Source organism: Triturus cristatus, chromosome 8 (assembly GCF_964204655.1).
Source record: "Triturus cristatus chromosome 8, aTriCri1.1, whole genome shotgun sequence".
Taxonomy (NCBI): domain Eukaryota; kingdom Metazoa; phylum Chordata; class Amphibia; order Caudata; family Salamandridae; genus Triturus; species Triturus cristatus.
In genome coordinates, this window is record NC_140591.1 from 96,850,373 (window position 1) to 96,922,461 (window position 72,089).

Consider the following 72,089-nt stretch of genomic DNA (forward strand, 5'->3'; position numbering starts at 1 on the left):
TACTCGGTGTACATGGAAGACTGGGCCTACTTCGAGGAGGACGAATATGGGTACTATGAGGAGGAGCACACTCCCCTCCTAATCTGCATCTTCCAAGAAATCCAATTGGCCACATGCACAGACCATCACCAAGTTGCCTCGCCCGACAAATAGGGACGATGCATACTCAGGGTCTTCGAGCCCTATGCCCGCAGCTCCCAAGGTGGTTACTGATACAGATACTGACACAGACACGGACTCCTCCAGCCACACCATGTCCCCTAAGAAGAAGAAAACCAAGAAGTCGGTTGTATGCCCTCAATCCCCCCCTGTTTATCAGCCCTCTACCCCCTTTGATTTCAACCCCCAAGATATAGTGCATCCCAGGTCTTTTGATTGGGCCCCTCCTTCTGAGGTGGCAGATTATATCCTTCAAAACCTGCGGTGCAGGTTCTACAGAGATGTTAGGAATCGTCTGAGGTCGGAATGTCCCCAGCTCGATGTACCGGATAAGGTCACTGAGACCCCAGATATTGATCCTAATATGTTGGCCTTCCTTAAAAACTTCCAGAAGAATCCCAAGAAAGGCATTGATAGGGCCTGGCGCGGGTGTCAGGATAAGTTGTTAGACACCATTGGCCCCTTGTCAAAAATCCTTGAAATGTCCCTGGTGGCCAAAGAGACTGGTGCTCTGATCGACCCAGACATTCTGGCGGGCTCGACCCAACGCGCTATTTGCTTTTTGGGCAATGCAAACTGCGCCATCTCCGCAGAGCGCAGGAAGACTCTCTTGATGCGCATGGATACTAATTTGACTGAATTGGCTACAGCTGAGCCGGGGTCCCTTGGCAGATGGATTGCTGTTCGGTGACCGCTTTGTGAAGGACGTTTCCAAATACGTGGGGAGCTTCACCAGTCTAGACAAAGCTCAGTCTAATATCAAAAGAGTGTTCCACGCGGGCCTTTTTGGACGGGCCGGGCGAGGCAGTGGCTGCTCGCCAGTACCACCAGGGTCCCGCAAGAGGTGGTTACGGCCGAGGCTGCTGAGACTTTCAGGACTCCACCAGAGGCGGGACCTTCTACCTAACCAGGTGCTCCAACCGTCGTGGTTTCCACCGTGGTGGCCAAAGAGGAAATTCCGGTCCTCAGATTACATCAGGTAAGCCCACTGTCCCTGTCTGTTTTTCCACTGGGGGGTCGGATTCGCCATTTCCTTCACAATTGGCAGGCCATTACTCAGGACGCTTGGGTTCTTCAAACGGTGCAGGGCTTCCACATAGATTTTTATCAAACTCCTTTTCAGAGGTCTCCTCCTCCCCATCACAGATTTCTACAATTTCTGTGGCACGGCAGGCACCTGGAATATTTGGTCCTACCTTTTGGTCTTTCCTTGGCTTCGTGGTGCTTCACCAAGCTCCTGAAGCCGGTGGTAGCGCATCTCTGGGAGCAGGGTATACGTCTCATAATCTATCTCGACGATATCCTGATTATGGCTCCCTCGGCGCATCTAGCATCCCTTCATCTTCAGATAACGACGTCTGGTGGACCTACTGGCCTCGTCCATACAAGCGATATTCCCAGGTCCTTTAAACTATCGAGCCCTACAGCCTCTGAAAATCAGACACCTCCAGAAGGGCCTCCCTTTTTCAGACCTAGGCCCGCTCACGGAGGAAAACCGAGTGGAAATTCAATGGTGGTTGACCCACGTGGATGCATGGAACAGTCGGGCGATCTTCGGGTCTCACCCCGAGTTGATCATAGAGTCGGATGCCAGCAGGTCGGGATGGGGAGCCCGCTGCAGAGAGGTGACTACGGGGGGCAGGTGGTCTCTCCAGGAGTTGGAACTTCATATCAATTGTCTCAAGCTCCTGGCGGGCTCATTTGCGATTCGCACTCTCTTCCCCAGGAAGTTTTCATGTTGTATTCTGTTGCGAATGGACAACATATCAGCTGTAGGCTATATCAACAAACTGGGGGGTACCAGATCCCCGATGTTGGCGGAGATCGCCAAAGACTTTTGGCATTATTGCCTAGCGCATCAGATATCGGTGATTGAGGAATACCTTCCGGGGCGAGACAATGCTGTGGCACATTGGCACTCACGCCATTTGAAGGATTACAGCGATTGGGAGCTTCATCCACCCCTGTTTCACCAGATCCAATCTCTGTGGGGTCCGTTCCACATAGATCTTTTTGCCTCCAGACTGAACTTTCAGTTGGAGGCGTTCTTCAGCTGGAGACCAGACCCCTTAGCGAAGGCAACGGATGCATTCACTCAGGATTGGTCCCTGAGTCTTCATTACGCATTTCCCCCATTTGTTCTGATACCCAGGGTGGCGAATCAGGTTTCTCGGCAAGAAGCGGAGATTGTGCTGATTACTCCGATTTGGAAATCGCAGCCATGGTTCCCAGTTCTCCTAGAAATGGCAGGCGATTGCCCGCTTCGCCTGCCATGCTTCCCTCGGATGCTCCAGGACTCTCAGGGAGAGCTCCACCCGCTAGTTCTGGCGGGTCAGCTATCCCTGATGGGCTGGAGGCTTTCCGGCAACAGTGGTCGTTGCCAGGAATTTCAGAGCAAGCTTCCAGTTTTATACAACAAACCTGGGCTCCTTTAACCAGAAAGCGATATGGGTCTGCCTGGAACGCTTGGTTGGGTTGGTGCTTGGAGAAACACCTTGATCCCGTGGAAGCAGATCTCTCTCACATATTGAATTTTCTCTCTCAGAAGGCTGCTGAGGGTTTATTACATCGATCAGTGAACAACTTTCGGTCAGCCATTTCAGCTGGTCACTCTCAACTGGATGGCAAGCCTGTGGGCATGCATCCGGTGGTGTGCAAGCTTTTAAAAGGAATTCGGGTAGCCAATCCACCTAAGGCTAAGTATTCTTCCTTATGGGATGTTTCAAAGTTTTGAATCTGTTTGATGCATGGCCTAATAATGAGTTACTGTCTTGTAAGCAATTGTCGGCTAAATTAGCTATGTTATTATGTTTATCCTCCTGCCGCAGGGTCTCGGATGTTAAAGTACTTGATTTAGAGGGTAGGATTTTTTCACCTGAAGGTGTGTCTTTTGTTATTACTGCTCGTCCCAAGACCTTTTCCAGATCTATTGATTATAATACGTTTCCTTTAAATGATAAACTTTGTGTGGTCAGATGTCTCAGGACATATGAGGATTGTACTCATATGTCTTGTATTGCCTGTTGTTCCAATTACTTCTTGTATTTGCAGCCTGTTGTGGTGTGTGCAGTGTTTACTTTGCTGCCTTGTTACCGATCCGGTGGTGCATTCGGCACGTGCAGCGCTGCACGGTCTTTCACGCTCTCGGAAGGTGAGCGATCTGCTCTACGAGCGTGCCTCACCTTCTGACTGCGATTTCCTCAGTGTTTGCTCTCCCGGCAATTTTGCTGCATCTGCAGCGGCTGGCAGTGCATTCCCTCGTACGGGCCCGTGCTTCCCGGAGCCTCAGGTCACGTAGCCCAATTGGGCTTGTTTTGGGCTTCTTTTGGGCTATGCGACGCCCAATCTGTGTTTCCTCCTCGCTCCGCATGCTTTTCTTTGCGTGCCGGAGCTGCTGGTTGTTCTTCTTGTGCCCTTGAGTGACACCTCACTTTGGCTGCATAAAAGTTTCTGGCCCAAGATGTGTGCAGGCTTATATATATATTTTTGCAGAGGCTCTTGATGCCTTCGGGCTGCTTATGACTACAGCTTTGCTGAGGAGCACTTTTTTGTTCTTATTGTAATTAATATTTGCACCAGGGTTTGCTCCCCCTTGATTCATCCCTTTGGGATTATGGATATTAAGTCTTTGGTTTCACCTACTACTCGGTGTACATGGAAGACTGGGCCTACTTCGAGGAGGACGAATATGGGTACTATGAGGAGGAGCACACTCCCCTCCTAGAAGACAACCTTGTGCAGGCTTTAGATGCCTCTGTGCAAGACTCCGTTAATAAGGCAGTGGAGGTGGCGGTCCCTAAGACCGTGAATAAGGCTTTCGCAGCGGCTTTGAAGACTATTACGCCGTAATTAGAGAGTTTTGCGAAACGCCATGGCTTATTACAACAAGATAATGCACCTGCTTCTACGTCTGGGGGTAAATCTGCATCTTCCAAGAAATCCAATTGGCCACATGCACAGACCATCACCAAGTTGCCTCGCCCGACAAATACGGACCATGCATACTCAGGGTCTTCGAGCCCTATGCCCGCAGCTCCCAAGGTGGTTACTGATACAGATACTTACACAGACACGACTCCTCCAGCCACACCATGTCCCCTAAGAAGAAGAAAACCAAGAAGTCGGTTGTATGCCCTCAATCCCCCCCTGTTTATCAGCCCTCTACCCCCTTTGATTTCAACCCCCAAGATATAGTGCATCCCAGGTCTTTTGATTGGGCCCCTCCTTCTGAGGTGGCAGATTATATCCTTCAAAACCTGCGGTGCAGGTTCTACAGAGATGTTAGGAATCGTCTGAGGTCAGAATGTCCCCAGCCCGATGTACCGGATAAGGTCACTGAGACCCAAGATATTGATCCTAATATGTTGGCCTTCCTTAAAAACTTCCAGAAGAATCCCAAGAAAGGCATTGATAGGGCCTGGCGCGGGTGTCAGGATAAGTTGTTAGACACCATTGGCCCCTTGTCAAAAATCCTTGAAATGTCCCTGGTGGCCAAAGAGACTGGTGCTCTGATCGACCCAGACATTCTGGCGGGCTCGACCCAACGCGCTATTTGCTTTTTGGGCAATGCAAACTGCGCCATCTCCGCAGAGCGCAGGAAGACTCTCTTGATGCGCATGTATACTAATTTGACTGAATTGGCTACAGCTGAGCCGGGGTCCCTTGGCAGATGGATTGCTGTTCGGTGACCGCTTTGTGAAGGACGTTTCCAAATACGTGGGGAGCTTCACCAGTCTAGACAAAGCTCAGTCTAATATCAAAAGAGTGTTCCACGCGGGCCTTTTTGGACGGGACGGGTGAGGCGGGGGCTGCTCCCCAGTACCACCAGGGTCCCGCAAGAGGTGGTTACGGCCGAGGCCGCTGAGACTTTCAGGACTCCACCAGAGGCGGGACCTTCTACCCAACCAGGTGCTCCAACCGTCGTGGTTTCCACCGTGGTGGCCAAAGAGGAAATTCCGGTCCTCAGATTACATCAGGTAAGCCCACTGTCCCTGTCTGTTTTTCCACTGGGGGGTCGGATTCGCCATTTCCTTCACAATTGGCAGGCCATTACTCAGGACGCTTGGGTTCTTCAAACGGTGCAGGGCTTCCACATAGATTTTTATCAAACTCCTTTTCAGAGGTCTCCTCCTCCCCCTCTATATTTTTCCCAACAAGACGAGTGTTTTATAGATCAAGAATTAGACGAGGGAGGAGCCTAGCGTGCAACCAAGATGGCCGCGTAGGTGCGAGGCTCCCGAGGACCTCCGTGACCTCCTACATAAATCCTGACAATATCCTGTCCTAGATGAGGGGACTGTGTTGGTGAGCCCGAGCTGAGGTGTCACCCGTTTTCCGCTTCCAAATTGGACCTCGGACACCGGCGGGAGCACCGATTGAGGTTTGCGGCCTTCTCCACGCCGGCCCCCCGGATTGGAGTTGCGGGGCGATCCGGAGACAAAGTGATCAGCAGCGGCGGGCAGGGCTGGGCGACTCGCGTACCCCGCACTTTCACTTTCGCTTTTGCACCCTCCTTGCTGCGTAGGCGAGGTTGGGTTGCGGGGCGGTGTGCGGTGGTGGGGCCTCGTTGGGGTGCCCTGCTGGCCCGCTGGCTGTGATCCGTCCTGCGGACCTGTGGTTGCCCCCCCCGGAGCCCGTGAACTGGTTTGTCGGCCTTTTCCGAGGTGATTGGCACGATTTGGGGACTGAAACCATGTCCACAAAGCAAGATGGCGACCGGGCAAAGGTGAAATCGACCCGCCGTGGCGCAGCCCATCAGTCCAACAGCATGGACCGCTACACCCTCCAGAAGGGATCTCCCGAGGTGCCGCGTAGGTCCCCTGAGGGCCCGACTGATGCTCCTGCTCTGCCCGCGGATCTGACCCTGCGGGATGTCATGGGCGCTATCGCCGAGATGAAGGCCTCGGTGGACCAGCGCTTTGACACACTGGCGCAGAAGATTGACTCGGTCCACGTGGATGTTGGCCTGGTGAGGGCCGACTTATCCAAGACCAATGACCGGGTCGATTCTTTGGCCCACACCACCTCGGGCCTCACAACGGACGTGGCGGCCCTCCAAAAGGAGGTGCGCCGGCTTGGCCAGGCGAGCGCCCTGATGGATCTTCGACTGGAGGATTCCGAGGGTCGGGCCCGGAGGAACAATGTCCGCATTGTCGGGGTGCCGGAGGGACGTGAGGAGGCGGCGGCGGACCTGTTTGTGGAGGACCTGATTCTCACCCATCTCCAGCCCCGGGGGCTGAGTAAATTCTTTGCGGTGGAACGTGCCCACAGGGTTCCCGGAGGAAGACCTAAGGCCGGAGCCCCTCCGAGGCCTCTCATTGCCCGGATTTTCAACTTTCGGGACAGAGACGCTATCCTGCAGACTTCTAGGCTACAAGGACCGGTCAGACTTGACAATATGGACGTAAACTTCTATCCTGACTTCACCCCAGCGGTCCAGAAGCAGAGACTGAGCTTTCTCGGAGTCAAACGTCGTCTACGGGACCTGAACCTCAAGTATGCGATGCTTTTTCCAGCTAAGTTGCGAGTGGAGGTGGATGGCCGCACGCACTTTTTTGATCGTCCCGAAGCGGCCGGGGACTGGTTGGACTCTTTGCCCGGGGATCGGGGCCGGGGGGGAGGGGGGGGCGCGGTTGGAGGGGAGGGCTCGCCGGATCAGGACTGAGGGACTAATAGTAGGCCTCGCTCTGGACAACATTATCGTCACTTTTGACTGTTCGTGTAAGTTCCCCTCCTGTGGAGGTAGTACGGGGTCTCTTGGGGGCTCTCCCTCCTCCTCTGGGGGACTAGTTAGTTTCATCATTCATGGGGCGACAGGCACACTGCACTTTGGGGGGGCTGTTTGGGCTCATGCAGGGGTGCAGGGAGGGGGGAGTTCTGTTGGGATGGGTGGGTTGGGGTGGGGTGTTGTTCGTTTTTACCGCAAGGCAATCCCTTTATTGTATTGGTGTTTTTAAGGTGCTCTCGGGGGGACGAATGATGGCTTCTGTATGTGATGGGGGGTAGGGACCTGACTTTATTGTCCTGGAACGTTAATGGACTGGGGGATAGGATCAAGCGAGGTGTGGTCCTGCAGTATTTGAAACGACTTTCGCCAGATGTGGTCTTTCTGCAGGAGACACACCTTATTGGTAATTCCTTTTGTGCCATGAATCGGTGTGGCTATCGCTTGGTGGCCCACTCGGGCTTCACGTCGGGCTCACGGGGGGTGGGCATCATGGTGAAGAACTCGCTCCCGTTGGAAATAGACGAGGTGCGCCATGATGAGAGGGGACGCTACACTGTCTTAGTGGGGAGAATGGAGGGCAAAGTAGTTGTCTTTGTATCAGTGTACGTCCCACCGGGGTTACAGTCTACCACTTTTGCAGACCTGGGGCGCCTCCTCCTTGACCTCCCGGGGGGGCTTCTGGTGGTTGGGGGGGACTTCAATGCGGTGGTTTCTGGGACCGTGGATCGTCACCCCCCTAGGGACCTCCCCCGGGCGCAGGCGTGGCTGTCCGGCTTCTTAGATACACTGGGATTGGTGGACTGCTGGCGCTTAAAACATCCCACGCAGCTGCAGTACACTTTCCACTCGGGTGCCCATGGTAGCCTCTCACGGCTTGATTACGTCCTTGTCCCTGCGGCCTATGTTGGGAGGGTAGGAGAGGTGCGCCATTTGGCGCGGGGTATTTCAGATCACTCCCCGCTCCTGGTGCACGTTGATGTCTTCCCGAGGGGGGAGGGCAGGGTAGCTCCAATCAATGCCTGGTACCTGCGCGATCCCACCATTCGCGCTGATTTGATTAAATCCTTGCAGCGGTATTTCAATGAGAATGTGGGGTCCGTCCCTTCGGCTATCTCCCTGTGGGAAGCCTTCAAGACAGTTCTTAGAGGGGAGGCCCTCTCCTTTATCTCCCATGCCCGGAGGCGCGAGCAGGAGGAGGTGACCCGGGTGGAGGCCGAAATTGCTGAATTGGAGGGTGATCTAGAGGGTGGGGTGACGGATGCTGCACTCCATGTCCTACAACTTAAGCAGGCGGCCTACAGGGCCCTCGTCACGGAGGCGGCCAGGGGCCTCTGTAGAGAGCAACAGGGGCGACTGTATGATGTGGGAGACAAGGCTGGTAAACTGCTTGCGTGGTTGGATAAAAAGGAGAGAGCGAGTCGTGTGGTCCCGCTGATTGAGAGAATGGATGGTGTGCGTGTCACCGAGCCAGAAGACATTGTCTCTTGTTTCGCGGATTATTTCCGCGAGGTGTATTCCCCGGTTTCTCCCTGCTCGGAGGAGGATTCCCATACCCTGCTTAGGGATATCGCGCTGCCTTCCCTTTCGGTGGAGGACAGGGTGTCGTTAGATGCCGCTCCTACCTCCGACGAAATTGCCCTCGCCATACGCTCGGTCGCATCCGGCAAGGCCATGGGCCCGAACGGCATCCCTATCGAGTTGTATAAGCTGCGACCGGATGTACTGGCACCCCACCTCCGCGCGATGTTTCTGGCGGCCCACTCGCTGGGCTCCCTCCCGCAGGACCAGCGTCTGGCTACAATCGTGGTGATCCACAAGGAAGGGAGACCCCGAGACCGGGTTACATCCTATCGGCCTATCTCGCTCTTGAATGCGGAGCCCAAAATCCTCGCCAAGGTGCTAGCCAACCGGCTGGTCGGCGTGGTGGGCGATCTGGTCCACCAAGACCAGTCCGGCTTTATTCCCCATCGCAACACGGCCCTTAATCTGCGGCGCTTGCACGGGGTGCTCGCGCGTGTCCCGTTTGTGCGGGAGCCGGCCATATTGGCGTCCTTAGACGCCACCATGGCGTTTGACACGCTCGAGTGGCCATATATCTGGGCGATGCTGGCGAAGTTTGGATTTGGCCCGGGGTTCATCAGCTGGGTCAAATTGTTGTATTCGGGCCCATTGGCGCAGGTGGTGGTGAATGGAAGAGTATCGGTCCCATTCGAGCTGGGACGGGGCACGCGACAGGGCTGCCCCTTGTCGCCGCTCCTGTTCGCGCTGGCCTTGGAACCCCTGGCGGAGTGGCTGCAGTGGCACCCTTCCATCCATGGTCTCCGTTGGACCCCCGAGTATGAGGACCGCGTGTCCCTATACGCTGACGATATCCTTTTGTACCTAGCCTCCCCGCGTAAATCACTGATTGTCCTGGTTGATGTTTTGCGCTCATTCGGCCGCAACTCAGGCCTTGTCATCAACTGGGCTAAATCATGTGTGTATGTGCTTTCCGGGGAGGCTCCCGTCCTCCCGCGGGACTGCCCGATCCAGATTGCCTCTCAGGGGTTTCGGTACCTGGGTGTTTATATTACTCTGGACCCGGAGGCCCGCTACGAGCGGAATTTGCTTCCCCCCCTCCAGCGCTTGAAGGAGGACGTCGCGCGCTGGCGGCGCCTGCCGCTTTCGCCGCTCGGCCGGGCGGCATTGTTTAAGATGATGTCGTTGCCACGCTTCCTGTACGCTCTCCAGAACACTATGGATTTAGTCCCGGCGCGCTACTTCCGTGAGGTGGAGAGTCTACAGCGCCGCCTGTTCTGGGACGGGAGGCCGCGTATTGCCCTGGCGAAGTTGACGCTCCCATGGTACGACGGGGGGATTGCCCTCCCGGATATTAAACGGTATTACTGGGCCTCCCAGCTAGCTGCAATTAATCATGGCCTTTACGGGCCCGCCTTAAACCCGGCATTTGAAATGGACAAGATGCTCCTGCCTGGTGGCGACTATAATCGAGCGCTCTACTCTGGCGCGCCCGACCCCCGCCTGACGGGACCTACGCGTGTCATGGTGCGAGTATGGCACGCGGCTAAGGCAGCTATGGGGTGGAAGGACCGTTTGACCCGGGCATCACCGTTGTACGCGTCTGAGAGATTGGGCTCCCTGTGGACCTCGAAGGGCTTCGAGAAGTGGGACACGATAGGCATCAGTAAAGTGGGGGATCTCTGGACGAGGGGGGGCTTTAAAACATTCGAGACGCTGCAGACGGAGTTTCAGCTGCAGGGCAGTGAATACTTTCGGTACTTGCAGGTCCGTCACGCACTGGGCTCCGTCTTCCCAGACGTCACCTCCATCCCGGAGTCTTCCCCCCTGGAGGATAGAGTGCTGGATGGCCACGTTCCGGACAGCACGATCTCCCTTATTTACAAAAAATTGATTAATGACCGCTCGGGCTTGCTGACTGGCCTCCGCGAGGCTTGGGTTGCCGATGGGCTGGAGTTGGACGATGAGGACTGGATTTCCGCGGTGGCCTCTCCGAAGGAGGTGGCCATACCGGCTCGCCTTCGCTTCGTCCAGCTTAAGATACTCCACCGGGTTTACCTGACGGGGCCAAGGCTTCTGCGTATGGGCTATGCTGAGGATGGGTTGTGTAAGCGTGGATGTGGTGCTTTGGCGACTTTTTTGCATATTTTGTGGGAATGCCCGAAGGTGGAGCGATTCTGGCGTGGTGTGCATGAGGTCCTGCGAGTGGTCACGCATGTCGCGCTGCTGCCTGAAGCGAGGAGATGCCTGCTGAATGTGTGGGAACCAACTGACTACTCGGTTCCGCAGACGCGATGGGTGACTCTGGGATATATGATAGCTAAGCGTGACATTGCTCAACTGTGGGGATCCCAGAGGCCCCCGGTGGTGTCGGCCTGGAAAGAACACATGGATTGGTGCATGTTCCGAGAAAAGGTGGTGTATGTGGCGAGGGGTAAGCCTGGGGCATGGGTGAAAGTATGGGGCCCCTGGAACGCCTACCGCGGGGGTATCTGCGCGCCACCACTGCTGCCTGCTGCCTCACCAGCCCCGTCCCCTTAGTTGTCTCCTTTCCTTAGCCCCGGGCACAGAGGTCCCCCAGTCCTCGATCTGTTCGCCTTCCCTCTTTAGACTCCTGTGGATGGCTGGGGTCCCCCATTCGGGGAGCACGTGCTGTTACTTTCGATTGCGGGTTGCCTTGCGGGTGTGGTTTTTCGTGTTGTTTGTATAAAATGAAACCGTATTGTGGGGTCAGAGTGATGTGGCCCACGACGTTGATACCTCCTGATTCTGCTTCTCTGCAACGCCAAGTGTTTTTGAACGTATGTCATATGCTCCTGTCATTCTAGCGGCCGGCCGGAAGGTTGTAGGCCCATACTTGTATATTCTTGAGATTGCAATAAACGGTTTCAAAAAAAAAAAAAAAGAATTAGACGAGTTGGTGCAGAAGCACGAGGTTGCCTATTGCGAGGACGACGGACCGGCGGGCTTCTGCAGCACCGCCTTCCTCGTGCAAAAGAGGGGTGGAGGTTTTCGGCTGGTTCTCAACCTGAAGGGGTTCAATTGCTTTGTTCTTTACCGTCACTTCAAGATGGAGGGTATCCATCTTCTGGCGGATCTCTTGAGGAAGGCGGACTAGCCAGTCCGCCTCGACCTCAAGGACGCACACCTTACAGTGCCCATTTTTCCTCCCCATCACAGATTTCTACAATTTCTGTGGCATGGCAGGCGCCTGGAATATTTGGTCCTACCTTTTGGTCTTTCCTCGGCTTCGTGGTGCTTCACCAAGCTCCTGAAGCCGGTGGTAGCGCATCTCTGGGAGCAGGGTATACGTCTCATAATCTATCTCGACGATATCCTGATTATGGCTCCCTCGGCGCATCTAGCATCCCTTCATCTTCAGATAACGATGTCCCTACTGGAGAATCTAGGCTTTGTAGGGAATAAGGAGAAATCGGTACTCACTCCGACGCAATCCCTGGAGTTCTTGGGGTTTGTGATCAATACGCAGTCAGCCCAGTTGCTTCTGCCCAAGCAGAAACTCAGGGACCTGAAGAAGGAACTGAGACTCTGGACACGCAAGTGATGTCACTAAGGGCAATCGCTCGTCTGGTGGGCCTACTGGCCTCGTCCATACAAGCGATATTCCCGGGTCCTTTAAACTATCGAGCCCTACAGCCTCTGAAGATCAGACACCTCCAGAAGGGCCTCTCTTATTCAGACCTAGGCCCGCTCACGGAGGAAAACCGAGTGGAAATTCAATGGTGGTTGACCCACGTGGATGCATGGAACGGTCGGGCGATCTTCGGGTCTCACCCCGAGTTGATAATTTTTTTTTTTTTTAATTTTTTGCAGAGTTTTATATAGCGCGAACTTGACCCGCAACCGAATCGGGTATCAGAGCGCTTTACAGAGCACCAGTTACGTTACATGAGGACACACATTCATTTTTGTTAGGCACGGGGAGATTAAGTGATTTGCCCAGAATCACAGGATGTTCAGCGTTATGACCGAGACTCGAACCCAGTTCCCCAGGTCCGAGGTCGAACGCCCTAGCCGTTAGGCCAACTCCTCTCCCCAAGATAGAGTCGGATGCCAGCAGGTCGGGCTGGGGAGCCCGCTGCGGAGAGGTGACTACGGGGGGCAGGTGGTCTCTCCAGGAGTTGGAACTTCATATCAATTGTCTCAAGCTCCTGGCGGGCTCATTTGCGATTCGCACTCTCTTCCCCAGGAAGGTTTCATGTTGTATTCTGTTGCGAATGGACAACATATCAGCTGTACGCTATATCAACAAACTGGGGGGTGCCAGATCCCCGATGTTGGCGGAGATCGCCAAAGACTTTTGGCAATATTGCCTAGCGCATCAGATATCGGTGATTGAGGAATACCTTCCGGGGCGAGACAATGCTGTGGCACATTGGCACTCACGCCATTTGAAGGATTACAGCGATTGGGAGCTTCATCCACCCCTGTTTCACCAGATCCAATCTCTGTGGGGTCCGTTCCACACAGATCTTTTTGCCTCCAGACTGAACTTTCAGTTGGAGGCGTTCTTCAGCTGGAGACCAGACCCCTTAGCGAAGGCAACGGATGCATTAACTCAGGATTGGTCCCTGAGTCTTCATTACGCATTTCCCCCATTTGTTCTGATACCCAGGGTGGTGAATCAGGTTTCTCGGCAAGAAGCGGAGATTGTGCTGATTACTCCGATTTGGAAATCGCAGCCGTGGTTCCCAGTTCTCCTGGAAATGGCAGGCGATTGCTCGCTTCGCCTGCCATGCTTCCCTCGGATGCTCCAGGACTCTCAGGGAGAGCTCCACCCGCTAGTTCTGGCGGGTCAGCTATCCCTGATGGCCTGGAGGCTTTCCGGCAACAGTGGTCGTTGCCAGGAATTTCGGAGCAAGCTTCCAGTTTTATACAACAAACCTGGGCTCCTTTAACCAGAAAGCGATACGGGTCTGCCTGGAACGCTTGGTTGGGTTGGTGCTTGGAGAAACACCTGGATCCCGTGGAAGCAGATCTCTCTCACATATTGAATTTTCTCTCTCAGAAGGCTGCTGAGGGTTTATCATATCGATCAGTGAACAACTTTCGGTCAGCCATTTCAGCTGGTCACTCTCAACTGGATGGCAAGCCTGTGGGCATGCATCCGGTGGTGTGCAAGCTTTTAAAAGGAATTCGGGTAGCCAATCCACCTAAGGCTAAGTATTCTTCCTTATGGGATGTTTCAAAAGTTTTGAATCTGTTTGATGCATGGCCTAATAATGAGTTACTGTCTCGTAAGCAATTGTCGGCTAAATTAGCTATGTTATTATGTTTATCCTCCTGCCGCAGGGTCTCGGATGTTTAAGTACTTGATTTAGAGGGTAGGATTTTTTCACCTGAAGGTGTGTCTTTTGTTATTACTGCTCGTCCCAAGACCTTTTCCAGATATATTGATTATAATACGTTTCCTTTAAATGATAAACTTTGTGTGGTCAGATGTCTCAAGACATATGAGGATTGTACTCGACCACTTCGCCCTGCTGGTTGTTCCAGGTTACTTATTGCTTTACAGAAACCGTTTAAACATGTTACTTCCGCTACTATTGCCAGGTGGCTGAGATTTGTCATGTCAAAGGCTGGTGTTGACATTAACTTGTTTGAGGCACATTCAGTTAGAGGTGCTATGGCCTCCAAATCATTCATGCTTGGTACCAGTTTACACGATATCATGAAAGCTTCAGACTGGTCGTCCAGTTCTACTTTCAAACAATTTTATTATAAACCTGTGGGCGATGTAGCTTCAGTTGTGTTGGATAAGCGTTAAACTATCATAACCTGAAGCCTCCGGTCCTGTAATAGAATAAAAAATTAGCCAGCATTCGCACCAAGAATTTTCAATTCTATTAAGGACACGGAGGCGAAGATTATCCCGCCCAGGTAAAAACAAAACTGCTATTATGTATCATAATGTCTTGTTTACCCACCCTGCTTTACCAGTTGATGACAATTATTACGGGTATGTAATTTTATTTCAGGCGCTGACCAGAAAGGGGAATAGACCATGGTCTTAGGAGATGTGGGCTCTGCGATCTGCAATTTCAAGTTCTGCAGTTCCTGTTGGTTCAGCATTCTACGTGGTGATGGATACATTATCGTTTTTTCTTGGACTGTTAATTATAGACTTGGACTCTGCTTGTTGGGCAAAGAAAGAGGAGGTGTTCCGGTTTAAAGACTGTTATATAGGGCTAGTCTCTATGGTTATTTCACACTAAGCATTCTGGGAATGTTGTGTTTACTAGTGTTATAAATGATCTTATTGGCTGCTGTTTGTTTGCAGTAAATGAAAGAGAAAGCATAATCTTCGCCTCCGTGTCCTTAATAGAATTGAAAATTCTTGGCGCAAATCCTAGCTAATTTTTTATTCATTGATAGGTGCTAAAACTTAACCCGTTACGGGAGGTCTTTTGACCAAATAGCCCAATCTGTATGTCTACATACTAGACCTGTCTTTTCAGGGCCCAGTCTTTTCATATCAGAAAGAACAGAACATATAACATAGCTTTATTGAAACATAGTCGTACACGTTCTTTTGTGATGAGATGTATGTGTGAAAAAAACAGCAGTTTACTGGAGATCCACGGAGCTTCTTTACTTTGATTACTCCAGAATACTTCTAGAATTACAGAAAAATTTCTCAATCAGTTCAAACCGCTTTGCAATTATATTTCTATTGAATTTTTACGAGAAAATTAGGCGAAATTATTTATTGATATCCAGTGCGTGATAAAACAATCGCTTGGAAAAGGACAGATACAAAATGTATGTTCACTGCTTATGGAAAACTATCATTCGCTGTGGTGGCTGTTAGGGTCACGCATGCAATGCATGATGGGTATGCCGGATTCACCATCTTCTTTTTTTTTAGATGGACTCGTTCGAGATTTCCTTCAGACTAAAGACTGAAAGTCTCCTGACCACCGACAGAGGGCCGCCCTTGACATGAGGTCGTCATCCCTGCTGTTAGGACGGCTTCGAACAGCCCCTTGATGGACAGTGTGACGTCTTCCCTAGAACCCCGCCCATTCAAGGGGAGGTGACCCTTCACATGGTTCGTCATGAGCAGACAGAAGCAGCAGAGCTCCGAGCTGAGCTGCTAGTAACAGACATACTCCCTTTACCATGCTCCCCTAACACCCAGAATATGGAGCGCAGCAGAGTATAATACCGTCCTATTAAGCCAATTACTTATTTAGAGACAATTCATTCAATTCAATTTAAAGCTTTTATTCGATTTGTACATACAAATCATACAAGCAGAAAAATACATGATTAAAAATGTGAAAAATCACCATATGGCCACTTATAAAAAACAGTAAAGAGACATTATACAAAAAGACTAAAGTGCAACAGTTAGGTAATCATGCCAGTTTGAATCAACATGCTGTTATAGACGGAAATACAAACAGGTAATCAGTGACAATTCATTCAAGTCCCACATCATGCAGGAACCATACAACAATTTAGACAATTTCTTTCTTCAGTACCACACGAAGTGCAAGTGAAAACAGAATATTACTGAACTTTAAAGCAAAACATGCACCTCTTTCCAAATTTCTTGTTATATAATTTTTAATGAGACAATGAGTGCAACATAATTTAATGATGTCGAGCATGATAAAGAATTCACCATATCTTCGTTTTTTAGATGCTCTCATTTGAGATTTCCTGCAGGATAAAGACTGAAATTCTACTGACGACCGACAGAGGGCCGCCCTCGGCATTAGGTTGTCATCCCTGCAGTTATGACGGCTTTGAACAGCTAGGGGGACCAGCTTGCACGGTTGCAAATTCTATTACAGAACCGGAGGCTTCGTATTATGCTTCTCTTTCTATTTATTGCTACCCACAGCAGCCAATGAAAACTTTTGTTATATGAAAAAACAACAACATTTCTCATGATGCATATACCACATCACTTCCTGTAGGGCCCCATAAGAGCCATCCACACCGGAACCAGTCCTCTTTCTTTGCTGCTCACGCAGACAGTTAAGTTGAAAGCTCCGATTTTGATGGGAATTGGATTCGATTTGATTGATTTTGATGTATATGTGGTTTCTGCTAGCGATAGCTATTGTTTATGCCAACCGCTTATGCTACGATAATGTCTATGTTCCCGGCGCGCGCGCCCTGATTTGTGTGCAACCTTTGGATTGCTGGGAGTTTAAATCGCGCTGCGGCGCTTTGTGGGCACCGCGGAGGAGCGCGGTGTGATCGGAGGCATATTTTAACGGCGAGCGGGCCGAGGCGCGAAAGCGCATGTTTCAGATTTAAATAACTTACACGCGGCGCTCGGCCGCTTCGCATGCCCCTGCTAGCGCGTTGCGCTTTACCACTTTCAGCACCAGGTACCGCCCCGCCCCGCCTTCGGCGGGTTCAACATCGATGAGTTATGGGCGCTGGGCTTCCCTTGTACGCCGCTGACGCCAGGAGCCGGGTAGTTTTAGTTTCGTTCGTGTTTCCACGTGCGTAGCCCAATCTGGTAGGTTTAGTAGGATTTGGGCTACGCACATCGAAACGACCCGATTAGTTTCGTTTTTTAGGCATTTGGGCTGTAGTTTTTACTCGAAGAGCACTGCTGACGCCTGGCTGGCTGCAATAACGACCTGGGCCTGGAGGGAGCACACCTCCTTGCATTTGATATTTGCTCTTGGCTCCACTACGCCCTGTGGGCTGGAATAATTGTTCTACAGCGACTGCTGAGGAGCTAGGTACCGGTGCTGCTGTGCTGTGGGTTGGCTCCCCCCTTGGATTTCCTCCTTGATATTACCTTATGAGTAATTACCGCTACAAGTGTGGTTCCACTATGGATACGTGGGTGCACTATGAGGAGGACGATACCTTGTATGAAGAGGAGGTAGGAGGACCTGCCATTGAGGACAATATTGTTGAGGCCCTGGATGCTTCTGTCCAGGAGTCGGTCAGCAAGGCCCTAGAAAAAGCAGTTCCTGGTACTGTACAACAAGCTCTGGCGACGGCCTTAAAGCCCATCACTAAGCAGCTGGAGAGGTTTGCAAAGAAGCATGGCTTCCCTAAACAAACAGAGGGGACGTCAGGTGACTCTCGGGGTCAGCCTTGGCCGCATTCAGAGTCCTACGAGGTGCTTCCGCGCCCAAATCGAGAGCGTGAGAAGGTTCAGGACACTGACACAGAGTCTACGTCCACCTCCTCTGACACCCCGGATGACTCCCCTCCAAAAAAGAAGTCCAGGAAGACTAAGCATGCGGAGCCTTCCCCGCCAGCTCCTACACCCTTTACTTTCAACCCCGCAGATATTGTGCACGCCAGATCATCGGACTGGTTACCGGCTCCGGAGGTGGCTGCGTACTTGCACGAGAACTTACGCAAGGGGTTTGATAAAGAGGTACGCAACAGGCTACGATCAGAATGCCCGAGGCCGGACCTCTCAGACAAAGTGGCGGAGACGCCGGACATTGACCCCAGCATGCTAACGTTTCTGAAAAAGTTCGCCAAGGATCCCAAGAAAGGGATTGATCGCGCTTGGCGGGGTTGCCAAGACAAGCTCCTAGACGTGGTCGGGCCCCTGGCAAAAGTTTTGGAGATGGCCCTGGAGGCGCAGGAATCAGGGAGTACGATTGACCCCCACGTGCTAGCAGGCTGGACCCAACGGGCTATCTGCTTGTTAGGGAATGCCAACTGCGCGATATCTACAGAGCGCAGAAAATCGATATTGATGCGGATGGATGCCAACCTTACTGAGCTGGCCGCGTCGGAACCGGGACCGCTGGCGGACGGGAACCTCTTTGGTGACCGATTTGTTAAGGACGTTGCGAAGTATGTGGGCACGTTCACTACCCTGGACAAGGCTCAAGCAGGGATCAAGCGCGTATTTCACGCCGGTGTTTTCAATAGGGCCGGACGAGGGCGGGGACGCTCGTTTGGCCGTCAGCACTCCCAAGGTCCCCAGTGAGGAGATTTCGGACGCGGCAGGGGTGACTGGGACTCCACCCGTGGTGGCACTTTCTACCCCACCAGACAGCGCTTCAACAAGCGGCGCTTTAACAAAGGCTCCTACCGTGGAGGATTCCAAGCCGCCGATTCCTCAGGTGAGCGCTCCAGATTTACTTCCTCTTCCCTTGGGGGGGCGTATTCGGTTTTGCTTTCACAATTGGGCTCAGATATCACAAGACGCTTGGGTACTACAGACTGTTCAAGGGTTCCACCTAGAGTTTTTTCAGACGCCCCGTCAGGTGCAGCGTCCCAGGCAGCTTTCTTTTTCCCAACTCGAGTGCGATTTTATAGATTCAGAAATAGACGCATTGCTGCAGAAACACGCGATAGCTCCTTGCAAAGAGGGCCCTCGCGGTTTCTGCAGCAATATTTTTCTGGTACAGAAGAAAGGAGGCGGTTACAGGTTGGTACTCAATTTGAAGGATTTCAACCACTTTCTGACTTACAAACATTTCAAGATGGAGGGCATCCATCTGCTGGCGGATTTACTGAAACAAGGGGACTGGTTGGTCCGTCTGGACCTGAAGGACGCTTATCTGTCCGTTCCCATATATCGTCCCCACCGCAGATTTCTTCAGTTTCAATGGCGGAACCGGTGGTACGAGTATTTGGTCCTTCCTTTTGGACTTTCCTCAGCACCGTGGTGCTTCACCAAGGTGCTGAAGCCGGTCGTGGCCTACCTCAGAGAACAAGGGGTTCGCATGATTGTCTACTTGGACGACATGCTCATTATGGCACAATCTCCGGAGCTAGTGGCTCGACATCTGCGCATGACCATTCATATTTTGCAGAACCTGGGGTTCGTGATCAACGAACCGAAATCAGTCCTCTCTCCCACGCAGACGATAGACTTTCTGGGGTTCATCATAAATTCTCAGACGGCCCAGCTCTGCCTTCCGAGCTCCAAGCTACGAGATATCAAGAAGGAGCTACGCTCGTTCCTGGCCAAACAAATGGTCTCGCTCAGGGGGATTGCCCGCATAGTGGGCCTCCTTGCGTCATCCATTCAGGCGATATTTCCGGGCCCCCTGCACTACAGGGCCCTTCAACGCCTGAAGATCCAACATTTACAGAAGGGCCTTTCTTACACAGACGTAGTCCCTCTTACCCAGGAGGTGAGGGAGGAGATGCAATGGTGGTTGGCCCACGTCGAGGCATGGAACGGCAGAGCAATCTTCGGCTCGTTGCCAGAGGTGGTCATAGAGTCCGACGCCAGCCGTTGGGGTTGGGGAGCGCGCTGCGGAAATATTTCCACAGGAGGACGGTGGTCCCTGGAAGAGTTAAATCTTCACATAAATTGTCTAGAGCTCCTCGCGGGATCCTTTGCGATCCGGACGTTGGCCCCCCGGCAGATTTCATGTTGCATCCTTCTTCGGATGGACAACGTGTCGGCAGTCCGATACATCAACAAATTGGGGGGCACGAGGTCCTCGATGCTGGTGGAGATAGCGAAAGCCTTTTGGCATTACTGCCTGACCAACCAGATATCGGTGGTAGCGGAGTACATTCCGGTTCAGTCCAACGTGGTGGCGGATTGGAACTCTCGCCACCTCAGGGACTACAGCGACTGGCAACTTTGCCCACGAGTGGTTCACTGGTTACAGGAGGTTTGGGGACGCTGCGAGATCGACCTCTTTGCTTCCAGGCTGAACCGTCAAATGACGCGTTTTTTCAGCTGGAGGCCGGACCCTCTGGCGCTGGCGACAGATGCCTTGGCACAGGAGTGGACTCAGCAGTTGAATTACGCGTTTCCACCGTTCATCCTCATTCCCCGAGTGTTCACTCAGGTGATGCGTCAGAGAGCGGAAGTGATACTGGTGACTCCCCTGTGGAAGTTCCAGCCTTGGTTCCCATTGCTGATGGAGGCGAGTTGCGACTTCCCCAGGCGGATCCCTTGGTCCTCGACCATGCTCCAGGGCCCTCAGGGGGAGACACACCCGATGGTGCTATCGGGGCACCTGACCCTGATGGCCTGGAGACTTTCAGGCAGCGTTGGCAAATGCCAGGATTTTCGGACCAGGCTGCGAGCTTTATCAATCAAGCGTGGGCCCCCTCTACCAAGAAACGATATTCTTCAGCCTGGGGATGCTGGGTTCGTTGGTGCATGGGACAACATGTGGATCCCGTGGGGGCAGGATTACCCTATATTGTAAATTTTCTTTCGGAGAAGGCGTCGCAGGGTTTAGCCTACCGATCGGTTAATAACTTCCGCTCCGCCATCTCGGCAGGCCACTCTCAGATCGAGGGCAAGCCTGTCGGGATGCATCCTTTAATCTGCAAACTCCTAAAGGGCATTAGAGTAGCCAATCCGCCCAAACCAAAGTATTCCTCTTTGTGGGACGTCTCGCTGGTTCTGTCCCTCTTCAATACTTGGCCGGACAACAATATGTTGTCCAGGAAACAGTTGTCGGCCAAACTGGCCATGTTACTTTGCCTAGCGGCTTGCAGACGTTCCTCGGATGTTAAAGCGCTCGATATTACAGGTAGAGTATTTACTCCGGAGGGAGTTTCGTTTAATATCACGTCTAGGACTAAGAACTTGTCACGTAGTGTGGGTTATCATGCTTTTCCAGATAATGCTAAACTTTGTGTGGTTCAATGTCTCAAGACTTACGAAGAATGTACCAGGTCTCTCAGGCCTGATGGTGTAGTACAATTGTTAATAGCTCTGCAAAAACCGTATAAACCTGTTACTGCGGCTACCATAGCCCGATGGCTAAAAAATGTTATGCAAGAGGCAGGGGTGAATACCCAAGTGTTTGGTGCACATTCTGTTCGAGGCGCCATGGCCTCTAAGACTTTCATGCTGGGTTCTACGGTGCAAGATATCATGCGTTCTGCAGACTGGTCGTCTGAATCCACGTTTAAACAATATTATTATAAACCGGTGGGTGATATATCCTCTGTTGTCTTTAATCAGCGTTAAACTAGCATAATACGAAGCCTCCGGTCCTGTAATAGAATCAAAAATTAGCTAGCATTCGCGCCAAGAATTTTCAATTCTATTAAGGACACGGAGGCGAGGATTATCCCACCCGGTTAAATTACTGTAATGTAATTTTTGCCCACCCGTATTGTATATACTCTGCTTTGACAGAAGTTACGGGTTGTTTATTTCTATTCTTTCAGGATCTGACAAGAAGATGGATTGATCCGGTGTACAGAGTGGCGTGTTTCCCAGCTGGTCTGGTGTTCTTCCACGTTGGAAGCTGCTGTTGTTGAACTTTAATACTTGATTGAACTTTAATACTTATTGGACTTCTGTTCGGAGCAAAGAAAGAGGACTGGTTCCGGTGTGGCTGGCTCTTATGGGGCCCTACAGGAAGTGATGTGGTATATGCATCATGAGAAATGTTGTTGTTTTTTCATATAACAAAAGTTTTCATTGGCTGCTGTGGGTAGCAATAAATAGAAAGAGAAGCATAATCCTCGCCTCCGTGTCCTTAATAGAATTGAAAATTCTTGGCGCGAATGCTAGCTAATTTTTGATTCAGGACTGTGAAAGTAAAAATTCAGGACAAGCATTTGCAATGCAATAGGTCTCGCAATTGCGAGATATTGAGTTATTGGCATTGTAAATGACAATGCATTTTATGTTTAAAAAACCTGCAGTAATAAAAGGCATTGTCGTTTACAATACCAATAGGTTAAAGTTTCGAAAATGTGAGACCTATTGCATTGCAAACGCGTGTTTACCAAAATCCTCGAGGTCGGCATTAACCCTTCAGATACAGTTGCGTTTTGTACCAAAAAGTGGGGGGGAAGGACGTTAAGAAGCCATAAACCGGTAAATTTCCAAAGAGTTTATTTCTCTTAATCCAGCGCCACCAACTCCTGCTGCCAGCCTGTCAGCTCTCCAGGTACAACTGTCTCCCACAAGACGCTACCATGGAGATAGAACAGGCAAGCACATGCACATTCTTTGAATCATTACAACACATCCCCTTTACAGGAAAAACAGAAAGAAAGAAAGAAAGAAAGGAAGAGAAGAGACTAAGAAAGAAAGAAGGAAAATTGTGGAGTCAAAACATAGCACTAAACAGTTCTAAGTCAAACATGGTACTAAAACAGTTAAAAATAATTAAAGAGAGATCAATACATTTCATAGTCTTCATACCTCTTGGGAAGACAGCCAGACCTTGGAGAAAAGGGCAAAGAACTTGACTTGGTGGGCAAACTCGAATCAGGTGAGACATCTGGGCATGGTCTTCACGCTCAACTGTGCCCTCACTTTGCCACCCGAAAACACCCTCGGCATTTAAATGCGCCCTCAACCTCCGCTTTGGCACTGGACTCCACCCCCAACCTCAGCTTTGACACTCAAATGCACCATCAGAATTTAAATGCACCCTCAGCCTTAGCTTTGACACTGGAATTCACCCTCCCCTTTGGCACTCAAATGCATTCTCGGGCATGACTCTCAAATGCATCCTCACCGATGTCACGTGAATGCACCCTCAGCTTCAGCTTTGCCACTCGAAAACACCCTCAGCATTTAAATGCACCGTCAACCTCCATTTTGACACTCAAATGCACCCCACAACCTCAGCTTTGGCACTCAAATGCACCCCCAACCTCAGCTTTGGCACTCGAATGCACCCCCAACCTCTGTTTTGGCACTCATATGTACCTTCAGGTTCCATTATACCCAGTACTTCAAATGTGCAGGCACTGTCCGGGGCTGTGTACCTGCACTTTTTCAATTTGAAAGGGAGAGTACCAGAACTTCAGCACTGCTGCAATACATTTAATGGAAAGTACCGGCACTTCCCAGGAGCAAGCTGGCACTCTAAAGAATGAATACCTGCAGTCCTCCTGTTCCATCTAAAGCACTTACTGACCACAGTGTTACAATCTGAATCTCACCTAAAACATACAATGGGACCACGCTGACGCATCACGAACCACGCTCAGGCACAGAGGCCCAACGTAAAATGGCGGGGCCCACCTGCCTCTCCCTAATATCCACCCTTTAGAGCATATGGGGTCCAAGGATGGTGGGAGTGACCTTCCTGCGTGACGACCATCGCCCCCGCCCCCGGCGTGCGCTATCCCTGCAGTCACTGTTAAAACACACAAGTGACCACATGGCTCCCCAAAACACAGCATTACTCCACAAAGCTCAGTTCCCCACAGTAACCTACCTTTATGCTTGGCTTACGCGCAGTCGTGTAATCGTGTCCCACTAGCTGCTAGTGACTAGCACATGCAGGCTGAGCTGAAGTACAATAAAAAGTACACATTTACACGCCCCTATGGCAGACAGCGAACACAGAACAATTTAACAAAAGGTGTGACGGACATAAATATGTTACAACATGTTGCTTTTGTAGCTAAGATTCAGAGCTTACCTCCCACACAATAAAGGAAGTAGTAAACGAAGTGCTGCACGGCATGTGTGACATATTTTTTAAAAAACAACGCCACTGGCGAGATGCGGCGAGATACAGCGAAATACAAAAGTGATACAGGGAGGGAATAAACATTACTGACTCCCTTGCAATCAAAGGCGAGCATTTTTGACATTTTTGATACAGCGCGGAATGCTAAAATCCCAACAGCAAGACCATAGATCTTCCAACATTCATACACTCATTCATTGGTGGGGCCCATAACACCAACATTCACTCCGCATTGATCTATAGTCACACACAAGTGGGGATAATCACTCCGTACGCTGGAATGGGAGGTAAAATACACATAATCCCTAATGAGCAATAGACTTCTCTACCTCACCGGAATCTAGACATTTATTCAATAAATCCTCCCATGGATAGGCCATGGATTAGCTGAGTTGCAGGGTAAAGCGACACTTAACTTCTCTAAGCAATATTGAAATAATTAATCACTCAAATAATAATACCCGACACAGTTCTAGTAATAATAATGAAATATTTTATCTAAGAGAAAGCATGGAAAATACGTCCTAATACGTTCAATATCCCTGTCAGTATATTTACCTATTCTGGCTAATTGTCGTCATCTAAGTCAGGTTCAAATCTTTCGTCGCTGTGCCCATAAGCGATTTAGGAAAGTTCTCAAAGGTTGGGCATTCAGATCAGTCCATCAGAGTCTCGGGCAGACCACTGTCCAGCAGAGTCACCGTCCACTCCGTCAGCGTAGTGTCAGGAAATCAAGAAGGTTTCAAAAGAAGAGCGCCTCCTCCCTCTCTAGTCTAAGGGTTTTTATAGGGAAATAAACGGAACTCAAAGATACATTATATTTTTAAGACATCGTTGATTGGTCCACTGAGATCATTCTGCTTGCTTCCCAGCGCTGAAAGTTTCCCCTTAATAATTACAATTTGTTGTACATCAGTAACAATCTTAGATGACTTTTTCCGGGTCAAATACAGTTTCACCAACATAGATATCAGTGAAGTAATTGGCTTTGCTTTTGGACTGTCCATTGTTTATAAATTTTACTCTCGTACAAGATTCATGTTCATGGAAGTTGCAACTGTTGCAACACTCTAATTCTTACAAAGTTATGTGACTTGCAGTGTCATTGCACCATGACGATCCATACTGTTCAGTTAGTCCTTTGTTTAGATTTCTTCCCACCAGTCTGTCTGGATTCGTATGTAGGTTGGCTTTAATTGTAACATCTTTATTTCAGCAGCACAACTTGCAACTTTCTCTTTGCTGGCAGGCAGCCCGGACTGGCTGTCCTTGATGTCATCAGCTAGTTGGGTTCATTCAGAAGCCACGGCTTCAGGCAGCGACGCATGCGCAATCACCCCACTGTGGTTTTCTCAGTCAAATGTTAGCAGAATAGTACGGCGGCCATTTTGTGGCCATGGCGTCGTGTCAACTTAAGTGAAAAAGAACACAAACGTAATTAATACATAGGAAAGGCTATTACAGTGTTATTCCCTCACTAAACCCTTTATGTGTATGCATCTACCTAGCAATAAGCAACACGTATTACAACACATACTTATTTTAAAGCACAGAATCACAATTTACATCACATAAGCAACATATAACATGCAAATTCTAATAATCTATCATTAGTATGCGTACGAAAATCAGTTTACATATTAATTTAGGCCATGCCAATGCAGTTCCCACGTGTAATTTTATATTAGTAATGTTGAATTAATTCCCAAAATGCACACCATTAATATAATTAATATTAGTTCTTAGTCAGTTTAGTTCTAGACCCCAAAAATAAGGGGGTACTCAAAAATTTAAGAAAACCCCGCTCCATCAACGCGCGCCAATGAAAAGCATGGGTGGACCTTCCACTCTGCTTCCGAAGCAAATCCAATGACAATAGTCTCGCAAGTGTGCAGCACATGCACTAGTCGCTAGGTGAGACCTAAAAAAGGATCAAAATTCAGGACAAAAATTCAGCACAGGTCGTCAAAATTCAGGACAAAACTTTGGGACAATAGGTACGTTTTACAGACACATCCGAGGAGGTCGCGCAATAATATATAAGTAAATAGACATCCAACACAAGTACAAGTCAAAATAAGTTTATATTAGGTTGAGACAATTGTGCACTTCACACTGGTACCTAACACTATACACTACTAGCAGCAAAACACAAGTTATTCATACTGGGTTCTGTAACTGCGTAGGAATATGTTCGGTGAAAATAGTTGGTTATTTTAAAGAACCCTAATGATACATGTAGGAAACATTCAAATCTGGCACAGTACACATGAGCGGTGTGAAATAAAGTGCCCACACGTTGCCTAAAGGTGGTAAAATATATCACTTTATATTTTCTGGAGAATAAAAACAGGATGTTCTCTGGAAACTCACTTCTAAATTCCACACATGGAGTTCAGTTTTATAATTACTTACATAAACTGCATATGGGATGCCAGGCTAACCCTTGCGCATACATCCTACATGTAGTCACCTACTTTACACAGGTTTACACAGATCACGCATGGGAATTCCACCATTGCCACCTCCTACACCCAGTCTCCAGCTGCCATGTAAACAGCCAGTGAAACTGTCCACAGGAGAGGTGGGAACAGATCTTAACTCCAGTCCCTATCACAAGCAAGAAGTCTGCAGGCGTTAAACGCTCAGTGCTCACAACTACCGTGATCTGCAGGTCACAAGTAAGACAACTCACGCTTTCATCCTTTTAAGGGTGGCAAACTGAGTGCCATTAATTTAAGCTTTAGAAACACACCCTTTTTTATCAGGTGAGCCTGTTATTGGAGTACAGAGCGACATTGAGATGAAAGGTCAGGAAACACACTCAGGGTATGGCAAGAATTGATGCCTTGCTTGTCTACTCTGTTTGTTTCATTTAAAGTTTCAAAGTAAAGTATTCTAGCCAGAGGTTTTCTCCTGATGTGAACATTTGGTAACAGGGCCATATAGCCTACGACCACTTGTTCTGCTGCAAAATTCTTAAGCTTGTATAATGCATTGTGCACGTTTCAGCTCACTTATTGTTCTTGTCACACTCACGTCTCGTAATTAGCATGATTCATTTTTGTTGGCTTTTAGGCGTGCATGCTGGTCCCTGTAGTCTTTCCCCAGGCCCTGTAGTCATGACCTTAACTTTTTAGGAAAAAACACTCATTAATTCCTAAATATTAAGTATAAACATGTTCAGGTAACTATATTGCTCTACTTACATTTCACATGCTTTACTCAATCTTGCATTCCCTATAAGGGTTTGCTTTTTCCAGGATGTTCTTACTTTTTGTTCAGGCAGCATACTACTCTTGTCTCCCCCTCCCTCATAACCTATTTCCATTTTCTGGTTCTCCAGCGCTGAGAGGTCTATAAATGATAATATAATCACTCCACTGCACATAAAAAAAAATAAAAGACAAAAAAAATTGTTATTTTCAATGCATAAAGCTGTAACTTATACAAATGCAGGACCGATTGCATATGCTTGTTTTTTTTTTTTTAAAGTAACTGGATAATGTTGCTTTCATATAATGTGTTACATTGTTTAGGTCGAGCATCAGCGCGCATGCACTGTCAGCAAGACCTGTTGTAGTCAATAAAACCACTTCCTTCCCGCCTTCTACTTACCATTGGCTCCCTCCTCTGTTGCTCTTCTTTCCTGCCTCCTAAGTCACTCACACAGCGATACAAGACTTCCGGTCAAAGCTAAGGAGCACCGGCCAAGCACGGTCTCCTTACGCTTAGTTTCCTCATCACTTGCTTTACAGAACTTTTTATTTTTTAACGATGCTGCTTCCGTTCATCCGATGCACATACGCCTAGATGGAGGCCCCTTGCTCCTTCCGCCCTCCAACACACATACGCAAGCCGCCAGCAGCAGTAGGAGGATCGCCCCCATCCCCATTGGCTGCATCCTGCCTCGCGGCCTCTTGCTGCCCCGGAAACCAGATCAAACCAGGAGGGCGGGCAGGGTCAGACTCCTGAAAATAGCCAGAGAAGATGCTTAATCCTGTGTTTCGAACTCCGCTCCAGCTCTTCATGCCCCACGCTCCTTTCCCCAGCTCCAGGCTTGGGCTGTGCCGCCTGAACTAGGTGTGCTGCTACCATGCACCGTCTTTCACCGGCAGTCACCTGGCCTTCCCTGCCTCCTTCCTTGCACGTCGAAAAGAAACACCTTTCTTGCAACTTTGGGGAGGAGGTGCCAGCCTCACTGCCTTCTGCTCTAGCACAATTTTTCACCAGTGCTGTGGGAAAAATGGGGTGAAGGTGTGCACCTGCACCCCCCATTTTGTTTTACAGCTTCAACACATTGAAACAGGAGACATGTTTTACAGGATTGGTCACTTCTAGGGAAACCACAGTTGCGAGTTTCCAGCTCTTCCGCTACATAACAGAAAGTGGCTCATTTTCAGATCACTTGTTTTACAGAGGGTCAAGGATTTTGAGGAAGTGTAAATACAATATGCTTTGTATCCAAAAAACATAACTCCAGTGTCCTATAGAGCGAACGCCTCCTCTTTGGACTATACGCAATGGTACACAAGCGTATTTGCAATCATCTTGGTATTACTATGGAATACAGCAGAATTCCTTATTTTGTGTTTGATTAAAGTCTATTTCAATCGGAGGTTAGAGTGGGAGGATGCTAATATGTCATGGTCATGCACGGCCTATGCCTTCGTCTACAGCCCAGTGTCATGCTCTAGACAGCCTCAGCCCTGGTCTGCAGGTCCTGTGCCATGCTCTGCATGCTCTACCTTGCTCAGTACATCCTTAATCATGCTCTGCATCCCTGTGCCATCTGTGAATGCCTAAACCTTGGACTGCAGGACCTCTGTAATGCGTTGTGTCCCTGTGGCAGCTGTGCACCGCCTGAGCCTTGGTTTGCAAACCCTGTGTCATGTAGTGCATCCCTGTGTCATGCTGTGCATTGCCTAAGCCTTGTTCGGGAGGCCCTGTAATGCCTAGTTACAGCCTGTGGTACTGGGCCCTTTCCTTTCTTCGTGGATTTTGTTTCAACTGCAGGGATATTAATCACAAAAAAACATTATAATTTGCAACACCAACAGCTTTAAAATGTAATAATGCGAGACCTATTGCATTGCAAATGCTTGTCTTCCTTGCCTTCAGGCCCACCACATGCTTTAACTGCCCAGACTGGCCCATTGTCATTTTGTATACGGCAATCAGCCGGCATACAGAATGGCAATGGGACCATCACAGAGTGAGAGAGGCTGGGGAGGGGCTGCTCTTGAGCACAGAGGAGTGCGAGGTGGCCCCAGCAGGGAGTTCTCATAACACCAAGGTTTCTCCAAGGGGAACAGTACAGGTCGCTCTAACCACCCAAATTATGGACAAAAGGCGTCGGTAAGAGAAATCATTACGGACATGACTTCCAATTAACAGACGGTCCGAGAAATGTACGGACGGTTGGTCACCCTACGAACAGCGCCTTTTCTAAGCTGTGACGTCTCCCCTGGAGCCCCACCCACTCCACGGGAGGTGACCCTTCACAGCCCTGGTTTGTCATGGGCAGACAGAAGCAGCAGAGCTCTGAGCTGAGCTGCTAGAAATAGACATACACCCATCCCCAGGCGTCCCCACACCCTCAGGGATCTCAGCCGGGACTGCTGCAGCTTGAGCGGCTGTGGACTTGGCTGGAGTCTATTCTCCGCCACATCTGAGTTTTTCACAGGTCTTTAACCCCTTGAGTGCCCATGACAAGATGGTCTCGTCATGGGCCGCGGTTGCGCTGTGCCCATGACGATACTATCTCGTCATGAGCCCCGCCCGCTAATGAAACGCCCGGCACAGGGCGTGGAAAGGGCGGGGCACTCAAGGGGTTAAAAGACCATTTGTTGTTGTATAAGAGTCTGCAAAGGCCTTTCATTGGCACTAAAAAGGGCTGTAAATAAAATGGTATGTATTTTCATTTGTAACATGACTTTTCTGTCTTTGTTTAATTTAATTATTAGTCATGGATCATTAATGCAGCCGCAGAGCAGATTTAAAAGTGCTATTTATATATGCTTTTTGAAGTATGCACAAATACGTAATACAAATACTGGCTTTAGGTGATTTTGCTTATTTTTGTACTGGCTGGAACATTAAAATACCGTTGGTGCCAGTATAGATCCAATTAGCTGGCATTGAAAGTGTGTTGCGAGATCAGTACATTGTTTATTTCCACCCTCCATCCCTGATTGATGCCATAATAGCAATAGTTTAACTTATATCTGAAACCCTACACCAGCCGGCAATACAATGCTAGTTACTCCAGGTGCCTGGGAATATATCCTGCATTCAGACAACTCACCGCGCACCCTTCACTTTCATGTTCACCCTGCACTCACAGCAATCACACTGTTCACCATGCACTCACACCATTCACCCTCCTCCTACCCTGGACTCACATGGGCACACCGCTCACCCTACAAGCACATGACACTCCACTCACTTGTCATTTTCACTGCTCACCCTGCACTCACATCGATCACACTGCACTCACGCTGTTACCCTGCACTCACACCGTTCATCCTTCTGTTACCCTGCGCTAACACGAGCACACCACTCACCCTACACTCACCACGACCACACTGCACGTATGCCCCTTGCCATGAACTCATGCTGTTCACCCTCCACTTACCCTGCGGTCACATGAGCACACCACTCACCCTGCATTCACAGTGATCACACTGCACTCAAACCACTCAACATGCACTCACGCTTTTCACCCTGCACTTACAGGAGCACTCTACTTACCCTGCACTCATGTGACACTTCACTCAACTGTCACTCTCAATGCTCACTCTGTAATCTCGCTCGAACATGTACTTCACTCACCATGCATTTATTCCTCTCACTCTGCACTTTCACCTGCACCCAAACTTATATGTCACATCACTCACCCGGCAGTCACTCCTCTCACCCTACTCTCACACTGTAACATCTCTCACTGTGTACTCACATGGGCACTCCTTTCACTCACAGAGCTCACCCTTCACTCACATGGGCACAGCACTCAACCTGCACTCATTCAAATAATCACAACACTCACCCTGGAGTCACACCACTCTCCCTGCATTTCCACCTCTCACCCTGCACTCACATAGACAAACCTCTCAGCCTGCATTCATACAGGTACTCTGTTCTTCCTGCCTGCACATAGGGACAATGGTCTGCTGGAACTCATAGGGACAAACCACTCACTCAGCAGTAACTCCTCTCACCATGCACTCACTAGTCACTCTCACAGATCACCCTTTACTCTAGCCACTCATCCCGCACCACACACAGGCACACCACTCACCCTGCATTTACACCACTCACACTGCTCTGTACTCACACCTCTCACTCTGCACGCATTCCTCTCACCCGATACTCACATGGGCCCTTCTCTCACTTTGCATTCAAAGAGCTCACCGACACTCACTCCGGCAATTTTTCTCCCTACACTCGCACCACTCACGCTGCAATCACTCACACCATTCACCATCACCCAGCAATTACATGAGCACACCTCTTACTCTGCACATATAAAAACTGCACAATTCTCATGAATATACACCTATTTCTACAAATGGCACCCAAAGAATACCCCCTCTTTACGTAGTTCTAGATGCCTACTTTATTCAATCTACAACAAATGGGCTGGTGCAAGAGGGGAGATTTGACAGAGAATGTGGGATGGCACGAGGACAGAGACTAGGGCTGAAGCCTTGGGACATGGTGATGGATTGAGGATTGTTTACCACCCTCAGCCATTCCTGGCTTTCCATTCACCTCAATGCTTCCTTATGGGACTTGTCGTTTTATTTTTACATTGTAATATGGGTCACAAAAACCCCAAACATGCTCAGTGTTACTGGATAAAATCCATGGTTGCTGAAGAAGTCAATCATTTCGTAAGATCAGTTGGATGGTGTGATATTATGTTAGAATGTGCATTCATTCATTTCCAATACCTTAACTGCTTGATCCACACGTGAAACCAAATATAAGCCCTGTGCAGCTATTTTAAGGAAGTGTACTTTTCATTCCTCATACTTGTAAAAAGCGTTGACAAGGCAATATATTATTGTATAGCGTATAGAAAATATGTTTTCATTAAGCTTCACTAACAGGCAAGGCAGGTAAATAAGAAGAAGCAGGGCAAGCATTTCTAACACAATAGTGGCAGGGTATTTGTGTGTGAATGTGACAAAGTACAAATGTACGAAAGAATGCAAGAGATATAGTGAGAATGTGTGCTACAGAGAATATGTGTATCAGTGTATGTGTGTCATGCGTGCAAGTGTGCTCCTGGTCTGGCATACTGGAGGTTATTCCTGCCTTATGGACAAAGGCACTAATAGAATATGGATGGGAGGTGTTACCCATGGCAAACAGCAGGCCCTGGCATGCTTCTATGAAGACACCATCATTGGCTGTGGGGGCTCGAACTGTCTAACTGAGAAAGCTGCTAGCCCAGCGATACCCAGGGCAGGGACACAGAACACGCGCCACCACACCTGGCTGAAGACCCTGACATAATGCAGATAATTCTTAGCATATGGGTGGATCCATAGCAAAATGTTGAAACTGATATTTGAGTTAACTCTTGTCATAAGATTTCCTGTACTCATTTTATAGGGTGTATCAATGGCAAAATGCAGACTCTTTTATACTGGAGGGAATGTTTAGAGGTACACATGGCTGTGGCTGAAGTATCTATAGTAAATTTCTGGCACTGTCATATTGAATGTACTCTGTAGCTCACCCATGAAACAATGATGACTTTGGAACAGTAGAAGTAATTCCTGACTTAAGACATTTGTAAAAATCAAGATCTGCTCCTAGGAAAGGCCATGAAAGTACTCAAATATTTCATGAATGCCCATGTGGGACTGCGATGTTTTAACAAATTTGATCCCAAAAATTTGAAACATTCTCATGGGAGAAGTCCACTCTCCCCTAAATCATCTACAAGAAATCTGTTAACTTGTTTTGCTTCCTGGAATTTGGGGGAAGTCGCACACCTCACCACTTACATAGATCTTTTTCCTCACATAATGGATATGAGGTTAACTCTCACCCCATTTCTGGAAATGCTTCTCCTGCACCATTGCTGGGAGCAGGTCTGGCTTTAGAGCTGTGCGACTGGTGCAGCCACATCCATCGTTGACTTTGGTGGGGGGGGCGCTGTGTTTAAAAAAAAAAATTTGGTTTAAAAGCACACAAACTTCCTTGTGCATCAGATAGTTTTCAGGCAAAAATACAAATATCAAGATAACTAGTGATTAATGTTCTTACTAGTGATAGTTCAGACTTTTACCTCGTTGCTGTTTTGGCTCATTGTAAAGTAGCACCAAGGCTTAATGAGCCTGCTGCAAAGAACGTGTACCATGCAGATCACAGAACTGTGAGTGACCTATGAGTAGCAAAAATGAAATGTATGTCAGAGAGAGGCTATGGAGAGATGAGGTGCACTGTTGGAGAGTAGTAGTGAGGGAATTCATGCATTCATCGAGATGGCGGATATGATGGAGGAGAGGGCCAAAAAAGACTGCCGTAACATCAGCCTCTAGCGCTCGAGCCGGTCCTGGATGGGAGTCTTAGCCTTCCCCAAAGTTCGGGTCTAGTTGCGTCCCTGCCCATCACTGTACTGATCACCCGTCTCAGACAAGGTCTCTATTAAGTAGGGGTGGGCGGAATTTGCGAAATTCACTTTCGCAAACTATCGTGAAAATGTTTAAAATCACAGCAAACACGCGGAAATATCGCGAAGACGCAGACGTTTTTTTCCCGCCCGTTCGCAGTATTTTCTGCGTGATCGCGGCTCGCCAACTTACTCATGCGGTTGCTCACGGGCGCGGCCATCTTGTTTTCACTTGTCTCGCGGTGCATGATCGCGAGAAGAAAGACGTGATCGCGCGACGAATGATGTTACTGCGGGCGCGAACTGTCGCGAGACAGCGCAAATGGCTACCAGCAATCCAACATCTCGTGGAGAACGCGACCGGATCGGGAAAACTTGTCGGCGAATGCAGAGATTCAGGTAAGGCGATCGCGCGCAAGCGAGAATGTATTTTTTTACAGCGTGAGCAAGCAAAAAATTTCCGGTAAGATGCGGATTGCGGAAATTTTGACATTTTCGCGCTCTACGCTGAACGCGAAAATGTCAAATTATTGCAATTTCCGTGAGCGGAAAGGAATTTTCGCCCAGGCCTACTATTAAGCCCTGAAGGGGTTTGCATAGCTGACAAGTTTTCAGTTGGCATGTGTGTGACATATTCATGTTTTTGTGTGCTTCTTTATGATATTTAAGTTGTTTAAGTGTGACACACTGCATGACATTGTTATGCCCCTGGACAGTGCAGTAAAGAACATGTAATAAAACTGATTATAAAAAATGACCCCCTTTTTAGGTTGAGCCTAGACCTGTTGTATATGCTTAGTGGAGTTCAACTCCTCCTATTACCGGCCATTGCTTTTTATTTGTCTATGTCACTATCCATTAAAAATCCTTGCTTGTTAGTGGGAGTCTGGCCTCTTTGTCCCTCCTTTTTCTTTTCCGTTCCTCCCACGGAGCAGGACTAAGTACGGGATCATTACGCAATTGTTGTTTATTTGTTCCTTGGGGGACTATTTTTTGCTTGGTTTCCTGCTCTGTTACTGTTTGCCTGTGTTTGATGTTAATGCTGCATTTGTCCCCCCCATTTGCGTGTTTGGCAACTGCATGTTTTTTTTTAACTTTTGTCCTGCACTCTGAAGGCATCAGAGCGCAGGCTCGAACGTGGTTCCCGAGCTTCAAAGTAGGCCGCTCTAGCCATTATGCCATATCCTCTTCATTGCCTCATTCTGCCTGCTCCCTCCCTCCCACCCTTACACCAATCACAGGATGTTGAGCCTCGCATTAGACTCGAACCCTATTCCTCATCTTCAATACACTCTCCAGCTCCATTATATTTACATCTACCCATTCGCCCTTGTTTCTTTACTCTATTTATAATTTTTGATGTCGACGGTCAGATGGTCTTTTTTTGGTAGGATATTGGTTTGATTTTGGTCCTCCTTACAAGGGGGATTGGGCTTGTTTCGCTTTACCACTGATAACACCGATAAACAAATTGAACGTAGCTTTGATGTTTTAAATAAAGCATGCTCAATGCGTTCAGAAAATAAGCATTGGCATAGCCAATAGGTCTCGCTTTTGGAACATTATAAGTATTTAGTTATGCAGCACAATATCCTTGGTGCAACAACATCAACTGTTGCAAGTCAGTCTTGACCCTGTGCCTCGTTGGAAAAATCCAAACCGAACCATTGTTCTTTTGCTCACCATGCCACCCCAATTTATACCGAGCCATATGCAAATCAGTCTTGACCCTGCCCCTCATGGGAATAGTCCAGACCGAACTGCCAAGCCAGGTCTTCCCTGGACCGGAAAAAAGCATCCTGGGACCAGTTTCTGGGTATTACACTTCATCAGCCAGGCTAGCTTGAATCCAGTGGCACAGTGAGCAAGGACCACGTCTGGGCATACCCATCCCATTTAGGGTGCTACGGAAACAAATGATGGACGGAATGCTGAATAAATCATACATTCACCCCCAGTCAAGAGATCTGGGTTAAATCCATCGTTCATTTGCTCACCGTGCCACCCCAGTTTAGATCCAGCCATATGCAAATCAGTCTTGACCCTGTGCCTCGTGGGAACAGTCCAGACCGAACTGCTAAGCCAGGTCCTCCCTGGTCGGAAAAAAGCATCCTGGGACCGGTTTCTGGGTATTACCCTTCATCAGCCAGGCTAGCTTGAATCCAGTGGTACAGTGAGCAAGTGGCACCGGGTGCAACAATCTTAGTGCGCATCCCCAAGTACCCCCATGACCTCCTCCAATGATTCACTGACCAAAAGATTTGTGTGATAAAAGCAGTAATGCACTGACCTAGCTATATGAATACATATCTGTAATTAGCATTTTTTGCAGCAGACGCATTGACCCTCTGTTCTACTTTATTTACATGACAGGAAGCGTAATGCGATAGGCAGGAAAGAAACACATCCGGAATGCAAAGTTGAGAGAATGACTCAGAAGTAAATCTCCGATGGCATTACCTCTATGGTGAACACGCCTGGGAGAAGGTGGTTCATCAGACAGAAGGCACAGAGCTAACCTCTTGAATAAGAGGCAGCCACAATGTACCAAAAGGAGAAAGGCACACTGATCTTTCAAACGATCCACTAAGGAGCATTAATGTATCCCAATAAAGCATACCCCCTGCCCTGAGGAAGACCTTCGAGATAAACAGCAGGTCCAATGTGAAACGCGTTGGCATATTACAACAGTGGTGAGGGGGTGTATATCCCCATGAAAATATTAAGTTGTACATGGGAAAACTAAAGAGAAAATTAATATCTTCTAAAATAATTGTGATATAATACTCTTTAATTTTACCCCATCCACATAGAGTCAGACGATACCTATAGGATCAACTGTTTGAGGGACTGCAATATATTCCCAAATTCATTGTTTGAGAATTTTAAATTGGAAAGGTATGTATAAGTGATATGTTTGTAGAGGCATGGCATACGTAAGTTATTTGTTGAAATACATGTATGTCTAAATTGCATTATGTTTGTATTGTATAATCGTTCTATGATTGTATGTTTTCACTATGCAACATGATTTTACACAAGGAATAATCCGATAAAAAGGCTCAATGACAAATTGGTACATGCTTTATGTTAAAGTATGTTTATTGTTTGTGATTGCACAGATGCCAATTTGGAACATGGGATATGCATATCGATGTCACTAAAACACTAGGAACACAATAGAGTGAGGAGTGGCATATAGGGAGGAAGTGGACGAAAATAATAGCCATCTTGAAAAAAAATGCGCACGAGCTTTTTTTGCATTGAACGCCGCTTCCGGCAACATACAACTGAAAACTTCAGCATCGGGCCCGTGCTACACAGAGTGGCACGGCGGCAGGCTGAGGTGAGGAGATACCTTCAGAATGTAAGTAAGACTGTGGCCGAAGTCTTTAAAAATGAGGCAACTCTACAGTATGGTCTTTTACAATCAGCGCCACAATGACATGGCGTGATCGATAAGTGCTAACGCCTTTTAAAACCTTTCCACCCCACTTACAGTGACTGTTACAAGGCTCCCCCTCCCCCCGGTGCGAGCTCATGAAGCAGGATAAATATTCCTAATAATGTATGTATCCGAGTCTCGTTACGTACATGTACTATATGTGTTATTGTCTCCTTTCCTATTTACGTTTTTTCTAACATAAATGTATGATTGAATCCATCTATCGAATATAAGTATAGTGAATGTGCCAGTATGTTCATATACCCCTACTTTATACCCTATCATATTTCGTAAAGATTGAGCATTTACGAATGCAGTTGACATAGGTGAATGTCATCACGCTGATTATTATAACAATGAAGATCTGCCATGAAAGTGTGTGTGTGAGCTCGTGTGTCGTTATTTTGTATCACAACTAAACAGCGAGTATATTCTGCACATTGCGGACTGTTTACTCATGAAATTGTTGGATTAACAAACCCTACAGTTAGCAACAGAAAAATATATCACGCTTATTATCATAACAACGAAGATTTGCCATGAATGCGTGTGTGTGAGCGCGTGTGCCGTTATTTTGTATCACAACTAAACAGCGAGTATATTCCGTACATTGCGGACTGTTTTCTCATGAAATTGTTGGATTAACAAACCCTACAGTTAGCAACAGAAAAATATATCACTTTTTTTCAGCAAATACGATTCCACAGTATGGTGATGTGCTCAAATGAACAACCCTCGTGTTGTTTATTTCATCTTTGTTTTTATCATTTCAGATACCGAATATTTGCTATTTCAAAATGATATGCACCCTTCATGACCTTCCACAAACTTACAGAACAATTTTGAAGGTCTTGATTTTGAACAATAGGCATACAATTTATTTAATTTTTGAGTGTAGTAGGGACATATTTAGGTCCTGATGAGTAAAGCAGTGGGGACTGCTTACGAAACATGTTAACCCAGTAGGGAGTATCAGATTAAGGTACACCCCCTACACAACCCCCCATTTTTAAGATTCTCAGCCAGGGAATTGAATAAATTTGTTTTTTCCACTAGCCACTCTCACTATCACAAAGCACATAGCCTACACATAGCCTATTCCTTCACAAACAAGAGTGCTCCCATATATTCATTGGTCGCAGCACGCCCCGCCCCGTAGAGGGACGGGAAGACCCCTATGATGAAGCATGAAGCATGACACCATGGGATTCATAGTGTGTGAGGGGTATTTTAAAAGCACTTAGTGCCTTCCTATGACATCTCATGGAGCACTTCTTTATTCCCTGAAAATTGCAATTTAAAAAGTAAAAATAAAAATAATTCTCACTACTACAGGGTAGAATCACATTGTTTATAAAAAGCTTGACAGGAGGAAGGTTCTACCGATAATCCTCTTAACTCCCCCCTTTGTTAATTTTTTCTGCATTTCAGCAGTGACTGCTTAACACCAGTGAGGAGCCTGACAGGTGAATTCATTGCTGAGATTAGGAAATGCTACAATCTTTGTGTCAAATGAGAACATGCAGAATTTCAGGGGGGAAAAACTTGTTGTGAAACCCACAAATACGCCTTGTGCCAGGATTATTTAAGAAAGAGTGTTGAGCGGTTAATTGAAATAAAGATTGAAGGAGGGGAGGCCTAGCTCAAAACTATTATGATGGGGGGGCGTGGCCTGCAGCCAACGAAGATGGCCGCACACTAGGAGAGCTGCGGTAGCCATCCGTTAATTACACCCGCAATCCGGCATCATCCGTTCTAAAAAAAACGTTACCCACCGCCTAGTGAAGTGGCAAGAAGGTGCTACGTGTCGTCTCTCCCCTGGGGCGACTGGCCGGTGTGAATCCGCGGCTGCTGACGGCGAGTGTGTGCTGCGGGCCCGGAGTCCGGAAAAATGGCGCCCGACGTCCCCGGGCTCTGGAACTGAAGATCCGAGCGTGGCGGGAGGCTGTATGCAGTGAAGTAGTGGAGAGGCGCTGGGCGGCGCGGCACGGCTGGGGCCGGGGGACGCCGCAGCTGAGCGAGTGAGGGGTTCCGAGCCCCGGTGCAGCGTGTACGCTGAACGAGAAGCGGCCCGCCGGAGGCCCTCTTCCTGGGTCCTAGTGCCGGCGCCGGGCCGGTTGCGCTGCAGAGGAGGGAGCACTGGCTGACATCGCGTGTGTGGTGCAGGTACGGCCAATGCTGGTGATTCAGTGGACAGCAGCAACAGGCGGCAGGGGGTGGTGTGCCGGCGCTGACATCGCTGGATCCCGGTCAGCCGGACGGAACCGGGCAGACCTGTGCTTGGACTCGAGGTGGGTGAGAGCGGGGCCCCGGCAGCGGCGGTGAGCCCTGTAGAGACTTGAGTACAGTGTTGGAGGCGGACCCGCTGCTGGCCTTGGATCTCCAGGCGAACTAAGGGGCCGCGGCGTGTCCCGCCCCGGAGGACCGGGGCGGCGTGTTTGCGTGAACCCGTGGGGCCCGACGTGGAGGGGAGGCCGCGACAAACTTTGATCCACCAGACCCCGAGCCTGGGTGAGCGGTGAGCGTGCCCCCGGGCGGTGCTTTCTGCATTGCTTAGCCCATTGGGCGGCAGGAGTGGTGCGAGACTCTCATCGTGGCTACCGCTGATACCAGTGGGGGCCGCGGCCGATTGAGGGAGGAATCCCGGGGCCCGTCGCGGCAGATTGACATAGCGGGCGGCGGCCCTCTGAAAGTGCCCGCGGGGTCCTAGCGCCGGCGTCGTGCCGGCCGAGCTGGAGGCATCCCGAATCTTCGAGCCCCGGAGGCGGGGGACTGCTGCCGTGGAAAACGAGGGGGCAGTGGGAGCCGGCTTCCAGCGTCAGGAGGAGGTGTGCTGGTGCCGGCATCTGGTGATCTCTGGACGTCGGGTCTGAATCGGGTGCCTGATGGGCCTAAATGGTGGCTGACTGAGGAGTGAGCGAGTCCTCCGGTGTGGCGGGAACCCCAGTGGTGGTGCACAACGGCGCCGGAGGCGAACACGCGGGCTGATAAGGAGGGGCACCCGCAGATCATAAGTCTCGGGGCGGTCTGCCTCGGAGCATTGAGGTAGCATTCCGGGCCGTCGGAGGCACTGCAGCGATCTCGCCTGGGTGCGTTGGAGCGGGTCACCGGAAGAGTTGAGACTGCGGTGAGGGGTGGAACGCCAGGGCCAGTGTTGGGGATAATGACTAACGGTCCCTCGCGCGGCGCAGAGGGAGCCGGCGGGTATCGAGTGTGACTGAGGAGGCAGATTGAGCCCTGGTGGCGTGGCCTGGACTGGACCATATCGGGGAGCGGCTGTCGTGGGGTCGCGGCTCGGGCCCTTTTGAGACCATGGGCCGCAACAAACAGACGACACCAGGACAATCGAACCACATAGACAAATACACGGTCAGCATGGGTCGGGAAGACGACCCGGTTGATGGGAGTCAGCGGAGTGGGGCTACTGGAGATGGGTCCGACCCGTCGCTCAGAGACATTATGCTTGCCATAAAGGAGATGCGGGGGACCATCAAGGAGATGCACGGTACCATGGAGCCTAACCTGGATTCAGTGACCGAGGAGGTCAACCTGCTCCGCGCGGACTTTCGCAAGATGTCAGAGAAGGTGGCGGAAGCGGAGAGTGGCATAGGCAGCCTTCAGTCTAAGACGAAGAGGCTTGAGGAGCAGGTGGCCACGCTGACGAAGAACCAAGCGGTATCGCCGCCCGCCTGGATGATCAGGAAGGGAGGGCGCGCCGCAATAATCTCCGCATCGTGGGGGTCCCGGAGGGCATGGAGGGGCAGTTCACTGACTGCTTCGTGGAGGACCTTATACTTAAGCATCTTAAGCCGAAACGCCTCTCAAACTTCTTTTCGGTGGAAAGGGCTCATCGGGCGTTGGGGGGGAGGCCCAAGCCGGGGGCTCCGCCACGCACCATCATCGCCCGCCTCCTGAACTACAAAGACCGCGACGCTGTGCTCCAGGTGTCGTGGGTGTCTGGCGATCTGAGGTTGGAAGGGGCCACAATTCGTTTCTTTCCGGATTTTACACTCCAGGTACACCGTCAGCGGAGGTCGTTCGAAGGAGTCAAGAGGGCCCTGAGGGACCAAGGACTTAAATACATGATGTTGTACCCAGCGCGTCTCAAGGTTATTGATGGAGAAAAAGCGTACTTTTTCGATTCACCGATGGACACGAATGACTGGATGGAGGGTTGGCGCACAGTGGGCCGCCCGGGCGGGCTGCGCAGACCAGCACAACACAACGCGAGCCAGGGTTCTCGGAGTGGTGGTTCCCCAACGCGGGAGCCGCGGCCGCCTGAGCAGACTGCCCCTTGAGTGAAGGCGTTGGAGAGCCGGCTGATGGTCCTTTAGTGCTGTGTATGGAGGGCAGAGTTGGGCGCAGGGATCCTGGCCTCTGGAGGAATGGTATTGGAGGAGGTCTGTGGTTCATGACTTGGACTGCCTCTGGGGCTTTGAGTCAGGGGTGGACGCAGGGCCTTGGAGGGTCTTTTCATGTCTCTGGCGCGAAGCCGGGGGAGGAGGGCTGACTGGGAAGGCGGGGGGTATGTTGCCTATGCTCCGTTAATGGGGTGGGTGATCCGAACAATATGTATGTCTTCTTCTGCGGTTGCAGAGTCAGGTTCCCTTGTTGTGTTAAGTCGGGGGAGATGGGGCGACAGGCACTCTGCAGGTTTTACAGGTGGGTGGTTGGGGGCCCACGTAGCAGGGAGGCAGGGAGGGGGGTAGTGGAGGGGGCGGGGGGGAGTGTTGGGGCATAGTTTAAGTTTATCTCAGGATGTTTTTCAGTTCCAAGTACAGAGGTTATGTGGTAATGGCAGGCAGTGGGCGTTCGAGGGAGGGAGAATGGGGCGGATTCAGATTCGGAATGGGTGACAGAGCTAGGATACGGATCTGGACGTGGAACGTCAATGGGTTGGGTAACAAGATTAAACGTACGCTTGTCCTACAGCACTTGAAGCGGCATTCACCGGATGTGGTGCTCCTCCAGGAGACCCATCTGCGGGGAAATAAATGTAGGGCGCTAGACCGGTTCGGGTATCAGATGGTGGCACATTCGGGGTTTACGTCCGGGTCCAGAGGGGTGGGGATACTCGTTCGCAAGGCCCTTCCGTTGGTAATTACGGGCACCTGGGTGGAGGACTCGGGCTGTCTGGCAGCGGTGGCGTTTAAATGGGAGGGGCGCACAATAGTGTTGAGTTCCTGTTACATCCCGCCGGGGTTGCACACTCAGACGTATGCCAAGTTGGGGTCCCACATCGCAGATCTTCCCCGGGGTATATTGGTGCTAGGGCGGGACACGAATGCAGTCATGGATGCGGATCTGGACCGCTCTGGGGAGAGGCAGGGCAATAGAGGGGAGCTGGGCTTGCGGGGCTTCATCACATCGTTGGGGCTTCGGGACTTGTGGCGCGTCCACAACCCCTCCCTCAGGCAGTACACCTTCTACTCAGCCAGGCATGGGTCTTTCTCCAGGCTAGACCATCTTTTCGTGCCGGGTGATCAGTTGGCGAACTTCGTGGATCCTTGTACCATAGCCAGGGGCATCTCGGATCACTCGCCGGTTGGGGTCTCTCTCCAGGGGCCGACACTTGACCGGTCGGCTTTTCCCAGGATAGACCCGTGGCGCCTCAGGGACGAGTCCATTCTGGGCAAGTTGAGGGATGGTTCCAAACTCTACTTCGCAGAGAACTCGGGCTCGGTGGATACGTCGTTGGTCTTATGGGAAGCATATAAGGTGGTGCTGCGGGGTCAGGCTCAGGCGCTGATTGGAGGGCGGAAAAAGGAGGAAACGCTCCAGATCCGTCAGCTCGAGGGCGAAATTGCATCTCTGGAGAGGGAGGCCGGCGGGGTTCCCTCCGCGCAGCAGCGACATGAACTTGCTCTTAAACAGAGGGAGCTGCGGTCCCTGGCGGAGGGTGAGGCACGTGCGTACTCCTTGGCCACACAGCATCAGATATACGATGCGGGTGACAAATCTATGAAACTGCTGGCCTGGCTGGAACGCAGGGACCGGGAGCGTTCCTGGGTTGTGGCAGTTAGGGATGAAGCAGGGTCCTTGGCCACTACTGGCACGGAAATAGCTGAGGCTTTCGCGTCATACTATGTGAAGGTATACACTCCGGTGTGCACTAGAACGGAGTCGGACTGCGCGGAGTTCCTGCGGGACTTTGACTTGCCTGCTCTGTCAAGGGAACAAGCTGACAGCCTCGAGACTGAACTGTCCGGGGCGGAGCTGAGTGAGGCGCTTAACTCCCTCAAGGCGTGAAAGGCGCAGGGGCCCAATGGGCTACCTGTGGAAATCTACAAGAGACAGGCGAGCGTAGTCATAGATCCAATGAGGAAGATGTTCCTCGAGGCACGAGCTGGGGGTGTGCTGCCACCGGATCAACGGGAGGCTACTATCGTGGTCATCCACAAGCCTGGCAGGCCGGCTGACCAATGCTCATCCTATCGACCTATCTCGCTCCTAAATGTAGAGGCCAAGGTCCTGGCTAAGGCTTTGGCGACGTGTCTGTTAGCGGTCCTGCTCGACCTGGTGCATGCTGACCAATCTGGCTTCATGCCGCACAGAAGCACTCGACTTAATCTTCGGCGGCTGTACGGGGCTCTGTACATGACAGAGAGAGAGGACGACTCCCAGACAGCGTTGATGGCGCTGGACGCCTCAATGGCTTTTGATAGCATCGAGTGGCCGTACTTATTCATGGTCCTACAGCGTCTGGGCTTTGGACCGGTCTTTTGTAGTTGGGTGCGCCTGCTGTATGCACAGCCGGTCGCCAGGGTAAGAGTGAATGGGGCGCTATCCCATGCGTTTCCACTGCGTCGAGGCACTAGGCAGGGGTGCCCACTGTCTCCCCTTCTTTTTGCCCTGGCGCTTGAGCCATTGGCCCACTGGGTACGGAGGGACCAGGCGTTTTGGGGTTTGGCAATGTGCAATGGGTGGGAGGAGCGTATCTCCCTCTACGTGGATGATATTGTGCTGTACATGGCCAGACCGTACCATTCAATGGCGCAGGCGCTCCACCTCTTTGCCTTGTTTGGCAGCTACTCCGGTTATAGGATCAATTGGTCCAAGTCAGTGATCTTCCCCCTCTCTGGCCCTACCCCGCGGATTCCAACCAGGTGCTCGGCCCGGGTGGTGTCAGAGGGTTTTCAGTACCTTGGGGTGTATGTGACTAGAGATAAAGGGGTGTTCTTTCAAAGAAACCTGGAACCACTTCTGGCGCGCCTAGCAGCGGATGTTTCTCATTGGCGATCCTTGCCTCTGACTCTGATGGGGCACGCGGGGCTCTTCAAGATGCTGGCTTTACCGCGCCTCCTCTATATCCTACAGAACTCACCGTACCCGATCCCGGGGGGAGTGTTCCCGCGTATTTCACAGATGGTGCGAACCCTGCTTTGGGACGGAGGAAGCCCTAGAATAGCGTTATGTAAGCTTACAAGAGGGGTATACGACGGGGGGCTGGCCCTCCCGGATGTCCGTCTCTATTATTGGGCCTCCCAGCTACAAGTGGTTAATGAGTGGGTGTACGCAACGGGGTCGGAGCCGGCGTATAGGGTTGACAGGCATGTTATGCCAGGAGGAACCTGTGAGCAGCTGTTGTATTCGAGGAGGAGATGTAGGGACCTCCCATCGCATACCGGGGTGGTCATACAGTGCTGGCGCGAGGCCCATCAGTTTCTGGGGTGGGCAGGCACCCTCACTGGTCGGACGCCGCTCTGGTTTGGGAACCAACTACCAGAGGTCGCGAGACTGACCGGTTTCAAAGGATGGCGATTGATCGGGATAGATTACCTGGGAGATGTATGGAAGAGGGGCGCCCCCAGATCCTTTGATTATTTCCAGAAGGAGTATCACATGCACAGTGCTCAACACTTCCATTACCTGCGCCTCATGCATGCCCTGGGTTCCTACCTGCGACGAGGCTCCTCGCTCCCTGAGTATTCTCCCCTAGAGGATAGGCTCTTGCTTGACCCTATACCGGGGAAGCTAACGGCCACCATTTACCGTAAGCTCATCAATAACATGCCTGACCCCCTCGTCTCCTTGCGGGCTAAGTGGGAGGGAGATATCGGCGGCATGGATGAGGAGGACTGGCAGGAGGCCCTGCAGGGCCCTCGCGAAATTGCCATCCGGATGCGGTTTCGCCTCATCCAATTCAAAATCCTGCATAGGGTTTACTATCCACGAACCAACCTATTTTCATGGGGCAGGGCGCGGTCGCCTCTGTGTGTGAGGGGCTGCCGGGAGGAGGGCACGTTCTTCCACATCTTGTGGGAATGTCCGAACATAGTACCTTTTTGGACCAGGGTGACGGACACTATGGCGAGGGTGGTGGGTGCGCCGGTCCCATTGGAGCCCAGGTGGCTGCTACTGCTGATCAAGGGAGACACGGACTGGTCCAGGTATCACGAGATCTGGCTGGCTACAGAGGCTGGGGTGGCAAAACAGAACATTGCGAGCGCCTGGGGGGCGGTTGCGCCTCCACAATGGGACCAGTGGCTCAGGGACCTGGACTGGTGTCAGAGGGTGGAGGAAACGGTCTATAAATCCAGGGGCTGTGTGAAGAAATGGAGGAGGGTGTGGGGCCCATGGTGCAGATTCCGAACCTTCAGAGGCGGGGGGCGGCAGCTGTAGCGGGACCTTTGGGTAACTCTCCCGATCCTCAACTCTGTAATGTAACACTGTTGGTTTATGTGCCTTTTGATCACTGCTTTGGCATGTGTATGATCTTGAGCAATGTTAATAAAAAAAGATGTTTAAAAAAAAACAACTATTATGATGTTTTATTTGTAAGTGACACTTTGAGAGTTTCATGTCAAAGGCAAAGTCATCTTTGGCTCTGATTTTTTATTTTTTTTCATTTAAACAGATACATACCCGTTAGACATAACTCATATATGCTTTGCATTTACATTACATGCTTCAGTTTGTAACCATTAATAAAACACATGTTATCAAAGAGATACAGGAGACTGTTGGGACAAGTGAAGGCTTCTCAATGGATACTTCTATGGCACGTACATCACATGTTGAGCATGACTTCAATCAAAACTTACATGTTCTCTGCTTGTGTTGCCATGTAAACCTGAACTGTGAAGGTGGGTATTAACCTAATGAGGACAAAGTAAGACGAAGGCAGGGAGGGGGCAGCTGTGAGTGAAACGCTGCTACACCCTTTCCATCCCACACCGCCCATGTGTGCGTATAATGTTTAACGTGGCCCTCTTATGTGTGGGTCATCCCCAGGAGTGCCCCAAATGAAAGACTGTCGTGCCTTATCCTTCTGTGGGGTGCAGTTAGGGAAGCCCACCCATGCGCATCCCTTCCTCGGTGGTGTAGTCTTTCCCTGGTGAGGGACCCCCTATTGATTTATCTGACTTCCGCAGCTCCGATAGGATGGTCTCCCATTCCGTGACGGGGGAATCCGCGGGTCCCAACAGGTCCCCGCTGCTCAGGGCAATGCTCTCCGTCCCGGCCCAGTTGAGTAGGGAGCGATGCCATGCCACTGCCTGCGGAGCACCCGATGCCTTCAAGTGTTTAGTGATTAGGCGCTTGGTGACAGCCAGGTCCAAGTCTAGGAATCGGGAAGTGACCCTGTGTTTCCTCCCCCTTTTAAACAGATGAAGGATGTAAACCTTCCAGTTGAAAGGTATGTCCCGCCCTCTGCAAAGGGATAAGATAGTGGCCACCTCGCTCCAGAATGTAGCAAGTTTTGGGCACTGCCATAGCATGTGCAGAATGTCTGCATCGGCTGATTGACACCTGGGGCAAGCTGAGTCTGTGTGACTGAAGTATTTATTGATTTTGGCTGGGGTGAGGTATGCCTGGTGGAGCATGAAAAACTGTATCTGACGGAAATGCCGGTTGTGAGGGATGTGGGAGGGGCCCTCCAGGACAGCCACCCATTCTGGCTCAGAAAGACACTCCCCATGTCCTCCTCCCAGTGTACCTTTAAAGGGCTTGGAGAGGTTGCAGTATGTTGGCGGAACGATGCTGCAAAATATCTGACAAGGTGGCCCACATCCCCCATGGGATGAAGGTATTGGATCGTATGACGAACAGGAGGCTCTGTGGCTAGACTGACCCCCCTGGAAGATAGGGAGACTCTAAGTGAGTGGTGTAGAAGGAAACTCCGGGGATGAAGACCCTCCCCTTTCACCAGCTCGGCATGAGCGATCAGAGCCCCCTCAAGGAACAGATCCCCAGTATCTTGAACGCCAGCTGTGCCCCAGCCTCGTAGCTCCACAGCCGTAGTAATACGTGGACCCCTGGGGGTTCCCTGTAGGGGTAAAGAGAGGAGCATAAGGCTTTATGGCGCGGGGTATGAACAGACCCCTTCGAAAACATTTGTGAGCTACCGACAGCAGCAGGGAGCCTATGTCTTTGGGCCACACACATGGATGAAACAGGTATAGGAGGGCCAGCGTGATAAAGGCGGGAGAATTGTGGCTGTATCCGCAAGGTAATGATAGGCCATCCGTTTGGCTCTCCACTGCGCCTGTGCAGCTAAATACTGGCGCTCAAAGTGGGGAGCAGCAAGACCGCCCTGTCCAGTAGGTAGATAGAGCTTCTTAATGGATGTCTGGAAGCCCCCCAAATGAAGTCTCTAACTGTTTTTTCCAACTTACTAAAAAAGGCAGGAGGTAAATAAAGGGGCAGGTTTGTAAAATAATAAAGGAGCTGAGGTAAGATCGCCATCTTAGCAAGAGCAGTTCTGCCGGAGATGGATCGCGGTAGAGTCCTCCAGAAGGAGATCTAGGATCGAATGGCAGTCGCCTCTCTGGTAACGTTGCCATTGAGCAGGTCTGCTTTCTTGTGACAGATATGTACACTTAGATGACGGAAAGTGCCAACACACCACATTACCGGCTCGCTGTTTAGTGAGTAGCCCGGGTCCGGGGTGTTCACTGCAAAAGGGAACCATATAGATTGCGAGGCATTAACGCGCAGGCCTGACATCACGGGGAATGTTGACAGTGTCAAATCTAGTGAAGGGGGGAGAGCATGCAGGTCTCTGACATATAGCAGTGTGTCATCGGCATACATGGATATTATATGTGTGTCATCCCCATAGGGATCACCGCGTCTACCCGGGCCCGAACGGTCGCAGCCAAAGGCTCCACTGCTAAAGAAAAGAGAAGGGGAGACAGCGGGCATCCCTGCCTGGTCGCGTGGCCTACTGCTATGGCCTCCGAAATGTAGGGGCCTGTTTTGACTTGGATAGTTGGGCGTCTATATAATAGACCGAGTAGCCCTATGAAGAAAGGTACAATGCCAAATTTAGATAAGGCAGCAAACAGATAATCCCATTCAAGAGAATCGAATGCCCGCTCAACGTCTAAGACTGGGCAGCGCGAGCACGGCCGCTCGGATGGGGCACACTCGGCTATTCGAAAGTAGCGACTGAGGTTAACGGAGGTGCGACGAGCCGGGACAAACCCGTTCTGATCCACATGGACTAACGTAGGGGTGCAGGGTGCCAGTCTGGGGGAAAGGATTTTTGCCATTATTTTATCATCAGTATTTAAGATCGCTAAGGGCCTGTAGGAACTCAGGGATGTGGGCTCCTTCCCTAGTTTCAGCAGATAGACCAGGTTTGCATTATATAGAGAAGGCGGAAGAGCGAAGTGGCGGTAAATAGGGCATGCAAGCGGAGCACGATTGTGTCTGCATATGTCTTAAAGAACTCGGTGGGGAGCCTGTCTGAATCCGGGGGCAGATTTATGTTGCACTTGCGCCTCATTTACGCCGCCGTTGCGTCACTTTTGTGACGCAGCAGCGGCACAAATCCTGCGCCATGGTGCGGGGCATTTACAAACGTGACGCATCTCCCAGATGCGTCACGTTGTAAAGCCCTGCGCCACATGTAGGCGTTCCAGGGCAGGTGGGGGCGTTCTGGCGCAGGAACGCCTCCTAAAAGTGGCTGAGTGAAATCTACAAGATTTCACTCAGTCACTTTTTGGCCCATGCTGCGTCAAAACCCTGCGCCTGCTTGAAGCAGGCGTAAGGATTGACGCAGCATTGTACAGATAGGGCCCCCCAGATCATTGCTGGAGCTGCGTCGCGCTTGCGACGCAACTCCAGCAATGCGCCACTTTTCGGCACAGATGCGTCACGCATCTGTGCCGTTTTTGCCCCATGGTGCGCCGCATTATAAATGCGGCGCATCCATGGTGGCGCAGCTGTGGCGCATAATAACTGGCGCATCCCTGCTGATATGCAGGGATGCGCCAGTCGTCATAAATCTGCCCCCCGGTGTCTACCCGTACGCCAGGGACGACAGCGAGTCACGCACTTTGTCTAGCGTGATGGGGGAGTCCAATGCCAGGTGGTGGTCAAGGGCCAACGTGGGTAGGTCGATCGCTTTTAAGAAGGCACTAATTTGCTGGGTAGTCCCTTGCGCCCGAGATGTATAGAGGGAAGCCTAATGGCGAGTCATGGCTGTGTGAACTTCTAATTGCGTGTTTCCCATGAGCCCTAAGTCATCTCGTATGGCGTGTATTGGACTGCGGGGTGTTCCTGACGAGAGGGACTCTGGCTGAAGGAGATTCCTCTCGAGGGTACCCAGGGTGGTGTCAAGCTTGTAGAAACTTGGTTGAGAATGCTTATTACGAGATAGCGTGGAAAACATTGAGACGTGGAGGGGTCACTGATTCACTATGCCCTGGTGAAACACCATTTCCCACATTTTATAGAATAGTCCATTATAGATACAACCAAATGCCTTCTTGTTTGTAGCTGAGTTGCCTTACGGCCTTGTGTATTTATCCACCTCTTTGTAGAACTGTGCTTGCTTCACTTAGGCTGGTGATTTGCGTCTTGTGTCCCGAATAATGTACATGAGGTTTACTATGAGTAAATATCACGTGTACGCCAAATATATATGCCAGATATTTTTCAGGGCGCGTCTTGTGCACAGACGCTTATTGTAAGGATGCCCCTTGGGAAGATATGGTAAAGGATAGGAGAACAGCTCAGCTAGGTGTTTACTTCGCTCCCTGATATAGTTTTACATTTCCCATCAAAAAATCTAAACTATGCCAGGCCAGTTCAATTCGAGATTTGCCCTGGACAGTAAAACAGTACTCTGCACTAGGTTTGCATCACTTTTATGATGCGGACCAAGCCAAAGTGTTCGTAAATCCACCCCATAAACTCAGGATTTGAAACGTGAATGGGGGTGTCACACTATTAAAATTGTGTTACCACCCAAGGGAACCCTTTTTAGCAAATCTAGAGTAGCGCAAGATTGAAGATAACAAAACAATAAGATTCTTAACCTATGCCTTGCAATTTGAATGCAGCACTTTGATGCTAGTTGATGGTTGCTCATAGCTCAATGTGCTGTATTGGAAGGATTGCAAAGTATGCAGTCCAATACAAGGATCTCTGGGGCAAAAGCAGAACCCCACTGAGCTATCTACATAAAATACAAATGTGTGATCTGCCTGTTGTGCGTTGGGCTTTACAGCAGGAACATTGACCCTTAATGGTGCTTAATTATGAGTCAAAACATTGACTGGACAAATCATAGAACTCACCATCAAGTGCATTAACCACCACAGTTATCATGCCATTGTTACTGTCCCCTGACAGATGCCACACAGCACACACAGATCTCTGCATGGTGCTCTTATCTTGCCTCAGCCTGTCACATGAAGGACCCCAAACCTGGAGAGTGGCGCCCAGTGTGGCTGCACCTGTGGCACCGCCAGTGCTTAATTTGAGCAGTGAATTTTCAGTGCTCAGCACCGGCACTTAATCATCAACACCAGCACTTTTCATGAGCACCAATTTAAAAACACATTCATTTACGGTAGGCATGGGAAGATTAGTGATTTACCGAGAATCACAGGATGTTGAGCCAACACTGAGAATCGAACCTGGCTCCCCAGAGCCAAAGGCAGCAGCTCTGGCCATTACACCACATCCTCTCCCCTCTTTCATGGTTAGTAGTTGGTCCGCTCTCAGACTGCCAAAGCCGACCGCAGGCCGCCCACCAGATTACGAGTTGTTTTGTAGTCTGGTGGGCGGGAACACCACAGCCCATACCAGCACAGCATGGATTGTGTAGTCTATGCAGTGCAGGTACTAGGGACTGAGTGCATACAGAGGGGCACATGTGCCCCCCCCCCCCTGAATGCATCCCCATGCACAGGGGCAACAGGCGGCCCTGTAGGGCCCCCTTTCTTTCCCCACTGCCACTCTCATCGCTATGAGAAGGTTGGAGGTGGGGAAAGTCGTAATATGCTTGATGGTGCCAGAACTGCACCACCAAGCATATTGCTTCCCCTGACCGCCTCACAACCAACAGGGATTGTGTATCCCTGGCAGTTGCAGTGATCCCATGGCGGTCACACCGCCAAATTCAGAATTTAGCAGTCAGAACGCAGGTGCGGCAGTCCCCGACCGCCACCGCACCTCTACCACGAGTATGACGGTCTTAAGGGAGGGCATAGTAGGGTTGTCTCGTAATAAGGCCCTGGGACCTGATAGGATTCCACCTGAGCTTTACATCACCATTCTGGAGCTGTGGGCTCAGCCCTTACCTTAAATATTAATGCAGCTGTTAGAGTTGGCCCCCCAGGTTCATGGGCCAACTCCACTATTGTTCCAGTTTTTGAAAAAGGGAATAGAGACAGTACTCACTGTTATAGACCAATCTGCCTGTTGGACTCAGTGGTCAAAGTGGTCGGACGCATCTTAATTGACAGGTTATCTAGCTGGGCAGATGACAATAACATCTTGGCAGAAGTTCAGTATGATTTTCGTCCCGGTCAATCAACACGTGGACCAATGCCTGAACCTGTTCATGATTCTTAACAAGTATACAGTTGCCTGTTCTGGTACCATTTACCTGACCTTTATGGACCTGTCCTCTGCGTTCGATTGTGTCAATAGAAGTAAGCTGTGGCAAATCTTGCTATCAATCGGGGTGGACAGTGATATTGTTCTTTTTCTACAAGTTATCCATCGAGATAAAAAGGTGGCGGTCCGATATACCAAAGATTTTAAGGTCACTCGACTGTTTTCTATACAGAGAGGGATCCGGCAGGGTTGCATCTTGGCCCCGTTTTTCTTTAACCTATATATAAGCAGCTTAGAGAAGGTATTACTGGAGTCCAAGGTGAACTATCCCAAGGTGGCACGGCGTGGCCATCCTGTTCTTTTGTATGCAGACGACACCGTCCTAATTGCCTGGACGAGAGGGGGCTGCAAACGCTGCTTAACTCCTTTGTTCAATTTATGGAAGATCAGGACTTGTTGGTCAATAACTCTAAATCCTATGTGATGCAAGTGGGATCTCATTCGAGCAAGTCCCATACCTTTGAGGTCAGGTCAACCACGGTTCCCAAGACCAGTGTTTTTTTCCTACCTGGGGGTCCTGCTGGATGTCAAGATGTATTGGGGCCTTTAAAATCCGTAAGAAAGGTGATCTTATACGGGCAAATGCAGCTATCTTCAATTTTGCCTCTAGACTTGGCAAGAGACTGGTTGGGGCGCTTTTGCAGATCTAAAAGCCCAAGGGAATCGCCAAGGTGTTGTATGATAGTGAAATCTGGGACTATATCGCCCATGATGATCTACAAATAGAGGAAAACACCTTTTTGAAATGGCTCCTAGCTGTACCGGTACTCCTGTCTTTGTCGTTCATGAAGAGCTTGGTATGGTCTTTCTCACCGACCTGTTGGGCCTTTCGCCGCCTCTCATTATGGATACAAATTTGGCTCAGCAATAGTACCTCATTAAATAAATTGATTTTAAACGATGGTATGGCCCTTGATCATGCCTCCCATATCCCCTGGCTCAAATATATTAAGGAGTGCTTTTTGAGCTTGAGTAGAGCAAACCTTTTTTTTAACCTGGAACTGAGTAGCAAGAAGGATTTGGCTTGGATTAGGAGGCCTTTATTAGCCAGCGGTCAGCAGCCAGGGAAGACAAGGAGCTTATGAAGCCCAGCATACGTAGTTTTATTATGCTAAGAACTATCCAGCTGACTGACACTTATCTTTTTGGGCTTGTGAACTTTTTTGATCGCTTTCTATTGACCAGGTTCCGGTTTGACCTTTTTCATCTCCTTCTCACCCATCCACGGGGGCAGAGCAAGGGTCAGAGACTGTTGCCATGTGGCTGCGACAGTAAGGCTCTACAGGACATGCTTTACTTTTTAATGTTTTGTAGTTTTTATGAATAACCCAGGAAGACTTTATCACCCAGATTCTGAAAAAGGCTAACTTTAGGCAAGTGCATCCCACTTTCATTTTCTTATTAATGCTTACAGGCAATACAGTATTTTATGTTCTTACGGGCATATCAGCAAGGGCAATATCGCCGCTTTAGCGGCACTTTTTGCCGCTAAAGCGGCGATATTTGTATCGCCCTATCAGCAAGCTGTCGCTAACAGCTGTTAGTGACGGCTTGCTGGCAATAGCGCCCGTGTCAATGCCGCTCTGCATGTCAGCGCTAATAATCGCTAATGACATGCAAAGTAGGAGTTCTCTAGGCGTTCCCTCAGGAAACAACCCTGGAAAAGTCGCTAACTGCACATCGCAGTATCATCAAGCGGGACCCTGATTCCCTTAGCAACATAAAAAAAGGAGCTAACCGCGGTTATCGCCATCAGCTAACGTCTGCTAAATGTCAGACTTAGCTATATTTATAATGGGAGGTGGATTCTAAGCCTTAATCCACATCTCCCAATTAACAAGGATTCCCTTAGCGCTTGTACTTGCATCGCTGGATTTCCAGCGCTGTTCCCTCATAACGGCGCTATCTCCGGAATTTTTATCGCCGTGGAGATAAGCGTTGATAATAACGCGTTATCTCAGCAATTAATTCCGGCGATAGCCGGCGTTATGCATATTCGCGCTATGTGCACTCTGCGATGTTTCTCGCAGTTTGTTGGTGATATGCCCCTTAGTTTTTTAAAGTCTACAGTCAGGTTCAGATCCAGTTGTGATAAATTGGCTTGAATCTAATATATCATCTATCAGCAGTGTCTTATGGCAGTTTTTTTGGTTATATTTCTTGTTAATGTAGCTGGTTCAATCAGTTAGTCTAGGGAGCGATGCACTCCATAATGTCTTGAACTTTCCACAAAAAACATTTTTCTGTACAAGACACTGCCTATAGAAGGGTATCTTGTGCAAGTGTGCTGGGCACTTTTTCACCAATTGTTCATACCGGAAAAGATTAGTTGTTTTTAATATAGTGATTTTTTCTCAACTGGTGCTGTCTGCGTGAAAAGTGTTCCTTTTGCATCACGATTTGAAGTTGATCTTTTTAGATACAGTCTTGGACACTATTTCAATTGGCATGTGTTTTATTTGAAGATGTCTTTATTTGTATTTTACTCATGTGCTTTTATGGTTTTTGTGAAAGAAACTGAATAAAGATTGTTGATGATGACCACTGTACTCGTAATCAGGCCCTAACAATGCAAAATGTACTATTCCAACTACAATATAACTTAATACAGGAAAGGTGAGGGACCCTGCACATGAAAAATGTACTATTACCACTCCAAAACAACGTAATTCAGGGAAGGTGCTGGACACTAAATGTGCAAAATGTACTATTCCCAAAACAAAAAAATAAACTCAGGGAATGTGGCAGACACTAAACATACCAAATTTACTATTCCTACTACAATATAACATCACTCAGAGTGTCTCTGGACACTAAAGATGCAATATTTAGGCGTCGATTCCGATCCTGTAAAACCCGGGTATGAATGGTCGCACGGAGCGTATTCTCCGTCCGACTCGTACCTGGGAAAAACAACTTACAAACCCGCAAGTACGATTCGTACAGAAATACCATTTCCGTACGAGTCGTACAAAAGACCGACCGGCAAAAAAATACCCACAATTCCGATCCGGGACATCGCGTGCGTGACGTCCGGATGGAGTCAGGCAGCGTTTTACGGACCAGCAAGTACGATCCGTGCCTACGTCACTCCGCACGGCTCCTTTTTTACAGTCAACCCAGATCTCTTGACTGGGGGAGAATGTCTGCATTGTCAGCATTCCGTCCATCATTTGTTTGTTGTAACGCTTTTCGCCCTAAGTGGGATGGGTATGCCCAGACGTGGGTCCCGTGCTCACTACGCCACTGGAGTCAAGCTATCCTGGCTGATGACGGCTGATAGCCAGAAACCGGTCCTAGGATGCTTGATTCCGGTCCAGGGAAGACATGGCTTGGCAGTTCGGGCTGGACTGTTCCCATGAGGCACAGGGTCAAGACTGATTTGCATATGGCCATGTCTGAACTGGGGTGGCGTGGTGGGCAAAAAAACGATGGATTTAACCCAGATCTCTTGACTGGGGGAGAATGTCTGCATTGTCAGCATTCCGTCCATCATTTGTTTGTTGTAACGCTTTTCGCCCTAAGTGGGATGGGTATGCCCAGACGTGGGTCCCGTGCTCACTACGCCACTGGAGTCAAGCTATCCTGGCTGATGACGGCTGATAGCCAGAAACCGGTCCTAGGATGCTTGATTCCGGTCCAGGGAAGACATGGCTTGGCAGTTCGGGCTGGACTGTTCCCATGAGGCACAGGGTCAAGACTGATTTGCATATGGCCATGTCTGAACTGGGGTGGCGTGGTGGGCAAAAAAACGATGGATTTAACCCAGATCTCTTGACTGGGGGAGAATGTCTGCATTGTCAGCATTCCGTCCATCATTTGTTTGTTGAAATCCTTTTTTACGGCAGCCAAAAACTCCCGGGAAATTGAGGACGACGCAAAGAAGGAGCACCGGTAAGCGACGGACAGCTATGGACCCCATCCTACGTGTCATCCTGGCCCTCTTAGCCTACGACCTGGTGCACAGAAACCGATGCAGACGCCGCAGAAGGTCAGAACAACCCCCGGGGGCAAAGGGGGGGAGGGGGGCGAGGGGCAGGAAACATAACCCACACCCAATAAAAAACCTATATATCCTGCACATAAATTACCTCCATGGTCTGGTCACTTCGGGGGCGTGTCCACCAATCCCACGTACCGCCACAACGGAAGAGTGGACGTGGACGCGTACCCGTCACCACTACAATGGTGGTACGGGCCGTACCCACGCCCCCCAGAACGTGGGTACGGGCCGTACCACCATTGTAGTGGTGATGTAGGGGGACGCGTGGTACGGACCGTACCGACGTTCTGGGGGTTGTGGGTACGGCCCGTACCACCATTGTAGTGGTGACATAGGGGTACGCATGGTACGGCCCGTACCCATGCCCTCAGAGCGTGGGTACGTCCGTACCACGCGTACCCCTACATCACCACTACAATGGTGGTACGGCCCGTACCCACGCTCTGGGGGGCGTGGGTACGGGCCGTACCACCATTGTAGTGGTGACGTAGGGGTACGCGTGGTACAGCCCGTACCCATGCCCTCAGAGCGTGGGTACGGGCCGTACCACCATTGTAGTGGTGCCCCCTTTTTTTGGAACTCCCTTCCGTTAAGCTTGAGACTGGCCTCCTCTTTAGCCCATTTTAGGTCTCTTCTGAAAACCTATCTATTCCGTATAGCCTACAATTAGAATCTTCTTAGCCTCTCGGACTGTTTTGTTTTCTGTCTCTCTGTCCTCAGCGCCAAGAAACCGTCTGGTGTTAGCCGCGCTTTATAAGTTCTTTTTACATTACATTACATTACATTACAGTGGTGATGTAGGGGTATGCGTGGTACGGCCCGTACCCACGCTCTGGGGGGCATGGGTACGGGCCGTACCACCATTGTAGTGGTGATGTAGGGGTATGCGTGGTATGGACCGTACACACCCTATGAATGCAGGGTTACGGTCTGTCTCACCCGTACCCCTACGGCACCAGTACATTATGGATACAAGGCGTACACACACCACAAATGTCTGACTACGGCCTGGTCCAGCATATTAGCAGTAAATTTTGGGGGGGGGGTGTATGCCCAGGACAGCAGTGTACTGCACCAAGGGGGTGGGTGGGTGGGTGGGTTGGTGCAGAGGACTCCCAGCAGTGTCCACACATATGAGGTGTGGGTGCATATCACTACCAGCAGTGTCCAGACCAATGAGGGGTGGATGCAGAGGACTCCCAGCAGTGGACAGACATATGAGGGGTGGGTCCAGAGGACTCCCAGCAGTTTCCAGATATATGAGGGGTGGGTGCAGAGGACTCCCAGCAGTGGACAGACATATGAGGGGTGGGTCCAGAGGACTCCCAGCAGTGTCCAGATATATGAGGGGTGGGTGCAGAGGACTCCCAGCAGTGGACAGACATATGAGGTGTGGGTGCATGTCACTACCAGCAGTGGACAGAGACATGGGGGTGTGTACATCATCCTCAGATGACCACAACTCCATGGGTGTATGAACGCATCCTCAATGTGCGACTATGTTGAGAGTGCCATAACAACACATCACTAACAGCAGTGTCCCACTCCCATGAGGATGCATGTCTTTCCCCCACTGCATGACACACCACATGTGGGTGTGAGGACAAATGACACTTGCATATCCACCCCTGGCGGATGCAGCACAATACACACACAGAGATCATGTCACAAGACTGTATAGTTATGTTAAAGCCTACTAAACTAAGAGAGCCAACGGGAACACACACTGTCACGCACATTTCAGGACTGATAGGAATGTACAGGTGCTGGGATAGCCACCAAGTTGTTGTCTCCCATGGAAGGAATAGGGTGGACTTCACACAGATACAATGCCCACAATTGTGAGTCAGGTGAACAAATACCCTGCAGAACAAGTACCATATGTGTGCTAGGCTGGGAGTACACACATGCATAGTGTGGAAAAGGGACAAATTCTACATGAAGGCATGGCAACATACTCTATACACAAGTACAGTGACTACCAAGGATGGCACAGACGATGCAGCCGGAGACATTGATGAGCAGGCATGGCCATAGTTGAAGGGATCCGTTACCCACCAAGGAAATGTAGACACAGGTCAGCACAACAATTGTGCAACTCCCTGCAGGGAAGATGTCAGGTGCCACAGAGGAAGGAACACTCCTTGAGACAATGTCTCCAAACACAAAGAGCATACACGACCAAAGATTATTTTCAGAGACCTTGTGATGGCACACAGATACCAGGGTCCACCCCATGAGCAGCAGACTACAACATTTCCCAGACACCTAACACATGATCAACACCCCAATTCATGGAGCATCAGCACCAACATCAATACCTGAAAAACTATAGTGGTCAAATGAAAAACAAAATGCTTTATTCAGCATTAAAAAAAGAGTTTGAAAAGGACAATATTTACAATGGCCATAGGCCAGTCCAGATGCGTAGTCCTGGGGGGGGGACACATGTCAATGCGTCTCCCTGAGCTTGCCTGCACATACTAAACCTCTGGTTCAGTGACTGGGAGGGGGGGCATCATGTGGGGAAGGACCAGGCACCACAGGGACAGGAGGGGGAAGGGTAGGTGTTGTGGGTGCAGGGACGGACGACTCCACCACAGGGGGTGGGGCAGCGCCAAAGGTGGAGTTCAGCATGGTGCTTCACACGTCTGCAAGTTCCTCCAGCGTCTCCCCTGCACCCGAAGGAACCACAGGTCCCAAGGAGGGTGGGGGGGGGGTCGGAGGGATGGGTTGCAGCGCTACTGGGGGAGGTGGTGGACAGGGGGGGGGACTCAACTCCCCTACCCGTGGAGTGGCCCACAGCTAGTTTCAGGGCATGTAATGTCGAACTTGCCAATCAACGGTTGTAGCTGTCTCTTTGTAGGAGTCTCACCTGGCTGGCATACGTGTCCTGGATGTATTGCACAGACCAGACTCTGTATTTAGCAGATGTGTATTAGCTGTTGAACATGTGCTCAGTTCATTGACATTGGTGTTGTAATGTACTCACTCTTCCTTATTCCTTCCAAATTTTTGCAGGGCACCGCCTCTACCCCGACCAATGCCAGACCTGGGTGCCATGAGTGAACGTGACTGCATACGACGCTACCGCTTGACCACCCGGCTGGAACCACACCTCCAACCGCGACACAGGTATCCTACTGCGCTGACCCCCAAGATGAAGGTGATGGCAGCCCTACATTTTTTTGCCACCGGAACGTTTCAATTAACCATAGCTGATGTCGGTGGCATGTCCCAGACCATGTTCAGCCGTGTCCTGCATGATGTTTTAGAAGCCATGTTGGAGCACCTGGATTAATTCATCCATTTTCCGACTCGTGAGCAGTTGACAGGTATCAAGGGTGAGTTCTATGCCCTGGGAGGGATGCCCCATGTCATTGGGTCCATTGATGGGACACATGTGGCTTTGGTACCACCACAGGCACAGGAGGTAGCCTATAGGAACAGAAAACATTATCACTCCATTAATGCCCTTGTGGTGTGTCTACCTAACATGCTGATTTTCCATGTCTGTGCACGTTTTCCAGGGTCAGCACACGATGCCTACATCATGAGGCGTAGCAGGGTGCCAGAAATGATGCTGCGGCTGCACAACGAATGAGCACGTGTTGTTGGTGGGTATAGTCTGTTTGTCCTGTATTTAGCGGTATCTTTGTATGTTACGGCATCTCCTGACCCACTTCTTTACATGATGTTTCCATGTAGGGGACTCTGGCTATCCCAACATGCCATGGCTGATGACGTCTCTCCGCAACCCCAGAACAGCTGCTGATCACCGTTACAACAACGCCCATGGGCAGACCAGGCGAGTGATTGAGAGGACGTTTGGCCTCCTGAAGAGCCGATTCCGGTGCCTCCACAAGACCGGCGGGTCCCTCCCATATGCACCGGTGAAGGTCTGCAAAATCTTCCTCGTGTGCTGCATGCTGCACAACATGGCAGTGGAGAAAGCTGTGCCACTCATCCTGGATCCGGATGAGCAGGAACATCCAACCGTGGAGGATGAAGGGCTTGGTCACGAGGCAAGTGAGGAGGAGGAGGAGGAGGAGGAGGAGGAGGAGGAGGACATCCGGAGTCAGCTCATACGCAACTTCTTCACATAATGGTGAGTCCCTGGGTCTGAGTGTGCACGCTTGGAGCCTTGTGTGGCATGTGTTGCAATGTGTGTGTCCAGCTGACTGTATGCTAAGTGACTTAGAGGTGTGTTCTTTTGGGTCACTCGAGTGATGATGTCATTCCACACTTTTTAACTGAGACACTCAATTTTCGACTAGCATGGTGACAACCTAATTCCTGTAGAGTAAATGACCATGCATGTGGATGACTATCTTTTTGCTGACATCTTCTGTGCCTGTCATCCCCAGGTAGTTGCGCATGCTGTCTGCTCGTGGCATCGTTGGGCTCCTGCTATTCCTCATGAGTATTTCAACGTGTGCTGAATCAGCGTTACATGCACGGACATGGTGAAAAGTCTCCTTTGGGTAAGGATTGCAGCAAGGCATTTTGGGTGTGGTAGTTGTTTGGAATGTGTGGGCACTGCTCCTGTGCAGGTTTTGTTACTATGCATACATGTCGACTCACCATGGGGCACATGACATGTAGCATGACTCACATGAATTGATAGTCACACTTCGTGACAGTCATCTGTAATGGGATTGTGGATTGTGATGAAGGCATCAATGTGTGTAAAACTTCCCTCTGAAACATACGGGATGCTATGGGTGGACATAGTGTGGGACATCCCCGTAAGAGGCTCAATGGGGAATTGCAGCCTCTCCGTGTGCAGCAGGGGGTGTTTGGCTCACCACCTTCACTTGTGTGCCAGTTCAATGGATTTACTGCATCTGTGGTGCAAAGGGGGTGTCCAGTGTAGGTCCCACATGTTCATCCAAATGACCCGTGAGTCTGTTCATATTGATGCATTTCCATAGGTGTGAGCCTGAGTAATAAAGGTGTTCCTCACCATCCAAGGTGCCTCATCTCTGTCAATGCAGGTATCTCCACTGTGCATGCGGCATCTCTGGCATAGTTGTCAAAGATGGTGCATATGAGTCTATGTGTAGATTAGCAACATGCATGCTGTTCTTCATGGCTTTGATTCTCTATTGTGCATGAAGTCCATGGCAGTGTATGTATTTTGGCATGTTGGTCCCCACAACGGGCCATCAACACCTGCTGAGGGTGTGTTTCCTGTGCGCAGCTTGGCCTTCAGTTTCCTGATCCAGTGTCAATCATCTTTGGTGATTGTGCATCTATTGTCTCTGGGTGTGCCATGGAAAACCGGACACTCATTCCTTTACATACACCTGTTGCAGTTGTCCTTTCTGACATCCTTGTGTTTGTGTGCAACTTGTGGCATAGTTTCCAGGACATGCCGCCTGCTGCTGCAGCCCCTGCAGCAAGGGCACACAAAGTTTACAGATTTGGCAACACACACGCCTCAAAGATGCTCCTCCCTTCCTCCCTCCACCCATTCATTTGCCTGTCATCAGCTTGTCTATGCCCCAGTTGCGGCCACGCGGTGCCAAAGGCTGTACCGTCTGCACATGCAACGTGCACATTGCACGACCCTCATGTCCTTGCATGACCCACATCACACTACAGTCTGATGTTGCAGACACCCTCCATGCAATGTCCATCCACAAACCCACCGCCTGCTCTCAGGCATAAAATAAGCGCACTCACAACACCTTTGCATGATGAGTGTGCAACTCCAACTGCCTACACAGCGCTGCCCCGCCTTCCAGGCCCTGTCACACCAACCAGGCCATGTCCCTCCTACTCCCCATCGGCTCTGTACCCCAGCAAGGCCTTGGGAGTTGGACTCAAGGCTTCAGCATGTAGCATGGTGTCGTCGTCTGGCACATGGCACTGGTATCATCTCTCAGCGTGTCAATGTACAATGTGTCCCGGAACCCCCTCTCCACCATCACATGCGCACAGCACCTCATCATCAGCTCGTATGCCATTGACAGCCAGGTGCTCCTCACCCTCACCAAAGACGCAGACATTGCCAGTTGTAATATTCAGGAATGCATGAGATCCATTGATGGATGGCTGAACATCAGCCACCTGAGGCTGGACTTGTACAGGACTGAGGTCATCATCTGAGGATTGTCCCCTTAAAGCTGGGTCAACTGCTTGTGTCCCACCCGCAAGAGCCCTGCACAAGCACCCAGTGGCCACGCACACAAGATGGTGTGCATCATGAATCGCTTGCTCACATTTGCCATGCCATTCACCAGCATCTGTACCTCAGGCTGCAACACCCTCTGCATGATGCACATGATCCCCAGATAGATCCACTCCAAGGAAAGACAGACCATCCCCCAGGTCCACGACAACATCCGTGTCAAATACTGCCCTGCCCTCTACGGAGCAAGTACATCCAAACTCCCGGGAAACTTGTCCACATCCAGGGTGCATCTGCACACCTCAGCTTCAACATCCGGCGTACCAGCCACATCACCGTCCAGCAGAGATAGCTGCAATGGATCACTGTCTGCTGCAGGATGTCCTTCACACTCCACACGCACACTCAGGAGGCAGGCCACAACCCCGACCCCAAACCAACGTTGTACCACTGTCATCCAAGACCCCATTGGGCCATCTCCGTGCACCCAACCTTGCCCTGGCCACCATTCTTCACATCCACCTTACTCCAGCATGCAGGACATAGTTCTCCCACCTGGCCAAACATACCTGGGACTCCCTCCCCGGGAACCTCCACATGAGCCATGACCTCTGCGCCTTAATGATACTCTTCCGAATAGGTCTGTCCGCACAGTATTGCAAGCCCCCCCTCAGCAGCTTGAGGCCATCACAGGTGTGTGTTGTGCTCCATGTCTGCATTGAATGTTACATTGTGACCCATGTGTGTCCTGTATCAGACTCAGATCCCAGGGTATGGATGGCTGGAGTTAGTTCAACACTCAGGCATAGTTTGACATTTACACACACATATGTTGTGGAATAATGCAAAATGACAGCAACGTCTCATGAAAAAAATAAGATTTTTATTTGCGGTGGGGTACGTGTTTTGGTAGATGAAATTAGGTGCTCTACCGGGGGAATAGAATCCAAAGTTCACAGGGGGAGATGGTATCCTTGGCATTGGAAGTCATCAGAGTCCAGACCACAGTGTTGGTCATCATTGGTCAGACTGTGACCAGCAAATCCATGTGGCAGAGAATGTCATTGGATGAGGTGCTGCTGCTGCGCCAGAGGGCCAGGTGCCAGGCCAGGTGACCTGGGAGATGTGGATGGTCCGCTGACTCTCACGGTCGTTTCCGTGGACGACCCACCTTCCTGGGGGGACCCTCAGATGCAGACCTTGACGATGCTTGTGATGCTCCGTCGGACGAATCGTCCTCCTCCTCCCTCCCTGTGGCTGGTGGTGGTCTTCGCCTGGTGGCACAGGGAGGGTTGCCCATGTTGTCGGCGATCCGACGGAGTGAACGGCTCATGTCCGTTTGCACCGCCAGGAGCTCAGCCAGTCTTGCCTCCATCCGTCCTTGGTGTTGTTGTTGACTGGCATGTTGCTCGGCCTGCAGGTTCTTCATCTCATCGAGTGTCCCCTTCATCTCTGTGAGTCTCGACACTACCTGGCTGATGCCCCTGGTGTCACGCCGGTATGTGTCCAGGATGTGGCGTATGTGTGACATACCGGTTCCCTCAGCTGGCTGGTCAGGTTCGCGCCTCCGCCTGCCTCCACTCCCACCACCCCTGCCCACTTGAGCCTGGCCTGCCGTTGTGGGCACATCGGGTCTACGGGACCCCTGAGGGATGGCATTTGCGGGGTTGTCTGCCTCCTCCTGGGTGCCCGGAGAACCTTGTCCCTCCTGGTCAGACTGGCTCTGTTCAGTGCGAGCAGGGCTCCTGGGTGTCTCCTGGGATGTGGCAGGAATGGGGGTGGTGGTTGGCACAGATGTACCTGACGCAGGTGCTGCAGGGGCTTGGGCACCAGAGGGGCCAGGTTGGTCGGGGTCATCCACGGAGTGGTGAGAGTCGTCGCTGCCGGTGGGATCATCTTCATGCCGAGACTGGGACTGTGATTGTTCCCCCCCAGTGTTGGGGGGAGATCCACGACGTTGCCCTGTGTGTGAGAGAGAGACAATGTTAATGCTGTTTCATGCGACATCCATGTTTCATACATATTCAAGTTGTCACAGTTCCTCCAGGGAGTTGGATGTGCCTAGCATTCCTCTCAATGTCCACTTGGGGATGGGTATGTTGCGGGGGACAGATTGAGATGTTCTCCTGAGTGTTTGACCTGTAGAATTTTGGCTAGGATGCTTATTTGGCTATGGATTGGTCTTGTTGTGTCACATGTCCAGTGTGAGAGTGTGTAAATCCGTTGCCTGCCCCGGGGGTGTGTGCTTGTGTAAGGGGGGGTGTGTGTGACTGGGCCTGCTGTTGTGTGTAGTGTGAGTTGGCATTGGGTCTCTCAGGTGATGTGTCTGTCCCCTCATGGGGAATGCTGGCATGACAGTGAGTGTGAGTTCCTGTGCTAGATACCTGTGCTTGTGGAGTTGGTGTTTGAGTGTACAGTGGTCCCAGGAGGGCCTTGTGCTGCATACAGCAGGGCCAAGTGTCAGCTACCTTGTCAGTACTTTGCCAGTCCCTGTGCATTGTGCATGGGTATGTACCTATGCCATATGGGCTGAGGGCATTGGTGTCTGCTTCTCATTTTCACAATGTGTTGTGTGAGGCCCACCCTCCCAGCCTCCCGGACATCCAGTCTTGGGTTTGTGGTTGGTGTAGCCTGGGACATGACATTGCCTTGATTTGTGAATGGTGCATGGAGACGTTAGTGGCATGAGCGTGGTTTTTGAGTGTGGTTGTGTGTGGGGAGTGCTTGGGGGAGGTTGCGTGCATTTGGTGTATTTGTGGTGTGGACCCCATTGCCCCCATGTTACGTAAGTTGTTTGTGTACTCACCAGGCTCTGCGACTCCTTCAACTCCGTGTACTCCCACCGGCGGAAGCAAGGCCATCACCTTCTCCTCCCAGGGATGGTAGTGTACGGGTCTGCAGGGCAGCCCACCTCCAGTGATGTTACTCTGGGCGTATTCCTCGTTCATTTTCCTCTTGACTGCCCTGCGCAGATCGTACCACCTGGCTTGGCATTCATGCCTGGTCCTTCGGATGGGCGCAACCGCATTCACCTTATTGGCGATCCTCTGCCACATGCGTGATTTTTCAGCTATGCTGGTCTGTCTGACCAATGTTCCAAACAGCTGTGGCTCGACTCTGATGACTTTGTTGACAAGGAGGTCCAGCTCCGCCCTTGTGAACTTTGGATTCTTGTCTGTGGGCATGGTGTGGGGTGTGGGTGTGGATGGTTGTGGGGGGGTGGGTGTGAATGTGAAGAGGGGGTCTTTGTGAAGGAGGTTGTGTAAGTTAAGGTGTAGTTAAGGTGTAAGGATGGTGCAGTTGTTTGTGTGTGGGGTCTGGCAGCAGTGGGTGTTTGGGGTCTGGCAGCAGTGGGTCTGTTGCAAAGGCTCATGGGTTGTGTGTGTGGGCCCTTTTTATTGGTCCATTTTTGGGTGTGGCTGTGTTTGAATTTTGGTGGGTGTGTTATAAGAGGTGGTTGTGATTTTGGGTCTCTGTTTGCCTGTTCGGATGTGCCAGGTCAGTCATTGAGATGTTTTTTGTACTGTAGACGTGTTTTGTGGTGTTGTGCGAGTCGAATTGACCCTCCTTGTGCTGTTTTACAGTGTCCTGGTTGTGTACGATTCTTTTTCGCGTAGGTAAGGTCCGTACATACGCGATGCTGGGTGAGGGTGCTGGGGTACGGTGTTGGGGTACGACGCGTACAGGTGCGGGGCTGGGGTACGGTGTTGGGGTGCGGCGCGTACAGGTGTGGGGCTGGGGTATGGGCCTGGGGTACGGCGCATACAGGTGCGGGGCTGGGGTACGGGCCTGGGGTGCGGCGCATACAGGTGCGGGGCTGGGGTACGGGCCTGGGGTGCAGCGCGTACAGGTGCGGGGCTGGGGTACGGGCCTGGGGTGCAGCGTGTACAGGTGCGGGGCTGGGGTATGGGCCTGGGGTGCGGCGCGTACAGGTGTGGGGCTGGGGTACGGGCCTGGGGTGCGGCGCGTACAGGTGCAGGGCTGGGGTACGGGCCTGGGGTATGGTGCGTACAGGTGCAGGGCTGGGGTACGGTATTGGGGTACGGCGTGTACAGGTGCAGGGCTGGGGTACGGTGTTGGGGTATGGCACGTACAGGTGGGGGGGCTGGGGTACGGTGTTGGGGTACGGCGCGTACAGGTGCGGGGCTGGGGTACGGGCCTGGGGTACGGCGCGTACAGGTGTGGGGCTGGGGTATGGTGTTGGGGTACGGCACGTACAGGTGCGGGGCTGGGGTACGGTGTTGGGGTGCAGCGCGTACAGGTGCGGGGCTGGGGTACGGGCCTGGGGTACGGCGCATACAGGTGCGGGGCTGGGGTATGGTGTTGGGGTACAGCGTGTACAGGTGCAGGGCTGGGGTACGGGCCTGGGGTACAGCGCGTACAGGTGCGGGGCTGGGGTACGGGCCTGGGGTACGGCACCTACAGGTGCGGGGCTGGGGTACGGGCCTGGGGTACGGCGCGTACAGGTACGGGGCTGGGGTACAGTGCGGACAGGGGGGATACGGTGCTGACATATTGGGGGGTGCTGTACGGCTCGTACACAGGCACAAGTTTACCCGTGTACATGTGTGCTACTGCGTTTGCTCCATACGGGGCCTTGTGTATTCGGACGGGCGGTACGGATCGTACTTGCGCGCTCGGACTTCTGTTTTACGATTTGCACGTAAAAATGTCCAGCTCCCTCTCGTACACTTTTCCCGACGCTATTCGGACATAAAAATTTCCGACTCCCTCTCGTACACTTTTCCCGACGCTATTCGTAGGTATTTTTCACGTACGAATCGTACTTGGCCGTTTGTACGGTACTTGTACGAATCGAACGTAAAAAATACAGATACGAGTCGTACGCAATTTTTTTTTACAGGATCGGAATCGGCACCCTAATGTCAATATTTTTGACTTCAATATTGCATACTACAATATTTCCATATCACAATATTTTGACAAAATATTTATCTCAATAGTCTTTTTCAATATTTTGCCTGAATACCATTTGTTTGACTACCTGCAGGTTACGGTTTTGACTATGGGAAAGCATATACCAATTAGTGGCACAAATGGAAGGGATACTAATTTTAGGAGGGAATTTTAATTTTATTCAGAAGTTGTCATTAGACACATCTAATAAAACAAAGCGTCAACTCAAACCCCAAACGGCAAAACTAATAAATAATCTAATAAAAAATTTCTCGTTAATAGATCCCTGGAGGCATGGTCCTCCTAGTCTTTTACAATATACTTGTTATTCGGCAAGATATAGATCAGCCTCCCGACTTGATTATTTTTTAGTAGATAAATCAGTTGCCAATGGTCCGGCAGAAATATTGGCTAACTCTTTTTCAGATCATTCTCTAGTTTCATTTACGTTAATGGTTAGATATAGCTGTAAAAAAAAGGGCCAGATGGCAATTTGACAAATCTTTATTACATGATATTACTTGGATGACGGAAACCAAAGGGTTTATTAAGGAGTTTTTTCAGTTTAATTTAGATACCGCCCCTTTGTTTATGGTCTGGGAAGCATTTAAACCACTCTTAGAGGTCGAATTATATCTTATAAGGCAAGGACAGGTAATCAAAGGAAACAAAAGATTTTGGAATTACAGACTGCTGTTGAAGATGCTAGATCAAAAGCAACCCTAACGGATACCCCAGTACTTATAAGAAAAGAACAACTTCAAGAATTAGTTAGAGCTAAGGAAAATTTAAAGGATTTTTTTCTATTAGAGGAAATAGCAGGGAGTAAGGCCTATCAACAAAAAATATACGAGGAAAGTCAGCAGATTGGTAGGTTTCTGGCTTGGTCCACGAAATCTCAGAAAGCTGCTCAAATAATTAGTCAAATTAAAAATTCAACAATTGGTATATTGGAAGACGATAAATCAATAATTGCTGAGGTTTTTTTAGCATATTTTAATCAAATTTATGGAGAAACACAAGTTATAAATCAGGAAGAATCTTTGAATTATTTTGAAGCACTAGAGCTACCATTATTGTCACAACAACTTCAGGAAAGATTAAATGCTAAGATAGGCATTGTTGAAATTCAATCTGTATTAACAAATATGCCTAATGCTAAGGCCAGTGGAGTGGACGGGTTTCCCGTGGAAATATATAAGGCATTCCAAGAAGAATTATTACCCTTTTTGGTAGAACTTTTTAACAAGATTAAAGAAGGTATAGATATTCCACTAAGTTTTAAGGAATCGGTATTAGTTGTTTTTCTCAATAAAGATAAAGACCCTACTAATCCTAGTTCTTACCGTCCTATTAGTCTGTTAAATACAGATTATAAACTGCCCATGAAAACAGGGGCGAGAAGGATAGCTCCCTGTGCAGAACAATTGGTGCATATTGGCCAAAATGGTTTTATCCCAGGATGTGTGATGGCATCTAATACATATTATTTAGTTCAAACCATTGATTATTTTTCTATTAATAAATCTAACGCGGTAATTATGATGATGGATGCCAAAAAGGCTTTTGATTTGGTTGATTGGATGGCCCTATTTTTTATTTTGGAAAAATTTGGTTTTCCGTTACAATTTGTACAAATGTTAAAAGATATATATAGCCATGCAGAAGTCATTATTAACGGTCTAGAAGCAGGTAAAATTAAGATTAAACGTGGCACACGTCAGAGATTTCCACTATCCCCTCTCCTGTTTTCATTGTTCATTGAGCCTCTTGCTATCAAAGTTCGTGAAAGCTTGATGATTTTACCTCCAATTGAGGGGATGTCAAAAATCAAGCTTTATGCGGATGATATTATTTTATATCTAAAAGCCGGTGCAACTAATATACAGAACGCTCTAGATGAGATTCAGAGGTTCACACAGGTGAGCGGATATAAGATCAATCAAGCGAAAACTGAAATTGTAACTTTTAATGTGATTCCCTCGGATATTCCATCATCCATTCAGTTAAAACCATCGTATCCAGTCAGATACTTGGGGATACACGTTACAAGTGACTTTGGGCAATTATTTACCTTGAACTTTATTAGTACGCTCACGAAAGTAAAAAAAATATTAGATAAATGGTCCCTGCTGCAATTATCTCTAATAGGGAGGATATCGATGATTAAAATGTCTGTGCTCCCATTGTTTTTGTTTCTTTTTATTAATCTTCCTTTGAAAATTCTGAATTATTGTTTTAAGGAATTGGATCAAATAATTAGAAAATTTGTCTGGAATAGTAAACATCCTCGGGTTAAAATGGCCACATTACAATTAGATGTTACATCAGGCGGATTGGCACTTCCACACTTTTCAACTTATTATCAGGCTTTGTTAGTTAACTTACTTTCTCAAATGGGCCAGGATAAGTCAGGAAAATGATAATTTTCTGATAAACAAAATGTTGATGGAGAGTGCTATAAGACTTCCTGCGTTTTTACGGCTGGCGAAACTTCCTAAGAAATCCAGATATAAGGTAATATTGATTCTAGCTGAAAGAACACAGTTATTTTTTAAATCGCGAGGTATTCCAGCATTCCATGCATATACCGTTATTCAGGATTCTAAAGTAGGTAGTCTGAAATTCTCTAAAGGGCTCTATCAGGTCTGGCAAGAATCAGGTTTTAGACAGCTCGGGAATTTTTATAATCATGAAACATTAATCTCTTGGGATATAGTTCAAATGCGAATCACTACAATGACCGCTGCTCTTTCTCTGAGTTTTCTACAGCTACAAAGCACTCAGAGGCGCAAATTTTAAGAGAATGAATTTTTTGTCAAGATGGTTGTTGTATTATACACCCCAGAGATTATCTAACATGTTTTTAACATGCCCCAATCGATGTTTCAGATGTAGTAAACAGGGTGAGGGCGGGTGGGTACATATTTTCTATGAATGTAATAATTTACAAAAATGTTGGCAAGGGGTTTTTGCTGAGATCTCTCAGATTTTATCTGTAACAATTGAGGCATCCGTCACCCTGGTGCTATTTGGTTCCTCAGGCGAGGTAAAAGGTTTAACAAAAAACCAGCAGTATTTTATATTGATTTCCATTGCTGTAGCTAGGTCATTGGTTCTTCAAAATTGGAGAACCGTTAAACAATCGACTATTGAGCATTGGTTCAATAAAATGGTTTGGACTTGCAGATTCGAGGAGGCCTATGCCAAACGTGTAGGAGCAAGTGCAAGAAAAAAATTCTCCTAATCTATCCTAATTTTATACTGCACAATGCACTTTAGGAAATGCTGGATTATATGCGAAGTGATTCGAGATATTTGTTGTTCCTAGAATCATATGTACTCTGTATCAGTTTGTTTTTTGATTATGATTATAATCACGTCAGTCATAATATAAAATCAAGGGAGTATTCTTAGATAATCCGCAACCTGGAAAATGTTGCTGTATACCAGACAGATTGTATTTATTATTAACTGATTGTGTAAAAGATTCTCATGATAATTATAATTTTTGTTGATTTTATCAAAATTATTTTTGATATTCTGTTGAAAGTAATGGTATTCTTGTCTAATTATTTGATTTCATATGGCCTTTTTGATTTATTAATTGGTCGATTAAATTTATTTTTGTTTTTTCCTGTTCTCAATAAAAATATTTAAAAAAAAAAGAAAAAGGGAAAGCCTTCATCGAAGAGGAGACATTGTTCTCCTTCCTCGTCTTCAAGTCGGTCCTTTTCACCTCTTCCCCCTTTCAAGAAGTCTTGTTCTGGTGATAATGAGGCCATATTGAAAGAACTAATTTTAGAGACTCCTATCTCAATGAAGACGAAGGGCGTCTCCCACTCTACTGCTGGCCTTGAGAGTATCTGACATCTCTGAGGATTCGGATGACTCTTCACAGGTGGCATTGGAGCATAACGGCAAATATGGTAAAAAAGACATAGGTGTGTGTTTCCGATGGAGCCTGATGTCGTTTTCGCTATATTAGCCTAATTTTACATGATGTAGTCTGCTTTTGCTTTACACACGTTCCAAAATATCATGCTTGTTGTTGTGCCACATTATAATTCATATAGTCAGCACATGCCTCCTTATTTTTTTTTCTTTTCCTGGGATTTAGTCTGACTAGCCTAAGCAAGGTCAAACAACATCGCTCATTTATGGTCCGACACTAGCACCCAGACACAATAGAGAAATCCAGCTGCTATTTGGAACATACTCGTTTCGTAATATAACTCGGAATGTATTGTTCTCAAACACAGACAGAGACAAGATCTTGCAGATGAGAGGGCTGCATCAGCTGAGATGTTGAACAACCTTCTATATGTGCTAAGGTACAGGGTCCGCCACCAAATCCCAGAGATCTATAATCTATAATCACTTAGCCTTAGTAGTAAGGGTGGCCTTAGGCAATTCTGTCAAATAATATGACATGACTTTTCATTGTATAGGGTTTATTAAGTATGCTACTGACATCATTGACAAGCATTTGCATAGGGCCTAAATTATGACTATGATGGTGTGGCAGCGGGCCGCCACGCCAGTGCCCTGCTGCCACACCACCTAAGCCATAAATCGACAGCCCACTGGATTCCAGCAGGAATCCAGGTTGGGCAGTCCTGCGACAACTGGCCCACGGCAGTGCAGTGCTAAGGTCCATATGTAAGCCTTAGCAAGGCACTGCAATGGCAATGCCATGTGCTTCCCTTAATGCATCGCATGGCGCAGAGGCACCAGCGGGCCCTGTGTGGCCCCCATTGTTTCCGCACCGCCACACTTTTCATGGCATGCTCACAGCGGTGAGGAAACTCCTAATATACTTGGCGGTGCCGCAGCGACACTGCCAGCATATTAGGAGCCTCAGACCGCTGTATGACTGCCAGGGATTGTGGATTCCTGGTGGCAACAGCGATCCCATGGTGGTTCCTCCGCCCTACTTGTTATAGGGCAGTCGGGCCACCGGTGCGACGGTAGCTGGACCACCACTGTGGGTTTGGTGATTCATCAGACTGACAAACTCGGAATAAGGCCCTTAGGATTTGTGGCACACTTATTGCATACTAGAGCACAATTGTTTAAATAAATATTGTAAACTGTTTGCGTGTCTCGACTTTATTATATTGTGGACAAATACGAGTGAGAACGAAAGGGTGTGACATGCCACGTGATCCCTGTGAGGGTTGGGTTGTTGTGTTCTGAGGTGCCAAACCACTTGTCTCTCTGGGAAGGTTAGGAGGCCAAGTGAGGCACTATAAGCTAGTCAGATTCAGGCCAGCAGATGCCAATGTAGTATGGTGACTCAGTC